The sequence below is a fragment of the Cinclus cinclus genome, chromosome Z, assembly GCF_963662255.1.
Source record: "Cinclus cinclus chromosome Z, bCinCin1.1, whole genome shotgun sequence".
NCBI classification, from domain to species: Eukaryota; Metazoa; Chordata; class Aves; order Passeriformes; family Cinclidae; genus Cinclus; species Cinclus cinclus.
The window spans coordinates 47,360,312-47,429,067 of NC_085084.1; the positions used below are offsets into that span (position 1 = coordinate 47,360,312).

General features: G+C 39.1%; 2 protein-coding genes across 3 annotated transcripts; both read left to right on the forward strand.

Moving 5' to 3' along the window:
- Positions 1–10,322: 10,322 nt before the first annotated feature.
- On the forward strand, positions 10,323–43,511 carry TUT7 (terminal uridylyl transferase 7). 2 transcript variants are annotated; one of them, XM_062513670.1, is made up of 29 exons: positions 10,323–10,355; positions 12,229–12,752; positions 16,510–16,685; positions 17,220–17,336; positions 18,064–18,241; positions 18,731–18,819; positions 19,719–19,770; positions 22,125–22,194; positions 23,053–23,179; positions 23,762–23,881; positions 25,708–25,839; positions 26,587–26,767; positions 27,123–28,264; positions 28,391–28,541; positions 29,218–29,304; positions 30,176–30,276; positions 30,777–30,834; positions 31,548–31,651; positions 32,694–32,783; positions 32,873–32,986; positions 33,098–33,175; positions 35,127–35,304; positions 35,830–35,877; positions 35,995–36,086; positions 36,561–36,676; positions 39,403–39,722; positions 41,452–41,528; positions 41,693–41,756; positions 43,377–43,511. In XM_062513670.1, the coding sequence occupies exons 2-29, from the start codon at positions 12,260–12,262 to the stop codon at positions 43,442–43,444; spliced, it is 4,623 nt and encodes a 1,540-aa protein (XP_062369654.1). In that variant the 5' UTR covers positions 10,323–10,355; positions 12,229–12,259; the 3' UTR covers positions 43,445–43,511. The 2 variants fall into 2 exon arrangements, with proteins under 2 accessions (XP_062369654.1, XP_062369653.1); XM_062513669.1 differs by lacking the exon at positions 43,377–43,511 and having other exon boundaries at positions 41,693–41,884.
- A 4,425-nt stretch (positions 43,512–47,936) lies between these two features.
- Positions 47,937–54,845, forward strand: ISCA1 (iron-sulfur cluster assembly 1). The gene is made up of 4 exons (XM_062513357.1): positions 47,937–48,064; positions 50,195–50,248; positions 51,946–52,051; positions 52,492–54,845. Exons 1-4 carry the CDS (start codon positions 47,984–47,986, stop codon positions 52,638–52,640), a joined length of 390 nt encoding a protein of 129 aa, XP_062369341.1. The 5' UTR covers positions 47,937–47,983; the 3' UTR covers positions 52,641–54,845.
- Positions 54,846–68,756: the final 13,911 nt, after the last annotated feature.

Consider the following 68,756-nt stretch of genomic DNA (forward strand, 5'->3'; position numbering starts at 1 on the left):
GTACATGCTGGGTTCTGAACTGGCTGAAAACCAGCTCTGCAGAGATGGGACTGGTGGTCTTATGCACACCAAATTGACTACAAGCCAACAATTTGAAACAGAAAATGTCAGCAGCTTCTAGGAAGAACATTGCATGCAGGTTGAGATATGTGACCCTTTCCCTCTACTCAGCCTTGGCAAGATATATCAAGGCTCAGCCCAGTTCTGGACTCCTCAAAACAAAAAGAAGCATGATCAGACTGAAGCCAGTCCTACAGAGGGACACAAAGATGATGAAGGGACTGTAGAGTCTTTCATGCAATAAGAGGGTGAGAGAGCTGGCCTCTTCATCTGTATAAGACTCAAGGTAACTCGTTGGTGTACATAAGTACACAATGTGAGAGTGCAGAGATGACAGAGCCAGGCTCTACTCAGTGATGCCTACTGACAGGATAAGTGATCATGAGCACAAATTAAAATACTGAATTCTATCTGAAAATATTTTTTACTGTGAAGGCAATTAAAATCTGACACAGGTTGCCCAGAGAGGCCACAGCACCTCAACCCCTTGAGATACGAAAAATCATGTTGGAGTGTAAAAACAGGCCACTCTGAGTCCCTCAGAAAGAGAACAGAATGCAATGATTAAATTAAAAACCTTTAGAGAAATTAAAGTATATCAAGCCCCTCACACATGAAATAGAAGCATAAGCTTAAGGTTTAAGTAAGTAAGTTTAAGTAAGAATATGTTTTAAGTGCCTTAAAGAGCAAAAACCTTAGAATCTAGTGTAAAAAAACTAGCTGCAGTGAGAGCTCAAAAACATAGTTCTAGAGAAAAAAACAATATAGGAAGAATATTGCTTACATTCTTCAGACAGAACACATAGGCTATATGTGCAAATTATATGCAAACTTCCATATTATAGAACCAGAATTCTTAATAGGTTTAGAAGAAATGCTTCAGATCTGTGTTTTTAGCTCATTGGGTAATTTGCAAATAAGAATCCATACACTGGAGCGATAGCTAGCTTTAGCTCTCTCTTCTACCCCACCATCATCATCATCACTACCACCACAAGAAAGAAGAAGAAGAAGGAGAAAGGAGAAGAAGAAGGAGAAAGGAGAAAGGAGAAGGAGAAGGAGAAGGAGAAGGAGAAGGAGAAGGAGAAGGAGAAGGAGAAGGAGAAGGAGAAGGAGAAGGAGAAGGAGAAGGAGAAGGAGAAGGAGAAGGAGAAGGAGAAGGAGAAGGAGAAGGAGAAGGAGAAGAAGAAGAAGAAGAAAAGAACAGAAAAAAGATCAGGGATCATCTGCCTCTTGAGACTGCACCAGACTGCAGCTTCTACCTCTGCTCAGGGCTCTGTGCCAGCGGGCTGCTGCTCCTGCCCCTGCCCAGGACTTTATACCAGGGAGCTGTTTCTATTCAGGACTATATGCCAAAAGCTTTTAGCATGGACTTTAACACTTGGGACTCTTTGTCTTTTGAGAATGATGTCACAGTTTACAATAAACATCTTTACAGCAACTAACAACTGCTCTTTGAAGACCTAAACCCATAACATTCCCGACAATCCAACTGGATGTGTTCCTATGTAATTTGCTCCAGGTTACTCTGCTTGGCAGAGATTTACAGCCTAGGGAATCTCAAGACATCCTCTCCAAACTCAGCACTTCTGCAATTCTGTGACTGTGGTATTGACAAACCTCTGAAAATACACTGAGGTTTACAGATCCATGTCCCTGGACAGACACATCTCCTAACTCAACCTACACCAACAGAAGGTGTTACCCTTCCAATTTATGAGATTTTTTTTATCAAGACTTTTATTTATCAAATTCTTGGTTTTATTACAGATATAGGCATGTTTTCTGTCTGAGGGAACTGACCCAGTTATGAGGAAAATATCAGATAGAGAGGTCTTCTAGAGCTTTTTAAGATCATGATAGTTACCTAACTATGTTTCACCTGCCTCTCTTATACAGTTTCTGTATTTCAGAGTAAATATTCAGTTGAAACACCATTAGAATAAGAAAGTCTTTCACAGAATAGGAAACTATTCTAATATATTCACTTAGATTCTACCAGCATAGAGCTCTTGGATGTTGCCAGGAAAGCACAGACATGCTAGCTGTAATCTAGTGATCGAGAGGAATGGCAAACATCTCAGCCTGGGAGGGCAGGCTAAGCAGAGATTGTACAGAAATTGTGGCAAAAGACTTTACTTACCAGACTAGTCTGAAATCTGTGCTCCCATTTTCCCCCGACTATGCATTGTTCTTATCCTGAGCAGCTAAGTTTTTAATCATGTTTTATTATTGCACTTCTATTTCACAGCAAAGGCACGCCTTTACAATATATATTAATGGGTGGTTTGAGCTGTAACTTTTCAGCAATGTTTTTGAATCTGCTGCCATCTAGCGAGCAGATATCAATCTGAAATGTGTGGCTTTTGCAGACAGCAGTGTTTTTAACTTCAAAGACATGCAGGATTTTTTCTGCTCTCCCTCCATATTAAGGTGTAGCTTTACCAACCTGATCTTATATGAAGAGGTGATGCACTTAGGATGAGGGAAGAGATATGGCTGTAAAGACTAAAGTCTTTAGTAAAGACTTTTAACACCATTTCCCAAAGCATTCTGGCTGATGTCTTAGATAGGTGCACTACATTAAAAACTGCCTGGGTCTACAGACTCTACTCTCATGCGTAGAGTCATATCCAGCTGGCATCTTGTCACTATGGGGCTCCCCAGGGCTCAGTATCAGGGCCAGTCCTATTTAATGTCTTCATCAATTACTTGGACAAGGAGATTAAGTGCACCCTTAGTCAGTTCCCAGATGACAGCAAGTTGGTGGTACAGTTCATGTGCTGAAGGGCTGGAAGGCTCTACAGAAGGATCTGGACAGGCTGAATCATGGCCTGAGGTCAACTGTATGAGGTTCAATAACACAAAGTTCCGGGTCTTGCCCTTGGGTCACAACAACTATATTCACTGCTACAGACTTGGGGCAGAAAGGCTGGAAACCTGCCTGGTGAAAAAGAATCAGGGGCTCCAAGTCAACAACAGCTAAACATGAGCCAGCCCATGCCCAGGTGGCCAAGAAGACCAAGGGCATTGTGGCTCGTATCAGAAATAGTGTCACCAGCAAGACCAAGGCAGTGATTTTCTCTCTGTACTGACACTGGTGATGCTGCACCTTAAGTACTGTGCCCAGCTTTGGGCCCCTCACAGCAAGAAAGACATTGAGGTGCTGGAGTGAGTCCTGAGAAGGGCAAAGGAGCTGGTGAAGGGTCTGAAGAACAAGTCCTGTGATGAGTAGCTGAGGGAGCTGAGCATCTTTAGCCTGGAGAAAAGGAGGGTCAGGTTGGACACTATGACTCTCTCTACCACTGCCTGAAAGGAGGCTGGAGCCAGATGAAGGTCAGTCTCTTTTCCCAGGTAACAACAGAATAGGAAAAGAGGAAACAGCCTCAAGTTTCACCAGGAGAGGTTTAGATTGGATAGCAGGAAAAATTGCTTCACTGAAAGGGTGGTCAAGCATTGGAATGGGCTGCCCAGGGAAGTGGTGGAGTCACCATTCCCAGAAGTATCTAAAATACATGTAGATGTGACATGATTTAGTGGTGAACACAATGGTACTGGGTTAACAACTAAACTCAATGATCTGAGAGGTCTTTCCCAGTTACAAGGATTCTACAGATTCTGAGATTATTTTATTGTTCAAGGGAGAGGGTACCAGTGTACCCATACTGTCACACAAAGTGTGAAACCTTGTAGTTCTTCCTGCATTGTAAGAGAGAGGACTTGTGGGAGTGGGACACTAAACCTACTTGGAGATTAAGCATACTAGAAGGAAAAGTGGAAAGGCAATTACTGTCCCTTTGTCTGTTGAGCCAAGTAGAAGGGTTGAGTGTAATTTTGACCCTGATTAAGGGACTTCTGTTTTGCAGTTACAAAAATCAAGCAATGAAGACCCCAACCAGGAATAGAGGGGCCTTGCCTTCAACTGGTTTTATTGGACTGTATGCATTTGATGGCCTGTAATGTCAGTCCCACAGAAGTCTAAAGCTCTACTGGACACTGGTGCACAGTATACACCACCAGATCACAAAGAGGCAAAATCTGTGTCTGCTTCTGGAGTGACGCAAGGATCCTAAGAACTGTCCATGTTAGAGGCTGAGGTGTATATATATATATATATACACACACACATACATGTAATCCCATTTTACAAGCAGCAATTGTGACTAGCCCAGAGATCCCTGTGTCCTTGACATGGAATACCTCAGCAGAGAGTAGTTCAAGGACCCAAAACAGTACCAGTGAGCTCTTTTGGTACAGCTGCCTTGAGTACAGAGAAGATTAAACAGCTGTCTAGCTTGTCTGGTCATTCAGAGGATCCTTCCATTGTGGGGTTGCTGCAGGTTGGAGAACAGCAAGCATTAGAGACAATGCATCAAATGCATTGATATTGACAAATGCACAGTATTGAACCAATAGAGACTCTCTGGCTCCCATACACAGCCTGATCCAGTGACTGGAGAGTCAAGGAGTCATCACTAAGACGCATTAATCTTTTAATGAGTCCTTCCAGGTCAGAACAAAAATGTAACAGAAAGTGGAGGCTAACAGTGGACTCCCATGTCTTAAATGGTGCCAAAGTGCCACAGTGTGTTGCCCTATCAGACATACTAGAACTCAAATGGGAACTGCAGCCAAAGGCAGCCAAATGACAAGCAACCACTGATATGACTAATCCATTTTTCTTGATCCCTTTGACAGTAGATTGCAGGCCACGGTTGGTTTTTACATGGAGGGGTATCCAGTACATCTGGAATTGACTGCTCTAAGGGTAGAAACACAGGCCTGTCAGGCATTCCAGATAGATCCAGACCCGACTCAAACAAAGTGAGGCTCCTGAAGACTTGCAATATATTAATGACATTATTATGGGGGCAACACAGACAAGGAAATATATGAGAAGAGAATATTAACACCAATTCTCTTAAAAGCAGGTTTTGCTATGAGACAAAGCAAGGCCAAAGTACTTGGAATTCCACTTTGTGTGGATGCCCAGGGGACTGCCACTAGGGCAATAACACCTCAACCATGAAGGGGCAGGAGCAGACAAGGAGAAACACCCCTCTAAGGTCAGGATAAGAAGCATCTCCCTCCCACAGGCCTTTGCAAGCACATGTTAATACCCTCAGTTCTATTGGTTTGTACAGTTGTTCCACCCCTGTTCAGTGCCCTGTTCACCCTATATGTACCTTTTCCAGAATGTTCTTCCTTTCCTTGATCCCCATTGGCTGTGGTTTGCCACAGTGCTCCACCCCTGTTACACCATTGGTTCCCTGGTTGGTTGCCCCACCTCCACACCACTTTCCCCTGTCCCTATTGGACCTTGACCCTCAGACCCCCCCCTTGCATCCCATATTTCACCCTGTGCCTTCAACCCAGTTTTGTCTTTGTCTTTGGACTCCCTTCAAGACCTAATAAATCTTCCCTTGGATTTCCATGCGAAGACCCGTCCTTCACCTGTTTTGTTAGCCAGGTTTTTAGCAAGTGTGCTCCAGTCCCTGAAGGCACAGGTCGCTCTCAGAGGAACCCATTGAAGTGCACCACTTCCAAATGTACAGGAATAAAATGGCAAGATAGGCATCATTATGTCTCAATGCATGTGATCAATAACATAACAGCTATGTTTTCACCAACTAACAAAAAAGAAAAACAAGTTCTTGGGTGTTGGGGACTTCTGGAGAACGCATATTCTGGGTCACAGTCTGATTACAAGCTCTCTCTATCACATGACACATAAGAAAAACAACTTTGAATGGGGCCCTGAGCAGCAGTAAGCCTTTGAACAAAGCCAGTAAGAGACAGCTCATGAATTAACCAAAATTTTGGAATGTCACTAGAGATAATGACTCACGCTTAAGAGACCCCACTGTACAATGAGCTACCAGAAAATGAACCAATATGCCTTGTTTACAGAAAGATCCTGTCATGTTATGGGAAAATACTAAAGGTGGAAAGCTGTTGTGCTATATATACTAAGTTGCAGAAACTGCTGATGGATAAGTGTCCTGGTTTAGGGCAAATCTGGGAGGAAATCTCTTAATGGGATCCCTCTAGGAAACAGATTGAAGCAGCCCCTGCCCCAAACTGGTCTGGGAAAAATATTTCCTCGGAGAGAAGTGGGAAAAAAACCTCTTTATTTACAGGCAAAGCACTCCCCAGCACAAAAATGAATAATACTAAACAGTAAAACCTCTTGCTGTTGCAAAGAGATGACAAATCCAGCAGAGTCCCTTCCATGTGTTTCAGCCTGGCTCACTCAGGCTGTTCTCAGTCCCTCCAGAGCTGGGAAATGTCACAGCCCAGGCCAGGCCTGGTGGGACACAGATGTGAGCTCCCAGTGCTCCTCTGGGCTTTCAGTCCAGAGCAGGTTCATACAATTCCAAGAAAAAGGAAAAAAACCCTACAGTCTAGGGAGTTTTTCTGCCTTAGCTAGCCAGGAAAACTAACCAAGAGCAAAGGAGAGTTCTCTCCTGCTGCCCACTGCAGACAACACAGTCTGTGTGAAGGGTGCAGGGGAGCAAGTGCAGTCTCTGATAATAAACTCTGCATCTCTTCTCTCTCCCTTCACTCCTGGAACCAGCCTTAAGGGTGAAGAACTCAGTATTCAACACCAACAGAACAGATGATTGGGGATACAAGCATCATAAAGTCATGCCAAGAAATTAAGGTAAACTGAGTCAGACTGCAGAAGAGAAAGCACTTCAGCTGGCTTTAGGCACTGCTAGAAGAGAAAAATGACCAGTACTTTATCTCTGCACTGACTTATGGATTGTGGCAAATACTCCAGGGGTAGCAATGAAAAAACAGCAGGTAGCAGAACAGAAGTAAACCCATCTGGACTGTTGAATAGCAGTGAGATACTGATGCTCATGTGGTGAACTTGACTGTAAAAGTAGATCACATAAGTGTTCATGTAGCAAAGAGTCTGCCACTGAAGAACATGAAAACAATGAGCAGGTGTACCAAGCTGCTAAAATAGAAGTGACTCAGATGGATCTGGACTGGGAATATAAGGGTAAACTATCACATATGTCTGATATAATATATCAGAACACATAGAAAGAGAAGAGACACACAAATGGGCCCATGACCAAGGCACGGACTTTATCACTGATGCTATTGCACAGATTATCCATGAATGCAAAGAGTGTGCCATAATTAAATAGGACAAGAGCTAAAGGCTTTTAGGTATTGAAGATGATGGCTGAAATATCAATACAGGGAAGCCTGGGAAACTGACTGTCAGACTACCATGAACTTGCCAAGGCAAGCACTATCTGCTTACAGTGATGGAAATGACTACTGAATGGTTAGAAACATACCCTGTGACCCATGTCACTGCCTGGATTATTGGTTTAGGCCTTAAAAAGCAAGTTTGGTGGTGACTAAAAGAATTAAATCAGATAACAGGACTAATTCCTGAGGCAAACTTGTAGCCTGGCCAAGGAGCATGACATCAGCCAGGTGGTTACATTCCCCCTTATGCACCAGCCTCCAGGAAAGCTGAATGGCCATTAAAAGCTGCACTGAGAGTAATAGGTGCTGGAACATTGGGCTGGTTTGAAAGTAAATGAGTGGGAGAAATGAAGTCCACCCAATTACCTTAAGAGAGATTACAGGTCGGAGTTACAATTTAATAGAAAAATTACAATAATGTAATAATACACATTAAAACTGGCTTAGACCTATAAAGTCAGACTACAACCTGGCATCCTGTTGGCCAAGGTGGTGGTCACAGTCCTATCAAGTGGTGACTGCAGTTCTGTTGAAGTGATGGTTGCAGTCAAAAGTGGGGGTCCTCCAATGTTTTGGATGTTTGCTGGAAAAAGTTTTGGTAATACAGAGATCTTTCAGTTACTGTTGAGTACCACTTAGCATCAAGGCCTTTTCTGCTCCTCATACTACTCCACCAGCAAGTGGCCTGGAGATACACAAGAAGCTGGAGAAGCACACAACATTTGACCAAGTTCTTTTTGGGTGTAAATGGCCTGATCCACTGTCTTCCAGAAAATCTCACCATAAAATACCCAGCAGACAGGTTTTCTGATTTATCTGCATGTGATGCAATCTTCCACATGATGAAGACAAACAGCAACATGGTCAGTGCTTCTAGTAGCTTAACAGCTATTCAAGATGGAGAGTATCCCAACAGTAAAACACTGAGGTGACAAAGCAGGTATGGGGTGAGGCTCCAAGAGTGGTCTGAGTCACAGTCAAAATGGACTACCTCTGCTACATACCACTTCTGTGCCTGGGCAATCCCATCCCCATTAGCACAAGTAGGCACAAGTATAACGCCAAACTCACCCAGTTTGTCTCACAAAACCACAGAAAAATGCAATCCTTTATCCCTTGGTGAACAAGCTTTCATAAAGAAAAACAGTATCTTTTCTACAACAGAAAAGCTATTTAACAGATATGTAAAATACTTGTTTGCTCAAGCTGTAGAACAAAATGTCTGCAGCAGATTCAAGATCAGTACTCAAAAAATTCCAGAGACTACATTTCTTCAAAAATAAAACATGAATTTGTGATGCCCAATACTGTTCTCTAAGCTCAGTCTTATAATTTATATGTCTCTGGCTGATCTTGATTTAGTGAGTTGTACTCTTTTACTATTTCTCAATTTCTTTCTCTTATTTTATCACCGATAAATTTAGCAAGATCTGCTAGTAATTTTTCCCATTTCAGTGTATTTGTATTCCACATACTAAGTTTACTTTTTCTCACAAAATCTTACTAATTGCATCTTCATGCTACCTATTTAGGAAAAAAAATCTCATTCAAAATTTATGCTTTCCAAGCAAACAGCATGTGTGTTTAGGACATATGACACTTTTAGTTCATTTCCTCTTATTTTTGTCCGATCATGGAAAATGCTAGTATTTGCATATACAATAACACATCCAATTGAAATTTAAATGTGAATCACAGAATTTATAAAAACGACAGGAGCATTAGTTTCATGAAAATGACAGAAACTTTAGACAGTCTTGCATGGCTGCACTAGTGAGAAGCTTTCATCAGACCAAAGGTTGTTTATCCCATCACAGTCATTATGACATGAAACATGCTGAGCCTGCAGCCACTCAACAATTTAATGGCAGAAGGAGGCAAGACAGGGTTCAGAAACGTTTTCATGTTTGGTACCTCAGCTACACCTGCTTACAGGTGTAAGTTTATATCTTACCTGCTTTGGTAAGATACGCTATCCTTCCATGCCAGGCCATTTCCAGAAAGTGTATTACCAGGAAAGGGTGATAGAAGCAGAAGTCAAAAGTATCTTCCAACTGTTAATGTGAAGCACTAGGCTAAAAGTTCCTGTCTTAGAAAGCTAGCATAAATTATTCTGGGAAGTCGCTGCTATTTACCTATCTTCAAAACCTATATACTTGTACACATTTTGCTCAGGAAATCTGAACTGGAATGGGAAGGTGAATTCTTAGGAGGACCACCTCATAATTCCTATTAAGAGTCCCTCCTTTCCATAAATATGAATGTAAAAGCATGGTAGAAAGAGACCCTTCTCAACAAGCCAGTAAATTAGGTACTTATTTTCTGGGAGATGACTGCAATGATTCACCTCTTCAATGACCAAGAAGGCCAATGGCACCCTGGCCTGTATCAGCAATAATGTGGCAAGAAGGACCAGGGCAGTGATTATCTCCCCATACTCAGCACTGGTAAGGCTACCCCCTCAGATCTTGTGTCCATATTTGGGTTCCTCACTGGAATGGCATTGAGGGGCTGGAGCGTGTCCAGAGAAGGGCAATGGAGCTGGCTCTGGAGCACAGGTCCTGTGAGGAGCAGCTGAGGGAGCTGCGGGTGTTTAGCCTGGAGTAGGCTCAGGGGAGACCTTTGGGTATTCGGCAACTGCATGAAAGGAGGGTGCAGCCTGTTCTGGGGGTCGGCCTCTTTCCACTGGCACCAAGTGACAGGACGACAGGGCAGACCCTCAGGCTCAGGCTGTACATCAGAAGAAATTTCTTCACAGAAAGGTGATTAGAGATGCCCTAATCACGGCGTGCCCGGGGAGGTGGTGGGGGTCACCATGACAGGAGGTTTAAGGAAAGAGCGGACGCAACACTTAGCACCACGGCCACCTTGACACGCGGTGCCAGCGCCCTTTCCGAGCCGCCGGGACCCGGACCGTCTGCAGCTCCGCCCCGTCGGGCGCGGGGGGCGGGCCCGCCCTGCCGGAAGAGCCGCGCGAACCGGGCGCGCCGAGGGACGGGCGCCGCTTCCGTCGCGCCACAATGGCGAACCCCGGGCGGCGGGCGGGCCGGCGGTAGCGGCTGGTGAGTGCGCTTCTCTCGGCGGCCGGCGGCAGGGCGAGGCCTTTCCCGGCGGCGGGCGGTGTCCACCGGCGTCCTGTCCGTCTTGCCTCCCTCTCCCCCTCCCTACATCTTCGTTCCCTCCCTGCCGCGGCCCCTCTGCTCTCGGGCTGTGTCCGGCTGAGGCGGCAGGTCTGGGTTATGTATGCTGCGCCACAGCCCCTTCACCAGGGTCGGGGGTCGACAGGGCGGTGCCGGGGGCCTTCGTTAGCCTGTGGGAAGACGAGGAGGAGCGAGCCGGAAGCGGCGGCGTGGGAGCAAGGGAGCCCTGGCGCACGTAGTGTGTGTCCTGCGCCGGGATCGTAACACCTGCGCCTGGGTCCCGCCGATTACCTGGCCGGGATGCTTACAGCCTGATGCTGCTGGCCCCGCAGGCAACCGTGTCCTGCCCATCTGCGACGCCCTGGACCCCAGGGCCCACGTCGGGGTCTCACCTCCAGTCGTGGTTGGGAGCCGAATGTAAACCTGCTTCCTTGCAGTGCGGGGAGGTATCGTCATCCAGCCTGGCGGCAGGGTGTGGGCGTTGCTTCTGGGGATAACTCTAAAACAGGCTGGGTCTAGGTCACTCGGAAATTCGAGTTAGACAGCGTTTCTTGCCTAAAATAGGAAGCGAGTGCACTTTGTGCGTTTGAAACTTTTCTTCCTGCTCTTAGCTGCAGCAGCTGCATTTCCAGAAATGTACATAACTGGGTAAGAATTCTGGTCTTTAGGGCAGAAATCCTGTTTCTTTTGTTGCTTGTGTGGGACCAAAAAACTTGCTTCATCTTAAGAGGGGCATAAATACTAAAAGCCTCAGGTCTATAAAATGCAGACACTGAGATCCTTAAGAGTGCTTTTGTGGCCTGCAGAACTTAAAAAAAGAGAAAAAAGTAAAAATCGGTACCCTACTCCTCTATTAATGGCAACAGAAGTGCATTTTGTGATGTTTAGGTACTTGAAAATGCCCTTTACATCTCTTTACAGCTTTATCTGCATCTTTAAGTGCACACTTATTTTGAAACAGAAAATATTTTTTGTTTGGTTGTATATATCTGTATTTAAATCAAAATATTCGGTGTGATGAGACCACTGCTACTTAACATGTTTTACAGTCTCTTCCTGTAGTTCCCCTTTCACAGTCCATGTGGGTTATTGGCAACACTGGAATTAGAACTCTGTGGAAGTGTTTTGCAGTAAGAACATGGATATAACCAAGGGAAGGAGGGTGGGTATGCAAGCAATTCAGTGGTCCCATCACAGATGTTTTAGACAATTCTAAAATAACATGAAATAGGAGTGCTTAATACCGAGTGAGTAATGTGAAACCTCACAGTGGTGGTCTGGCTAAGATGTGCAGAGTGCACATTGTTTCTAAGTCATTATATCATCCTTGCCTGATAGCTAGATTGCAATTTAGCTTCTGCATCTCTGTGTCCTTTGATGATCATGGTTTTCATTCTTAAGACATAATTTAACATTCTTAGACACAATGTCTACTGTGGGCAAAGAGCAATATTCAGATATGTAGAATGGCCTTGGAGCTATTTGGTTTTGCCTCCTTCGGCCATTCTTTCAAAGCTGTCTTGTGCTTAGCCAAGACTGGTGTAGACTCTAAAAATTTTCTATCTGTCATAAAGGCATCTAGACCTTAGTGCCTGGAAAAGCCATAGGCTGTCTCTGCATTTTATGAACCAGCCATAGGTGTTAAGGCATAGTAAGAGACCTAGCTATGTTTTAGACTGCCTTTACTCGCCTTGGTTCAAGCCAGGCTTTGCTTGTTGAGATTTCCATAGCAGTTAATACTCAGTGTTCATTCCTTGATTGATCTTAAAATACAGCTTTTATTTTTTTTTTCTAGGTGGGAATCACTAAATTGAACAGCAATAACCATGGGAGATGCTGCAAAACCTTGCTTTGCTAAAAAAAAAAAAACCCAGGAAATTTTGCATCAAGAAGAATTGAAAGGAAGTCCCCTACAGAAAGACTACCAAGGCATGGATGAATATGGAATTAGCTATAGCAATAAAATCGATACCAGCCTGCAAAAGAAAAAGGGAGCTTTAGGTCATTATGGAAGCAGTCCCAGGCGAGGGCCACGAAGTGTTTTGAGTAGCCCAAATTCACTTAAAAAGACAACTTACAGTCAAGGGTCGACGTTAAATGATATCCAAAGAGACCAAACGACGTGGGTATCTGATGACCACCATGGTACTTCTGACACATGGAAAGAGTATCGTTCTGCTGCCTGGGTTCCTGGGCATGGCAGGACAAGAAAGGACTCTTCTCACGAGGTGGAAGGTGCTGGAAACAGAAATGGAAGAAGACAACTTCAGGAAGATTTAATGAGCAAAGATGTGCCAGACATGCAGAAAGGAAGTTCTGGTAATCACATGTTTCTTTGTTTTTACATAGCTATCCAGTAAAGTAGCTTCGTACATGTGTTACTGAAAAAGTAACATTTCAAGATTCATTCCTAAAGCATTCTTCTGTTGACTGCACTGTACTTGTAGCACTTCAGACAAATGATTACAGCAAATAATACAGAACTTGTTTTACAGATTGTGTTGTCTTTCTAGTTTAGCCTGTGAGTGGTAGGATTAAATAGATGTGGCATCTCTGTAATGTCCCTGTTTGCTGTTTTCCCTGTACAATTTGGTGGAACCTGTCAAGGCTGATAAGAGATCTTTCAATTAAGCTGATAACAGGATAAGATTTTTGGAGCTACCAATGAGATTTTTAGTGATGTGTCTTAATGAAGATTGAAAGCAATGCCATGTCAGTATTGTGAGAACTCAGTACAGGAGTAACACAAGTTTAGTTCTTCATACATATTTGACTTTGCTGTGGGCAGTTGGTATTAATAATCAAAGGACAAACCCAAAGCACTGAAATGTCAGTCTAAGGGAGAATGAAGTGATCAATACCATAATATTTTCATTGAATGCAAGTAAAGCAAAAAAAGGAAGCTTCAAAGAATATTTTCTATATTCAAAGAATATTTTCTATATAACTTGTGTTTGTTGCTGCTAGCATGTAATGCCACTTGAGAAGAAACACTTTATTTAGGAGTGGGAGCCAAAGACAATAGTGATCAAGACCCTCTGCTGAGAAGAAGAGCTGTTGCTGGTTGATACCAGGAAGTCCAGGAATTAAATGTCCATTCCCTTGATACTAGCTGTCAGTAAAAAGATAAACTGTGAACAGGTGCCCATTGTCTCCCATTGTTAGAAGTAAGCTGCACACATCTCAACCTCACATGAGGTGTATTCACAAGTTTTGTCTTCAGTTTACTGGATGTAATGAACTTTTTTCTGTGAAACTTCAGGAACTCACTGAGATTTTTTGAAACCACTGGCAATCATACTTGAGAACTTAAGGGGAGTGAGCTATTGTTTACAGAAAAGGGCAAGGGTCTCTTAAAGGAGGAATTAAAATAATTTGTGTACATCTTAAGTCTTGGGAGTCAGTTTTGGAACAAATAATATACGGTAAGTATTTGAAAAGTAACAAAGATAAGAAGTAGTAAGTATGCATTTATGTTAAGGAAATGCCCTAATTTATGTATTCAAGATAGTTATCAGTCTCCTGTGGACATGGGAAAGGCAGTTGGTAGATATTGCTTGTACTAGTACTGTGCTACTTTAGATACCGTTATGTGACAGTTCTGTAAGTAAACTAGTGGAAAATTGTCTGGATTAAATTAATGTAAGAGACTTGCAGAGCTAATTAGGTAACTATACTCAGAAACTACTAAAGATTTTGTCAGTAAAAGAAAGTAGCAAGCGAATGTCTATAGAGTGTGAGGATTCTATTCCATTCAATGTTGTACTATTCTAATGATGAATGAAGACAGCAGACTTATTAATTGTGTGCACTGGATATGCTGTGGAGCTGGTAGGAATGGAATGCAGAAAATCAGGAAGTTCAATTAAAATAACTTTGCACAACTGGGGAAATGACCTACCTATAGGATGAAATACGAAGGATGTGTAAATGCCATTGTTTAAGTAGGAATATCAACTGTGCAAATAAAGGAGGCAAAGTTACTATAAAGTAATAATTTTTTTAGAGAAGGATCTGAAATTATAATAAATCAGAAGATGATAGTGAGTAGTCATTATCATCGGGTTGTGAGGAATGAAAAAAGACTCACAGTCTGACGAACCCCTTTTTCTGATTCTTCTGTAAACTCAGTTGCAGTACTCCCTCCTGTTTTGGTACCCCACTTGTATGAATAAAATGGAAGCTGTGCAAAGAAAAGTGAAAAAGATGTCAGGATGTGTAGGAAGCAGTCGCTATTCAAATTGTGAACAATGCCCAACCTTTCTGCAAAAGGAAAAGGGTAGGGAGTCATAGTAACAATCTTCCTCTGTCTAGGAGAGCTGTCAAAAGCTGATATAGCAAACTGTATTGTTTCTTTCCAGTAGATGGGACACAAGGCAATGGGCCTAAAATTGAGCAAGAAAGGTTCAGATGGGGACTAAAGGGCAAGTTTCTAAAGGTAAACCTAGGGAAGCTCTGGAGAGGTTGTCTGGGCAGCTCATGGAAAAGGTACTTGAAGGCCTTTAAGAGCAGGTTAGCTGAGCATTGCTCAGATTTTGACTGTTTCATTCTGCTGTGAAGCACAGGCTCACCTCTTGAGGTCCCTTCAGAAGTTCTGTGTCAAGTAGCAAAATGACTAAAAATGTTTCTTCTAGCATTTGCTTGAAATATTTTGTGCAGTTGTCCTTTTCATTACCTTCATGTGTTTTTATTGTAGCTCATAAGGCAGCTTACCAAATCTGAGACACTGTTCTTTAGTACTTTATTTAATCATTAACCTATAATTAGGTTAATGTACGTACACTACTGTACTACCAAATATAAGAAGTATTTATTTAATTTTTAACTTTCTTGAAGTTACTTGTTTACTACTAGAAATAATTGATTAGTAGGTAGTTGTCACAGGCTTTTCTGTGAAAACATTAATACGCCTCCAGGTTCTGTCCACATTAATTAGTTAAAATATAGTCAAACAAATGTGGCACATGTTGGGAATTTGAGCAGAAATGTTGGTGCAAAAATGGGTGGAGAGGGTTCAGAAGCTAAGACTTCTGTTTCTGCTCCCTGGAGATTCCTTTGGAGTACTGCTTCTACAAAACTGGGGGCTTTTTTGGCCTTTTTTAATTATTACAAATTAAAGCTTCATGCTATGATAAAAGTTTTGGGGTCTAAAGAAGTTACATGAACTTTCTTAGAAGAAGGGAACTTTAGAAATTCCAGGCATTGGGACATCCTGCATAGCTGTATAAATGGAAGGCAAGGTGTAAAAATAAAATATTTGTTCCTGAGGTGATTTTTACAGGTATTGGCTTTGGGCCAATAGCAGCTTCTGCTTCAAAATTATGATAAAATTTGCTTAAAAGTGGAAGTGGTATTTAATTTGTTCTGGAGCTTTTACTGTGAACACAACAAGCTTTTTAAGCATTTTTATTACGACAATTTTAAAGCTTTATTAATCAATGTGCACATACTTAGCAAGTCCATTCTTTAGTCTGAAGTCAGCAGTGGTGCTTACTTTTTTCACATGTGGTAGTACTGATCTATATAATGGTTTAACTGAAAGGCAAATGACATTATTACAGGTAATAATCCCTTATTAATAAATTTTCATATGTGAGCTAAACCTCAACAGTGCTAGATCAGAGTGCTGCTGGGTCTTATAAGTAATTCAGTTTAGCCTACACTTTTTAATTCAGTCTTATTTGTAGTGTAGCTTTTTTGTCTACCAGAGCCTAACCAGACATCCTGAAATCTTTGGATATATTCTGTCTTTTTGATACAATTACATACAGGTATATCTGTTGCATTTATTTCTTTTTTTTTTGGCCAGTTTTAACAAAGGTATCTAAATAAGGTAATTCTCTTCAGTGGGACAAATTAATTTATTTGTCGTTTGGGACAGAGGCACTATAGGTTGTGATACGAATATACACTTATTATCAGACTTGTACAGAAAATATTGTGAAGCCATGCCAGGTAGGTGAGTTGTGCCTTCTTTGACTCTCATATAAGTAGAATCTTAATTAGGGATTTTTTTTTTAAATGCTGTGTGGCACTGTATTAATTTGACATGTTTGCTCTCATAACTCTTTATAAGAAATGAAGAAGCTTAGAAAACCAAGAAGACCAAGAAGAGCTAGAAAAGATGAGTATGATCATGATGAAGTGGAAAGTCCGGTAATAGATGAATCTATGCTGTCAGCAAAAGAACTTCTGGGGCTGCAGCAAGCTGAAGAACGATTGAAGCGAGACTACATTTGTAGACTGAAGAAGGTGCCACTGTCTTTACTTGTATAGATAGACCTCTTCTTTTTTCTGTGCATATTAATACCTTGTAGGGGGTACGCTTTGAGCAATATCTCTGATTGTAGCTATTAAGTTTATTTAGAGAATTTAAGTAATGATATTGCTGTTAATGAATTGAAAAAAGAAGAGGGTTTATCCTTTGGGGTTTTTTTACTACAATGTTAATAACAATTCAAGCTCAAAAAATGGCTTCTCCTTTAGTTCATGGAATGACATCACATCTTAATTAAAATGCTGGAGTAGTTGCTTGTTCAATTAATATATTCTTCCATGAGCATTGGTATTTTCTCCTGTAAAGATAAGGTGTTGGGTGTGATTGGCATGGTATTATTCTCCTGACATTATATTTGATGTAGAAACGTTTTGATGGCAAATATGGAAGTTAAAGAGAGTAGGTGTAGATTTCAGAGTTAGTCCATTGAACTTAGCAAGGCTATTGAATGAAGTGAAAGTAATACCTTTATATGTTTGGGTTTTTTTTTTTTACTGTCTTTATTTTAGCAACCTCGAAGTTACCCGTCAGCAAAATACACCTGCAGATTGTGTGATGTTTTGATTGAGTCGGTGGCTTTTGCTCATAAGCATATTAAAGAAAAAAGACACAAGAAAAGCTTGAAGGTGAGTTAAGCACAAGAAAAAAAAAAAAACTGCTGTTTAACAAAACCTTTCTTGCTCCACTAATGATGATGAAACTGGGCTGCTTTTAAAACTGTTCCACATTTAGTTTTTACTGTGTTTCAGTCTTTTTCAAAACTGTTACATAGTGATACTGATGAAAACAGTAAGCTTGGGATCTCGACTTTACAATGAGAGGTAGGAATAAGGAAATACAGTTGGTATGGCAGAATTAGAAATTATAACCTATAGGTGAGAATGAATATTTCACTTCAGAAATACTGTAACAGTTAAGGGCTTATGGAGTATTACAAACTTGTTTATATATAAAGGAAATAGGTTTGTTTTGAACATAGACATCAAAATAGCTTCCAGCATAAGATCAATGTTACCTTTTTTAAAAATATCTTCTGCGTTCTCTGCTTGAAGTGGACAAAAATGTCTTATGCAGGTTTTTTCTTTCTTCTCCTTTAGCTCCTGCCTTTTCACACTTCATAGGTGATGAAAGAATTAATGATTTTTTTTAATGTGCCAAATATGTGTAGATATATATATCTCTGAATGTTACTGAAGCCTCCTGGAGTATCAGATTATTTATTGCTTCCAATTATCTACATTACCTGGAAAATTTGTGGTGGTGGTATTACTTGGGATGAATTATTTGCATTCATTTTAGCGTGTTAAGCAACTCAAGAAGCTCATTATAACATCATTCTTCTTATTTTGAAAGGAAAAACAAGAAGAACAGTTGCTGACTGCTCTTCCTCCTCCAACGCCTTCTCAGATACAAGCTATTGGTGTTGCTATTGAAAATGTTGTGCAGCAGTTTGGCTTAAATAATGAAGATCTAGAAGAAAGGCTTAACATTAAAACAATGATGGAAAACTTGCTGCGTCAAAAATTGCCAGGTATTATTTGCACTTTAAGTATTAGATATGCTAACTTATTAAAAACAAAATAACAACAAAAACTGAACAAACCAAAAATCAACAAAAAAATCCCCAACAGCTTATGAAATGAAAACTGAATTAAAAACCTTGACTCTCTAAGTTATAAAACAGCATGCTTACTAAGTAGTCTGTTGAACAACTTGATATAGCAATATAGACCTGTTTCAGAATTAAATTACAATGGTGTTCATCACCCAAACAGGCCTGTAGTAAAAAACAGAGATGAAAAGGATGTGGGGAGGATTTGACCTGAATTCATGCTAAGCCTTTACCAACAACAGCATGGAAGGCAGGATTTAGTAACAATTCTGGGCTGTTGAAAACTCTTCTTCTTTTCCTGTGCTTATCAATACCAGGTGTAGGTTTGAGATTATTAACAGTGCTGTAAGTGGCTGCAGAATTCGAGTTAGGCATAGTGGAAATGAAGTACAATTCTTTTTGTTGCAGAGTGCTCATTAAGATTGTATGGCTCCTCCTACAGCAGATTTGGTTTCAAGACTTCAGACATAAACATAGATACCCAGTTTCCTGCCAATGTAAGTAAGACCATTTTATTAAGTATGTGTTAGTGGCTTTGAATATTTGCATATATTTTTAATATATTTTATAGTGTGGTAGTAGCACTTTTTCTGAAACCCATTGGGCAAAACTGCTGTTCTGGTCTTAAAATAACATTCCTTTCTTCACAGAACTGTAGTCATCAGGCAGTGTAATACACCATTGTGTTTTATTGAAACTTCTGAAAACACTTAAAACATCTGTACTCCAGCAGTCCTATGAGACAGATGATTATATATATCTGTAACAGCTGGAATAAATGACACTTCTGTAATCTTGTCTCAGTATTGATCCTGGATCACATATGTACATTTTGATTACTAGGTTATATTTGAGCCAAGAAACCATATTTTGTTATTTATATGTGGAATAACTGAAAGCCTTTATTTGTCATGTTAATTGTTGTTATGCATCTTTGTGCTTGAAAATAAATTAAGGACTTGATTCCATACTTAAACTTCCTTCTATTGTATTTGATTTGGCAATCCCATTGTTAGAATTTAACATTTCCTGTAGGAAACAAAGAATGACCCAAGTTCATAACGTGCATATAATTTTAAAAAGCTATAATTCCAGTCTTTAACATGATGTAAGTCCACTGCGTCAGAATAGTCATATTTAAGCACACTGAAAGAGTAATTCTGTTGGTGGGGTTTTTTTTAGCATAGCCAAGTCTTTGATAGAGGTAAAAATAATTTTAGTAACAATTAGTCCAGGATTATTTTTTTCCCTTCAAAGCAAGCAGAGCAACTCTTCCTTTTGATGCAACTTAATAATAGTGAAGTACACATAGAGGTGGTTTTAAATTTGAGTTGTAGAAAATCACCTTCTTCACAAGTGGTTGATATGAAAACAGCTTTATTCCTTTTATTGACAGATGACTCAACCAGATGTTCTTTTGCTTGTGCAAGAAAGTCTCCAGAACAGTGGTAAGAAAAAGTTACTGCCTTCTCAATTTTATTCTGCTTAGTATTGTTGCATTTCACCTGTGCTCAACAGGTTCACCACGTGCTAGTCTTTCTTTAGAAAGATTTGAGTCTGAATAATACTGCAGAAAATAATACCTTAGCAGTACTATTTTTGGTTTGGCGTTCAGTGTTATGAGGGCTGAAGTTTTCTTATTTTTGATGATGTGCGAAATTCCTAGTGGGAGGCTTTCTTCTACATTATAAGTGAAGGTGTCATTACATGTGAGGTAGACTCTGCTGCCCTCCCCAGCCTGCTCTATCAGCCATGCACAGAAACCAGCCTGAGTTGTTAACATATAACAGAAGCCCAGTAATGTACTTTCAGATTGTGGTCTCTTTTCCTGTAATTACCTGCACATGTCTGTCAGTGCAGATGATGACCATGTGCATACAGACATGTGGGGTTGTTTTCAGATAATGGATTAACTTGGCACATTAACACAGGGATGTAAAGTTTAAGATCCTTTAAAAAATGCACTTACTCAAACCAATTCAAGCATATGCAGACAAGAAAAAATAATGAAAATATTGGACAAGGGGCATGAAAACTCTATTTTTTATAAATGCTGTCCTGGTGTAGGGTAGATTAGGGAGGAAACCTTTGATTGGGGTCCATCTAGGAAACAGATTCCAGTGGCCCCTCACCCAACTGTTTCAGGAAAAGATATCCTTGGAGATAAGTGGAAAAAACTCTTTATTTAACAGACAAAAATGAACAATAGTAAGCAACAAAACCTCTTGCCGCTCTGAAGAGATGACAAATCCAGCAGAGTCCCTTCCATGTGTTTCAGCCTGGCTCACTGAGGCTGTTCTCAGTCCCTCCAGAGCTGGGAAATGTCACAGCCCAGGCCAGGCCTGGTGGGACACAGATGTGAGCTCCCAGTGCTCCTCTGGGCTTTCAGTCCAGAGCAGGTTCGAACAATTCTAAGAAAAAGGAGAAAAAAAAACCAAAAACCCACAGTCCAGGGAGTTTCTCTGCCTCAGCTAGCCAGGAAAACTAACCAAGAGCAAAGGAGAGTTCTCTCCTGCTGCCCACTGCAGACAACACAGTCTGTGTGAAGGGTGCAGGGGAGCAAGTGCAGTCTCTGATAACAAACTCTGCACCTCTTCTCTCTCCCTTCACTCCTGGAACCAGCCTTAAAGCTGCAGAACTCAATATCCAACACCAACAGAACAGACAATTGGGGATACAAGCATCATAAAGTCACCTCAGGACAAATGCAGATTGCAAAAAGTAGTTTCACTGCTTGCCTTGCTTTATGGTCACAGGTCAGGAACCAGACCATATGCTTCAAAGCACATGTATTTACTGACATAGTTTTTCTCAGTGGCACCCCCACCATCGTTGTATGTGCATTGTTTTCTTTTTTTTTTTTTGTTGGGACCATTATGGTCTTTCAGAATGGTGTTATTTTAAAGTTAGTTTAGAGTAAGAAGACCCAGATCTCGTAAGAAGTTGGGATCACTATTGTATCAAAAATGTGATAATATCAGTATCCATAGTATTAATATTTGCATTAATGTGTTGTGCATGAGAATGTGCTGTGAATGAGAAGATAAAAGGATAGAGTACTAGGTGTTTCAGTTACCCCAGTGGTAAAAGCAAGGTAATTTTCAGTGTAATTAGGTGTCCAGTTAGCTAAGTAACATCACAAAAATCTTGTCATTTCAGAATTTTTGAGTCAAGTATCTAAAATTGTTTGACACTTTCCTCCCCTCCTGGCCCAATTAAACTGTGAGGTATCAAACAATAAGTCAAGTTTGGATGAGTCAACATCACTAAGAGAAGGGACTAGAGTGGCTAACAGCTGAATCATTAAAAAAATTATTTAAAGAATAATAAGAAAAAAATAGAAAAAGCGTAGCAAAAGGACGTTACATCATGTAGGCAAACCTATATTTGCATAAAATATGGTCAGATAACCAGGGGAAAAAATTATTTCTGTATAGTAGTGATGTAATGCTGTTTGTTTTTCACATTAATATTGTTCCACAGGTGGTGTAGGTCTCTGTGCATGCCTGAATTACTGAACCCAGCTCTTAAGCAAAATATACCTCCTTAATTATGCCTACTGTGTATGTATGAATTTTGGAAAATTCTGGTTTTTCTCAGTATTTTCCTAACAGCACTTACTGTATAAACCATATTCTTCCCATCATATGTGAAACAGCTATATCACATGTACTTTATTTTTCGCTTAGTCATTGTACTATAAGGTGAAATTCTATCTGTACTTCTCTAGTTGCTTCCAATTCACTCTATTTTTTTGTCAACGCCATGTTTAATGTGGCTTCTTTTTCTTTTTCCCACTTAGAATCTTTTACGGAAGTTGGTGCAGATTTCCATGCTAGAATACCAGTGGTGGTGTGCAGAGAAAAGCAAAGGTCTCGGTTGTCACTTTGTGTGTTCTAATAGTATATAGCAATGTAAATTATATTACCACCCGATAAATGACGTTTCTGTACTAAATTATTACAGTTCCATGGATCTTGAAACACAAACTAACACTCATGGGCAAGTCATTCCTAGCCTAGAATAAGAGGGTAAGGGTTGTTCTGTCCTCAGCTGTGTATTTCCCAACCCCTTCAACCATTATGGCTTCCAGCATGTACCCTTACCCTTCCATTTGGGATTATCGCTTAAGCAGAAATTTTCATTTCTTACAGGTAGTGTACATACTGTATTAAATTAAAGATTTCTGTAAGGATAAGAACAGTTTGCTTAGCTTTGCTGGTATTTTGAGAACAAGTGAAAAATATTTTATTTTGCCCATTTGATGACTATCAATTAAGATTCATGAAACATTCTATAAACAGCTACTGATAAAAATATTACCATTTATTTTCTGCTACCTTGATTTTTTCAGTGTTTAAAAATATTTTATGTTGTGTGAAAACAGCATAGAAACTATTTGATGGTGGGTGTGGTGTGGGAAGACATTTTTGTTACATGAAGGAAATTAATACTGTAACTTTTTCAATTCAGTAAACTAATATTAGAAAAGATACTTAAATTTGAATTTTATCTTAAAACACTTGTATGGAAAATTATAATGCATATATTCTCAACCTAACCATAAATCAAATTAGTATTGCATGCTGATTTTCATGCAGAGATGCTGTCTTTGAGAGGCTGTCAAGTCTTTCCTTACAGCCTTCTGCTACACTGTGCTGTGAGGTGTTATCTGACCTATGAGTGTTCTTACAAAACTTTAAGATATTTCATTTCTTTTTGGATTTTAGTGGCCTTATTTGTAAAGTGAGTGCGGGGAATGAGAATGCTTGTCTGACAACAAACCATTTGGCTACACTTGGAAAGCTGGAACCTACTATTGTACCTTTAGTGATTGCCTTCAGGTATTGGGCAAAGGTGAGTAATTTGTATTCCCTTATCTGTGAATAAATATTGAATGAACTTTGATATTATGCCTGTAGTTATGGTTTAGAAAATGTTTGGTTTAGAAAACGTTTGTTGAAACAGTCTTTGGAGCGATGTAAGTTTTTATAAATTGTAAATGTTATAAATTATGTAATTATCATTTTGTGTGATAATATTCCACTGCATTTCAAAAGTGGAATTTTAAGCTTCATTCAGTGGCATGCAGACTGTAAGTATCCTGCTATTGCCAAACTAGTCAGAGAAATTTTTGACTTGTCCTTACAAATGCAAAAGTTTCTATGCAAAAGAAACTATCATTTTTTGCAAAGGTGCTGTATGCAGTCTGTTTTGCCAGACTGCATCCTATGGCTCTTACACTGAAAACATTATGGTACTATGGTAGTAACTGCACTCAGTATGCAGTCCTGGAGAACAAATTGCATCTGGTAAGAACTCAAAGATATCTGAGTTTCTGTAGTATTCAGTGTGACTGACTTCTGAACAGTAATTAAAAAAAAACGTTTTTCATAGTATCACTTGACACTTTAATGACTGCATAACTTGTTTTTACAGTTGTGCTGTGTTGATCGTCCGGAAGAGGGAGGCTTGTCACCTTATGTGTTCGCTTTAATGGTTATTTTCTTTCTACAACAGAGGAAAGAGCCTTTTCTGCCTGTCTACTTGGGATCATGGGTATGTGTAATAATACACTGAATAGTATAAATGAGAAGAACAGTTGCCTGTGGTGCTATATAATCTGACCAAGCCATAAGCAAGCCATGTCTGCAGGAATTAAGAATGTGAATTCACATGTGAATTCATCATCATTCAATGACTACACTTTAGCATTCTTAGCTGTAAGGTTGCATGACGCAATCCTAGCCATTGAAGTAAGGGCTCTGTTGCCCCTTCTGTGAATAAAGAGAGCTGGGCATTGAATAATGCATTTTGCAACAATTTACTTCCTCATTTTTTTCAGCCTTGTCTCCAGACTGTTGAGAACTCAATCCACATAGCTGCATCCCAAAACAACTTGGAATTTGCCATCTAATTCTCCAAAACATAGACAGTGGCTGGGGAGTACACTGGTGTAATACCATCTGAAGGAATCACATTAGGAATTTAGAGCATGTGTTTCTTCAGTTTAGAAACTGAAATGCATCTTGATGTCAGGAGTTGTACTATGAATGCCAATCCAGAATCCAATTCTCCAAGACACCATTTATGTATTATTTTCATGGTACCCATTTTTGTACTTAGTCTCTTGTTATGTTTAGCACATGAGTTCCAGTTTGTGCAACTAACAAGAACCTTTCAGTTAACAATTTTCACTACTGTGTTCCTGACTCTTTTGAAAGCATATGCACTTTCTGAACTGGATAAGAGAAATGTCCTGTTTTATATAGCTGTAAGATTGAAAGATACATATTTAGGGTTGTCTAATGTGCGAATAAAAGGTTTCATGACACAGAATTACAGAATTTTCTGGGCAGTCGGTTTCAGTGTTTGGTTGCCCTCACAGTACACCTACACAAGTTCTTCCTTATATTCAGGTGGAACTTCCTGCATGAATTTCTGCCCGTTGCCTCTGGTCATATTGCTCCGCACAACCTGTATCCATCCTCTTGACACCTTCTCTTCAGATACTTAGTGATGAAGTCTTCTCTCAGTTACCTCTTCTAAAGGGTGAACAAGCCCAGCTGAGGAAGTGAGGTGCTCCAGACCTTTAGTTATCTTTGTAGCCCTTTGCTGTACACACTTCAGGAACTCCATGGCCCTCTTGTCCTGAGGAGCCCAGAACTGGACACAGCACTCCAGATGTCCCTCACCAGAGCTGACTAGAGGGCCAGGATCACTTGCCTTGTCCTGCTGGCAATGCTTTTCTTAATGCACCCTGAAACACCACTGGCCTTCTTGGCAACCAGGGCATGTTGCTGGCTCATGGACAGCTTGTGTTCCACCAGGACCCCAGGTCCTCCACAAAGCTGCTTTCCAGCAGATCAGCCTCAGCCTGGGCTTATTCCTCCCCAGTGCACGATCCTGCTTTTGCCTTGGGTGAATTTTAGACAGATCTTTTCTGCCCATCTCTCCGTCCTATCAAGGCTACACTCTGGGGGTATCAGCCACTGCTCCCTGCCTTGTGTCATCAGTGTCCTGCTGAGGAGGCATCTGTCTCTGTCCAAATCACTGAGGAGCAAATCAAGCAATGCTGGGCCTAGTATTGACCCTGGGGGGAGACCACTTGTGAAAGACCTGCGTTTAGATCCTGTATCACTGATTAGAACCCTCTGGGATCTGCCATTCATCTGGTTTTCAGCCCACCTCAGTGTCCATATTTCCTTCCAAGAGCACTGAGCTCTTGAGAGTTTTTTGTAGAGAAGTATGGGGAAAAGAGAAAAAGGTTGGGGCATGTTCTAGGCCTGGAACAGCTGTTTTTAGCTTTGTTCTACTATGATGTGGGGACTAAAATTTAAAGTGCACATGATATTTAACTCTGTTTCTTTTTTTATTTCTGCTAGATTGGAGGATTCTCATTAAACAAATTAACTAATTTTCATCTGAGAGAAGTCAAGAACAATGCTGTGATTTGGGAGCATAACCCCATTGATGATTCTGATTTACCACAAGAAACTTCCCCTAGAAGGGGCAAGGTCTGGATTTTTAAATTTGTTTTTGTAGTAGTCTAGCAGACATTGCTGTTCTCAAAACAGAACAATCTTCTAGTTCAGGTTTGTGTTTATGTTTCCAAACCATGAGCTGAACTAAGAGATTGCACAACTGCTTGCTTCAAGGTCTGTTGTGCTTAGCTCTTGGTGCTAAGGAGCCGGCAGGAAAATAGATAAGATTTCAGACTTTTTTATAAGACCCTGAATTGTGATCTGTTGGGGAGAATATGGTTTATGGAGCTGAAGCCGTTTTATCTTGGAATTAGATTAAGCATATGAAAAATATTTTCTATTTGCCTTGAACTATTCTTGAAAATTACTTCTTTTACAACAACTTTGTAAGAAGCAGTGTCGCTGCATGACTGCATGTTGAGAGAGTTAACAATTCAGCCTAGACTTGGCTGAAAAATGGGCTGTATAATCCATTGTGTCCTGTGAGATGAGATGCGCTTCTTTGTTTGAAATGTATAAATTGCATCATAAACACTTAAAGAAGCAATTGCTATTAAGCATTGATGCTACTCTTTACCATTGCTGCATTCTTTCATTTTGAAGTTTTATACTATATCTTCCAACTTTTCAATCGCAGTTTTTATTGCAATTGCAGGAGACGAGAACCAATGATAAATTCTGCGACACTAGATTACAGATGAAATAAAAGAAGTATAACAGTTAAACAGTTAAATGCCTCTGCACTAAATATTATTTAAGGTTTTCTTCTGTAATTGACAGGTTCCGTTAGTGTTTGATTTAGGTCAGCAGTGTTCAGCACCTGTTGGTCAGCTCTGGCTTGAACTGCTTCGTTTCTATGCTTTGGAGTTCAGTATGGCTGATTTGGTTATTACCATACGACTCAAGGAACCAGTGTCTCGTGAATTAAAGGACTGGCCTAAAAAGCGCATTGCTGTGGAAGGTATATAAATGTCTCTCAACAAACTTCAAAGAACTGTAACTTTAATTTTTATGAGGTGCTGGTCTTGGCTATCAGTATTGTGTGTTAAAACTTAGATTTTTTTTTTTATATTGGACTGGTTATAGCAGAAATTTTTTTCCAGAAAAATCAATAAAATATTTCTATTGAGTATTATTTTAAACATTATCAGAAATAATTTTAAACTTAAAAAATGTCTTCAGCACAATTTGTAAATCTTGTGTCCTTATACAGTGTTTAAGAGTGACTAGCAGTTCAGACTCTGTAAGGATGTAAGTGTAATTTTTTTTTTAGAAGTTAACTCTTTCACTGCTGGCTCACTTCTTCTTTCTACTAGACCCATATTCAGTCAAAAGGAATGTGGCAAGAACTCTGAACAGCCAGCTAGTGTATGAGTATATTCTTCACTGTCTGAGAGCAACTTATAAGTATTTTGCCTTGCCTCACAAAAGAAGTGCAAAATGGAGCAAAATGCCCACTTCAAATGAAAGTGAGGAGAAATCCCAGATGCTGGACCATGAAAAAGATGCTATAAAGCATGAAGATTCTGATTTGCAAAACTTGGATGCTAGAAACACAGCCACAGTAGAAGATTGCATAATAGAGAATACATGTATGCCCAAGGAACATAAAATTGGTCCTTCAAAACTGTGTGATGCCTCAGAAAGTTTCACAGAAGAATTGGCTGATGATATAAGTCATCTGGGAATTACCCATGAAGACTCAGACTGTATAATTGAGGAAATTATTTCTGGAGATAATGAGGATTTTAAACCTAGCTGTGAAGAGACAGAGAGTGAAAATGAAGATGAGGAAGAGGAGGAAGAGGAAGAACATGAACAACAAAAAAGACAATGGAATAGTATTTTGGCTGCTGAGCAGGCTATTGATGAAGACAGTGACAGTGGAGAGCTCCCTGCTATGGTGAATGAGCACAACATAGAGACATGTAGTACTTCAGACTTCGAAGGTTTTCAACACACTGCACTTACAGAGAGTGATGAGTTTGGCTTGGAGTGTCATGGTATAACAGATAACAAGATTGACATTGATGAGGATAGTAGTACTGAAGATACTGATGAACTGGATGAATCCCCACAAAAATTCCTACGTTCAGCACAGAGTCAGGTATCCCAAATGATTAACACAGATGATGAGGAGGAAGAAGAGGAAGCACCAAGTCTTCTAAATCAGAGAGAATGCAGTGTTACCATTAGACCTGGAGGTGAACTAGATAACACGTGTACTGGATCTGGAGATGATGATGCACTGTCAGAGGAAGATGATGATTTTTCCATCCCCAGTAAATATGAAAACAAACATTTCAAAGAAATTGTAGATGCACCTGTGAGGATCAGTTTGAGTCAAGAATATCTTACTGGGAAGGGAAGCCACTCTGAAGATACTGCAGCAGTTGAACAGAGCTTAGAATCTGAACTTTTTTATCAGTTCAGTAAACAAGCATTTACAAAGGGCAAGGTAAGCAAGCTGTATCAGAACATAAACATATTGCTTATGTTCTGTTGGAAATTTATATGAAAGTGTTGCTCAAATTCATTAAAGTACTATAGTTTTTAAAACCAATCTTGCTTTTTGTTCATGCAGTCTCCTACAGTAGTGTGTAGCTTGTGCAAACGGGAAGGTCATTTAAAGAATGATTGTCCAGAAGACTTCAAGAAAATTGAACTTGAACCACTGCCACCCCTGCCACCCAAGTTTTCAATTATTCTAGATCAAGTTTGTGTCCAGTGTTACTGTAAGTTGTTTCCTTTGAATATTGTTGTGCCGTTGACAAAGAATCAGAAAAAAAAATTAATACCCACAGACTAGCGGGGTTATAAGGTGACAGTGTATTTGCTACAGTGCTGCCAACTCTTACATACAATTCTACAATTTGGCTTACTGGAAATGGCTCTCTAATACAACTACTGAGTAGTTTGTATCTAGAGAGCTAGAAAGTGTTTGTATTTTGTCTTCTACCTGAGTGGTGGGAAAGGAAAATACGTTTTCTGAGAGTCTAACTTTGGGTGCTTTTATATTTGTCTGATTTGAATTATGTTAACTGTTCCTTAACTTGTAGTTGTCCAAAAAAAAGACTTGAGTATTCTAGGAAAAAATAGTGTCAAAATATAGCTTTGTAACATTTCTCCACTTTTGTTCTTTTCAGAGTGACCCAACTTTCCTCCTTTCTCTCTCGCCATTTCTGACCAGACAAAATGCATTATTTGTCTAATTAATGTTTTTCTTTGAACAGGTATTTCTCTTCTACTTCATCCTTGCTTTCTTTCCTTCACATGTGAATTTACTCTTTCTTTTTCTCTTTCCCTTCCCCTGCCCCACTGTAAACCCCTCTCTATTTTCACTCGCGTCTTTGCTCTTTCTAAAGAGCAGTTGCCTAAATAGTTGTCTTTTTTTCTTCTTTTGTTTTCTAGATGATTTTGCTCCAAATATAGTAGAAGATTACGCTCGGGAACATATAAGACAAAGCTTGGAAATCTTCATTAGACAGGATTTCCCAGGTAATCAGGCTATTCTGACTTCATATTTATATTTTGATTGTTCATCCTTGGATGTTTTCCAAGAAAACATAATTTCAGTCTAATAAACACTTTTGTTTTGAATATTTAACCTGTGTTGTTGCTCAGCATTGCAATGCTTCATTAATTTTTATTCTAAGTCTTTTAAGGCTTTTGTAAATTTGAGATTTTTTAAATTTATTCATATATAGCAGACATTAGTAGGAAGGAGCAATGCCAAGTTAAGGAAGAAATAATCAAAACAGAAGTGGAATAGTTTCACATTTGTTATTTTCACTTTATTTATTAATCAAACTTATTTTTGTAACTGTTCTTACAAACAAGTTTTTTTGTAGTACTTCCCACTGAAACTTACTGGGCTTGGAATATTTTAAAATATAGGCACAACATCTGGCCTGTTCACAGAACCTAGGCATTTGGTATTTTTTGCCCTTTGTTTCTGGAGTTCTTAACTGTAACACCTAGACTTCAATTCATGGTCTTTTAAAATTAGAAAAAGTTTTTTTTTGTTTTTTTGGCTGGAGCCAGGTATATCCCTTACCCTGAGAATCTCTGTATAAAGCATTTTTCAGTCACATGTCACATTGAACCTACATGCTGATGATTTAGTTACTGGGAAACTTAACTTGTTTCTGGATTTGTCAGACTGCTTATTTGAATCAATAGTAGTAGAGTTTCTTTTCTCACAAGCGAAGTTGATCAGAAAGTTTTCGTTTACCACAGAAATACAATAATGTTTTCATGCCTATATTAGAAGACATGCAGTGGTCTGCAGCTACATACAGTTTGAGATTCTGTGTTGTATATAATTTGATATTTTGTTGATACATGGCTGTAATACTGTACCTTACAGGAACCAAGCTGGATTTGTTTGGCTCCTCAAAAAATGGCTTTGGCTTCAAGCAAAGTGATCTTGATATCTGTATGACAATAGATGGTCTGGAAACTGCTGAGGTAGATTAATAAGATTTTGGTTTTATGGTTAAATAAATACAAAATTTTCTTATATTGTATATCTAGCATAATAAATTCATTATTTTATACAAACTTTTAATATTAGAAGAAAATACTAATCTACCACTAAGGCAGATTATTTCAGGGGTGTTTGCTGTTGCCCTAGGCATAAGTCTAAGAATGAAGTAGCCAGTTTTCTCCTGAATTCTGCATTTCTAGCTTTATTTGTGCAGATAAGTAACATTATTAATTGCATAAACCACTGGGAATGGGAAACAATGCAGGAGCATAAATCAGTCTGCTTTCATGCCTGATAATCAGCTTTAAAAAAGTGTATTATATTATCAACTGTTGATTTTACATATGCTATTTTGAAACAATTTCATGTATAGCATGAAACATTTGATTATACAGCTTTAAGCTTAATGGCACATAATAAAAGATTTGTCTAAAGTATTTGCAGCAGATAGATCTTTCAGCTTTTTTTCTTAATGTCTCAGGGACTTGATTGCATCAGAATCATTGAAGATTTAGCGAAAGTTCTCAAGAAACAGTCAGGTAACTTTCTGAAAAATTAAAATGCACGATTCTGGTTTTGTTACTTCATTTGCTATAGTGACAGTGTTCTGGGGCACTGTAGATGAAAATTATTAAGATACAACTAACATAAAAGAGCTTATGTTAGTAAGAGTGAGGTTGAATATTGTGAACATTTGGATTTATTTTTGTTTGTATATGTAGGTGTTCAAGGTTATGATGTTATTGGACCACATCTGATCTGGACAGATAGTGTATTTGTCACTTACATGCCTAAGAATAACGATTTAAGACTTGAGGCGTCAGTTTAATAATTATGTACTTGTGTGTTCAGTGCATTGGAAGATGATAGTAAAAGATATTTTGATGCAAGTCTGCAATGGGAATCCTGTTTTTTCTACAAGAAATCATGAATTTTATAGTGCTCATTTTGGTGTATCTCCAATGAGTTATAATAAACTATCATCTATCTCTTAAGCTTATTTCTCTATAAATTCTATAGTCTTACTTAGCTCTTTATTTTTTGAGGGGGCTAAATGTACATTTATATGAACTATGTTTAGAACATTGATCATGGTAGACAAATTTCTAAAATCAGTGCTAAAACGTAACTGAAATACAAATTTGGTGTCAACTAAGATTTTATTTTGTGGCCTTCTGGCTACAGCTGGAAGTTATTTGATACTGTATAGGACTGTTTTGTAGCCATTCAGTAATAAAACATTTCATCCTAGGTTTAAGAAATGTCTTGCCTATAACAACTGCTAAAGTCCCAATTGTCAAATTTTTCCATGTCAGAAGTGGTCTTGAAGTAGACATCAGTTTATATAATACTCTGGTAAGGTTATCTCCTTTTTTATTTTATGTTGTGTAACAAAAAAATGAGGATCTGTTTCTTGAGACTGGAGTGATTGTTTGGATGAGGTTCAATAATCACTGCTTTCAATTACCTGGCACAGTTTTATATTTCAAAGAAACCTTTTTTGGTTTTATTTGACTATGACTGGAGTCAGCTACACAGTTGTGACTTTAGAGTTTTCACTTTCCCAAGAAAATCTATTAGTTCTTCAGTAATAGTAAGAAACAGTAATTTAAGTGTTTTAAGTCTTTCTTAAATAAGAGACAAAATATAGTAACTTCAGCTTTTTTAGCCTCCTCTTAGGATCATGGCTATTGTCTAGCTTTGAGACTGAAATAATGATTTTGAAATAATGATTCAGCTTGCCTGAACTGTAACATATAGAATGTCAAAAAAAACAACAACACAAAAAAAAACCCCACACAAAAAACAAACAAACCAAAACAATCCATGTGTTCTTGGCCAAACATTTTAAAAACAGGTTTAGTTTATTTCAGTGTTTTTAAGTTTCAAAACCCTGTTCCTTGAAACAGCAAAGGAAAGCTGATTCTTGGTGTCAATTTTGAACCTTTCTGAAGGTTTTTTTATGAGTTCAAGGGGAGTCTTGAGGAAGATACCTCAACCACCAAGTGTGGAAGTTTTCCCCTTGAAGTTATGCATCCATATGTGTCCATTGGTAGCTCTTAGAGATCCAGATTGAAATCTCTGGGTTCATGTAATTACCTTCTACCAAATATTTTGAACTGTAGGAGGAGATTAATGCTTCTTGTTTTGAAGTATTGTTCTGTAAATGCTGCTTTGTACCACTTCCACACAGATTAAGAAAGTTGATTGGCTTTTAAAAGAGCAGGTGATAATCTCACTGAATGCTCATTTTCTCAATATATATCCCTACTATAAGGGCTTCCAATATGCATTTCTTGGGGACACAACTTGGAGTTTGTGTTCTTCAATTTTTCAGCTTATTTCCTTCATGACTTCAGAGCTTCTTTATTTTCTACATGATTTTCTTGTTTTGTAGGCCTTGCATAACACTAGACTTCTGTCATCATACGCAGCTATTGATCCTAGGGTAAAATATCTGTGTTACACAATGAAAGTCTTTACAAAGGTAGGTGTATTTAAGACCTTCTAGAGGCAATAGTTCCTACAGCAAGGGATGATCACCATGAAAGATAAAAATCATGTTTCTTTTTCCAGATATGTGACATTGGAGATGCATCTCGAGGTAGCCTGTCATCTTATGCATATACTCTTATGGTGCTTTATTTTCTTCAACAGAGAAATCCACCAGTCATCCCTGTACTTCAAGAGGTAAAGTATATCAGAAAGAAATTAATAACTGTACATACACAGTATTGATCAGAAGAATGTCAGTGCTGAATATGAAAGCTCTTCTAATGAGTTTTAATATTATTCTTTCAGATCTACAAAGAACCAAAAAAGCCTGAAATTTTGGTTGATGGCTGGAATGTATATTTCTTTGATAAGATAGAGGAGTTGGTGAGTAAATCAGGCTAATTGGAAATGTTACCTGTAGCTTGGCAAATGAATAGAAATTCCTTTTACAGACATTGTTCCCAGATACAGAGGTTGAATATTGTGGATTAACCCCAGCTGGCAATTGAGCACCACACAGCCACTATCTCATTCCACCCACCCCCTCCAAGGTGGTGTCCTGGTTTGAAAGACAGGTGTTTGCTAAGGAAAGCAGAAGCCTCCCTTTGAACTGAAAAATGTGATCCTTCCTTCCTACAGATTATTATAATTTTGGAATTAAGAGAGCTCTCAGGCAAAGATATGGGGGTAGGAATAACAGTTCTTTACTAGTATATCTAACAAGACAAACAAGAACAACAACAGCTATGAAATTACCCACAAACGGAACAGTAACTCAGTCCCAGTGTTTTTTGGCTGCAGGCACCTTTTCCCTGAGCTGCAGTTCCCGGTGCTGGGGGCGGGCGGGTCCCGCAGAGCTGCAGGAGGGCTGGGGGTGATGGCAGAGCTGTCCCAGGGGGAGAGAGAGATGGAGAGAGAGCCCTCTGCTCACGGTGTGGGTCCTGGTGCTCAGCAGAGTGCTGGATGGTGGCAGGTTAAAGTGAGAAGGCAGCAGGGCAGGGTCCGACAGCAGTGAGGATGGTTCCCAGTGCTGGGATGGCAGGGATGGGACAGAGGCAGCGATTATCCTTCTTGTCCGAACTCCGTGGGGGAAATGGGGCGAGGCCCAGCCTTCTGCTTCCTCTTCTGGATGTTTGAATCTCTTGGGGTTTCCCTCTTCTCTCTCTCCTCCCCCCCCTTGTCACCAGGGCCCAGTCAACAGGTATCTTAGCATGACAATGGGGAAAATTCCACAGAGGGAAAAGGGAAAGAACCAACCCCCGACAGGTGGGAAGGCTAATTTAAAAAAAAAGTAAAATTTGTAGGTTGAAATAAAAACACTTTATTAATTGAAATAAAATAAAATAATAATGCTCATACTTTTAATTGCAACAATTATGATAATAATAATAATAGTAGTAGCACTAGTAACAGTAATTATATTAATTAGAGAGAGAGGACTAAAACCCAAGAGAAACAAGAAGTGCCCAATACAACTGCTCAGCAGCTGCTGAGTGATGCTGAGGAATGGCCCTCAGCAGCAGTTAGTACCTCTGGCCAGTTCCCCCCCAGTTTGTCTACTGGGCATAACATTCCATGCCCAGTTTGGCCAGTTTGGGTCAGCTGTCCTGGTAGTGCTCCCACCTGGCTTTTTGTGCACCTGCTGGCTGGCAGAGCATGGGAAACTGAAAAGTCCTTGTCTTAGGATGGGTATTACTGAGCTGCAACTAAAATAGTAGTCAGTTATCAGCATTACCAATATTATTCTTACACTAAATACACAATACAAATTTTACCACCTACTAAGAATAAAATTAATTCTATCCAGAACAAATACAGGAATGGAAGTGAAGTAGTTCCTGTTTTGAACATCCCATTTTTGTGTTGTAAAGCTTTTAGAATATGGTTGCTTGTACTTCGTCTATGAAAAAATAAACTCCAAAATCTGAAAAAATAGATCCAAAAATTATTTTAGGATGTTACGGATGATTAATTGTTCTTTGTCTCTCTGGGTAAAGATAACTGCTACCAACTGTATATCTGGTCATATCTGGTTAATTCCATTGAATATTTTTGTTTTATAAAGACTCATAAAGTGAATTAATAAATTCTTTCTTAAGAGGCAAAACCTAGTGCCAGAAGTTCTATTAATTGTCCACTTCTGTTGTTAACAGATTAAAAAATATACCATTGAGAACCAGTATTGGATTATCAATGTAAATTTTGAAGGAAAAAATTCTAGTAAAACTCCGTTGTTTTTCTGTGTAAAATAAATGATGGAAATATATTATGGAAATCATGAAAATCACTCTCCTTAATGTAAATACTGGTTGTAACAATATTTTTGTTGTTTCAGTCAGTTGTTTGGCCAGACTATGGGAAAAACACTGAATCTGCTGGGCAGCTGTGGCTGGGACTTCTCCGATTCTACACGGAAGAATTTGATTTTAAAGAGCATGTCATCTGCATCAGGAGAAAAAATCTGCTTACAACTTTCAAGAAGCAGTGGACCTCCAAATATATTGTAATTGAAGGTAAAGGCATATGAAGTACAGGAATATGCAGAACTTCTTTACCATGAAAATTTTGCTTTTTCACAAATCTGATTTATTTTTCTATTGCTAGATTATAAATTGTTAAATGCTCATGTTTTCAAACCATCACAAAATTGCCATTGAGTTTCAGTAGTGCTAAACATTATTCTTAAGGTTTTTTTCTGGCTACTGAAACGAAGTTGTAAAACAAACTTCACACTTTTCATTATGGAGTAAATGGCAGGAACATAGATTTAACAAAGTCCTTTAGCGAAGAAATTAGCTATAATGCAGTTGAAGTGTTCTCAAAAATACTAGGTTTAGCTGAGCCCATATTGACTTAAACAATTGAACTCTGTGTATGATTACACTGTTTAGTATCACTGATCTCTGATGGAGAAAATGCAGTGGCATATTTTAGAAATAATCTGTAAATTGTTTTCTGACCCATTTCATTTTCATTGAAAGAATTTCTACTCTTTTGTCTACACATTGAGGAATGTCTGTCATGTTTTTTTTCTACAGATCCCTTTGATTTGAACCACAATCTTGGAGCTGGATTGTCAAGAAAAAGTAAGTCTTCTGTTAACAACTTAAGTTACAAAGTGAAGGTCTTGTCTTGGATATTATTTTACAATCTAGTTTGATATTTAAATTGATTTCAGTTTGGGGTTTTTTTTTCTTCCACAGTGACAAATTTTATAATGAAGGCTTTTATCAATGGCAGAAGGGTATTTGGTACCCCCATAAAAATATTTCCTAAAGAATACCCATCAAAAATGGTAAGTTCTTTCTAAGAGAAGTATGCGTGTGCTCTTCTGCATATAACTTAGCCTTTACAGGACTATGGTTACATTCACTATAAGCTCTTTGTCTTTAATTCCCACACTACTCTCAAAATCTTCATGGGAGTTACTGCTGAGCACTGTTTTAATATCACCTGCACATAAGATATTTTGTATGCAGACTAGTAGTCAAGTCAGAGTTTCATTATACAGATTTGTCTATGTTAATCTGAATCAAAACCAACTTAGTATTCCTAAAGCTGCAGTTTTATAACAGGGTATGCAGACCTGGTGGTGAGTAGGTGGCCTGTCAAAGGTTAGTGGCCATTAGTTCATTAGGTCGTTCAGGGTTCAGGTGCAGACGGCAAGTTTGTTCTTTTCTGTAACTTTTCTGCTGTTTTAACACTTTTGTATCTGTCTTGACTTCTAAGTGTTTGGATTTTCATTTTGAATATAAGATTTCTTCTACAGGAGTACTTTTTTGATCCTGAGGTACTAACGGAAGGAGAATTGGCACCAAATGACAGATGCTGCAGAACTTGTGGTAAAATTGGCCATTTCATGAAAGATTGTCCCATGAGACGAAAGTGAGTATAGTATTGGTATCTGTGTGTAGCTCTTTTCCTTAGGTTTGTTTAGGAAAGGTTAGGATAGTAATGCTAAGCAAATTTGTACCTGCTGCAGATTGTTTGGTGAGCCTGAACTAAACTTAAAACGTATCAGCATCTCTTTTGGCACTGGTGGATAGTGTTGCTGCAGAACTGCTAAAGTATCAGTGCTGACTCTCCACTTTGTTATATTGGAAAGGAGTAGTCACAGAGAATCTAAGTACTCAGCTGAGCGGAAAAACTGTGCGCTTGAAAAGCACTCATGGATGCATATTATATTTTTATTCATTTAATAACTTCTACTACCAGAATTTTGCTGGTCCTAGCAAGATGTGATTTTGTCAAGTTCACAGAATCATGCAATTCCTATCAAAAGCAAAGCAAGAATGTCACAGCATTATTTTTCATAAGCACACTTGTATGAAGACAGTGTCCTGTTTTACATCCAAGAGAGTGCTTCCTGTCCCTGAGTACCCATGTCCAATATTCAGTGACTCTCTTCTGGCAACAAATGAATGGTCAAATGGCTTTTGCTGCTCTTCCTCTTACCAAATGTCTAAACTTAAAACTCATCCTTTAATTTTCATTTTAGTTAAAACAAAGCTCTTTAAAAAATTTATGTCTAAAAAATAGTGAAATCTTGAAAACCTTTATGCTCACTTGTAAGGTGGGTGGAAAAATCTAGCCACTGTTTAGAAACTGTTTATGTTGAAAGACGTCATTCAAAACAATTTGTATTTTCCTGTAACTAAGTAAAAAAAAGCAACCAACATTATGTTGGATGAAGTGGCTGTTCCACTACATATTAGAGATTTGTGAACTTATATTGTTTATTCTGTTAATTTAGAAATTTACTCAGCTTTAGCAATTGCAAGCACAGTAGCTGATGGTAGTTTGAAATTAAAGGATTCTGAAGGTGGTGTGAAAGTTCCCTCAAGGTCCAGACTGCTGTCTTACATCTGTGGATTTTTAATACTGCATTCTGAAGTGAAACACCAGTTCATTGCATCTACTCAGTTATGTTCTATACAGCATTAGAGGAAAGGTAAATGGGACTGTGCATCTAAGAACAGAAATGCCCTTTGGGGTAAAACCACTGATACACTTAAGTCCTCAAATATTATTATTTGTTTCAATATTCTTTATTTCAATAAATGTTCAGCCATTTATTGCAGAAGAGATTGCTGTCTTTGAAGGGCAAATTAATTATTTTCTGTAGTCTCCACTCATGCATTCCCTGAGCATCTGCAGTTGCTGTATAAGAGATGTTGGAGCACATACCTGCCCTGCTCTGGTAATGCTCATTTGTGGACTGGACTTGTTTATGATTTTGTCCTTTTTGTTTTGGTTTGGTTTATTTATTCTTCTGAACCTGATTCTCCTGGTTTCCTTAGCAGTCTTTTATGGCAACCAGTTCCATAAGTGTTCTGACTGATACGTTAAACAGTACTTTCTTGTATCTGTTTAAAGCTAATCTTAGTCGTCCAATAACTTGCTGAGTGTGCACTTAATCCATTTGCCTATGTCCCTAACAAAGATGTTAAATAATATTGGTCCCAATACAGACCCCTGAGGAACAGCACTCATCACTGGTGTTCACACAGACATCAAGATATTGACCACAATGCTTGAAGTGCAACTATACAGCAAATTCCTTACCCACTGAGTGGTCCACCTATCAAATCCATGTCTTTCCATTTTAGAGACAAGGATGTTGTGTAAGACAGTGTCAAATGCTTTGCAGCAGTCCAGGTACATGATGTCAGTCACTCTTTCCTTACCCACCATTTCTGTAACCCATTTTTATAGAAAGCGACCAGATTTGTCAGGCATGATTTGCTCTTAATGAAGGTATGTTGGCTATCACAAGTTGGCTCTCTGTTTTCCATGTGGCTTAATATAGTTTTCAGGAGAATCTGCTCCATGATCTTACCAGGCAGAGGTGAGACTGACCAGCCTATAGTTGCCCAGGTCTTCCTTTTATGCCTTTTTATTAAAGAAAAAAAGAAGCTCATCTTGAAGCTCATGCCATTCTTTCACCCTTGATTCAGTTTTGTGAAGTATTTTCCAAGTTTCTAGCTATTAGCAATGCATCCAACTTGCCAAAGGAGCCTGGTATCATCTTCAGACTTGGAGGTTTCACTCCTGTCCCCTTCTCTAGTCATGTATAAAGTTGTTTGATGAAACAAGTCTGACAGTGGTAGTGTTTCTTTCACTACTAGACCGTTAAGTCACATAGAATGTTAGAAACTTCTCTCAACAGAAGAAACTTCTAGGGTGAATATGCAGTTTCAGAAGGAAAAAACTGAGTTCTGGTTGAATTGTACAAATAAAAAAAAGCCAGAACTACAGCCCTGTTTTTTTGGTAATTTGTTAGCATTTTGCTTCGTGTTTCTTCTCTTCTATTGTCTGGAACTTGAGCAGCCAAATTTTCAGTTGTTCTTATATTTTTTGAGTTACAATTATTAGGATTTAGGACTGTATTATAATCTAATTGTAAAGTCAAATTATTAAATACATGTAACAATGTAACATCAGTGGAGCACTGTTTGGTGGGAGAGTCAAAGGAAAAGTACGACAATTTATTTATCCCACTGAAGATTTTTGTGTAAGGACAGCACGTGTGTTTTCTGTTTGTTTTTTTTATTGACTCTGTGTATGAATGCAAGGCCTCTGAATTCTGCTGCACTTTTCTGCTTCTGCAGACTAAGACGGCATCGTGATTATGAAGGTACACAAAAGTATGGAGAAATCAAGGAGAAGAGAAGCAAAGAGGACAAAGAAATACAGAATAAACCAACAGAAAAGGAGAACTTAATCAAGGAGGGAAAGTCACACCTATGTACACCTCAGAAGAGGAAACTAGCAAGGGTAATAGTGGAAACTGGAAGAGAGAAGGCTCCCAGGCAATCTGCAGAGAAATGGAAGCACCTGGAAGACAGAGACATAAGAGAAAAACGTTGTTTTATCTGTGGGAGAGAAGGTCATATTAAAAAGGAATGCCCACAGTATAAAGGAGTTGCAGGTATGAAACTAATCAAGCTGAGTAGTTTAAAATAGCACTTATGGGGAGGTTTTTTGTGTTTTTAACATGACTGACTAATAGATAATGTTTTTGCATCATGTAAATGTGTTTCTTTCTAACGTAGTCACATTTAACCATTTTCCCTTCATCCTCACCTTCCTTTCAGAAACGTGCTGTGTTCTGGGAGATTTGGCATGATTTTTCTTAGCAGATAAGATATTTGTAATAAAAAGGATATGAGTATCAAACATGTTGAAAATGCTTCCAGTGAGCTTGCCAACATTTCAAATTACAGCTTCTCTTCCAGTTCACAGTAATTGCAACAACAGCTAGTGTTATAGCTCTTCACATTACCTAAACCAGAATGATTCTATACGATCCTGAAGTCAATATGAAAAGTATACAGATTTGTTCAGATTGAATTTTATTAATAAAATAAAACAATGCTTCTGACAACTCAGCAGTTGAAGGGATACAGAAGTTAATCTTATATATCCTGACTGACAGACCTGAATGAAATACTGCTAAGGAAAAGTGTATCATTATCTAAGTCATCTTTGAAATCAGATGGATAGCTCATCATTTGTGTTACAAAGGAATATCCTTCTATGATAAAACTGAGACTTAAGACAGAACATGGTACTTGTAATTAGCTTCCAAAGTATAATTTTGTTTCTCTGTAGGTAAAACTGGATGCATTTTAATTCAGGCTGTAAAAAATTTGTTTTACAAATTATTCATGACTTGACGTCTTAAAGGAACAGATTGGAGAATTTTATATAAACATATTTTTCAAAACAAAAATATCCAAAAATAAAATGTCTGCCTTAGATCAGGAAACTCTTCATAATCAGATGCATTTAGTGGAAGAGGGTATGAGACTGTGTTAAAATACTGGAAGAGGGAGGAAAATGGTGCACGTATATTCAGAACTGTGAATGTATTTAGAAGTATTCTTACTTTGTTAGACCACTAGAAGTACTGGACGGACAGAAAAGTTGATTAAAAATTGAAGCCCTGCTTCATTCACATTCTGACCTTTTGAAGGTGTATGTCATGTCTAAACTTAACTTCTGGGCTTGTTCATCTTTGACCTTTTCTCACTAAACTTCTTTCCAGCTGTTCTGTTTGCTGTGATACTGAGTCTGCAAAGGTGGAGGGGAATATGTCTGTTCCATAGTCAGTCATATTTAGCATACATTGTATGAGAACTATGCTTAGGCTGTACAGTATATATGGCTGAAATAGTAAGTTTTGCAATAGGTATTTTTGTCTATTACCTGTATTTTGGGAATTAATATGTTTCAGTTTGAAAGAATTGCTGTAGGTTGGGCTTTGTCTTTTATTGCTTGCTTAGTGCCTGAAGTGTTTTCTCTAGTTGAATAAAGTACTATAAACAAGTGGATCAAAGCATTCAGACTTCACTCTTTGCATTGCTGCATTTTGTGAGACTACAGACACTTCACATACCACCTTATCTTCATTCATTCAAAGTTCCCTGTCTGCTGCTGATTCTGGAGGAGGATACAAAGCTTAATTTCATGTAGGTTCCAAGCTTAACATCACATTATATGAGTTTTCCATGCCATAAAATTGAGGAAAATAACAATATCATACATTCTATATTTTTCTGATTCTAGATAGAAAATATTTTGGCATTTTTCTGTCTTACGATAACTGAAATGGAAACTAGTTTCCAATTAGCAACTCCTTTTCATTACTTTTTCAGATGGCTCAAAACCAGAAATGTTGGGTGGATCCCCTTCTTTACCCACTGCTGTCAAACATCCTGGTAGATCAAATCAGGTAAACACCAAGTGTCATTTCTGTTTCATCTTTTACTTTTTACATGTTTTAAAGTCCATATAAAGTAATCAAGAAAAGCTTTACCTAAGTTTCAAGGTAAACCTTTTATGTTTTGAAATTAAATACTTCAGTTTTGTTGTTTCATTGATGTGTGTTTTTTATAGGGAGTGCTTATGCATGAAGAAAAAAAGAAAAAAAAAGGAAAAGTATTTTTGAGTCCCCAGTCAGGTTTGTATATTTTCAGTTCAATTCAGAAACTATGTCTAAAAGCCTGGCCAACAGGGCCAGGGAGGGGATTCTGCCCCCCTTCTCTGGTGAGACCTCAGTTGGAACCCTGCATCTAGCTCTGGGGTCTCTGCACAGGAAGAACATGGAACTGTTGGAGGCAGTCCAGAGGAGGGACACCAAGATGATTAGAGAGATAAAGCACCTCTCCTATGCAGAGGCTGAAAGGGTTGGGGTTGTTCAGCCTAGAGAAAAGAAGGCTTCAAGGAAGACTATTGTGGCCTTTCAGTTCTAAAAATGGGTCATTAAGAAAGGTGGGAAAAAACGTTTTAGCAGGGACTGTTGCGATAGTAAGGGGTAATGGTTTAAAACTGAAAGAGGGTCAAATTACATTAGATTAAAGAAAGAAGTTTTTTACAACAAGGATGGTGAAACACAGGTTGCCCAGAGAAGTGGTGGATGCCTCATCCCTGACAGCATCCAAGGTGAGGTTAGATGGGGATCTGAGCAGCCTGATCTAGTTAAAGACATCCTTGCCCACTGCAGGAGGGTTGGACTAAATAATATTTAGCCCAAATTGTTCTATAATTGTATGGTTCTTCATGCAATTCCCTTATAGGAAATCTGGTTAATTTGCTGAACCCCGTGGCAGCTTGAACACCAGGCTGAAGCCACTTGTATTTTTTATCTGGAAAAGTGTACACATTTTGAATTTTGTTTTGGAAGTAAAACTTGGGCAAAACAATTCTGTGCTTTTATATCACTGACTCTGGTAGATTTATTTTGCAGCAGGGTGTGGTGGAGTTGTGTCAATCTCTCCTTTTACAGCTTACATGGGGTTCTCTGATTCTTCTGTGAAAAAACATGGAATGCTTTCTTGTGTGGGTTTCTTGCAGTAACTGTCTAGAATTATACATGATAAACTAATTTAGGAGAGATTATCAAACCACATCCTTGGTCTGAGCTGCCAAAATGTAATCAAGCTAAAATTACATTTAGAAGTAGCAATGAGATTGTATTATAAAGGACCTTTATGAACTCTTTCTGAATCAGAGATGTTTTGCTTTAAATGAGTGATTAACAATGCAACTTCCTTACAGTGATTTTACACACTTATTAGCAAATACAATGAAGATTTTAAGAACTGATGCTTTTGTTTTAATTAGAATTTCTAGTACAACTCTGCAAACCTTTGAGCAGCATGGGTATATAATACACTAATCTCTCTGCAGTTGTAGGGAGACCTAATTAGTTTTCTGAAGTCTGTAGAGACTTGACTGTGCTTAAGTAGCTCAAATTAAAGTATCAGTTTTGTCAGGAAGATACATTGGATTTTTTTGTATTCACTGGAAGCCTTTTTCAAATATAAGTTTGGGAATTTTGTAACACAAAGTGGTTTGTCATTAGGTGTTTAGTTCAAAAAAATGGTGGATTTCTGTCCTTCACCAGGTAATGATCTTAAAGTTGATCTGTATGCCCTTTCATTATAGTTTGACTTGACAGTTATTTTCTCCTATCTTTTTGTTTCTGTTGGTTTATGTCTTTTTGTTTCTTTTTTTCCTTGTTTTTTCTTTTAAAAAAACCAAACCTTTAAAGCATGATGCTTTCTTCCTCCCAATTTAGGCAGCCTTTCCAATAAATACATGACTCAGGGAAAAGCCTCACAGAAGAGGACCCAGCAAGAATCATGAGGGATATTAAGCACTGATAAATTGCAACACAGATCCACTTAAAAGAAACGTCTTTGGCTAAAGCATCTGAATTCACAGGACAGCAGCATAGGCAACCTTCATCTTAAGTTCAGTGAAAATGTGGGTGTTTTATTTTGATTGCTAAACAAGCAACTGTGGATTTTAATTCAGACCCCTTCTCTTTAATAGATTGTTTGAGCATTTTAATAGAAAGCCATGATGTTTTGTATTTGTTTACTAGGTAATGCATTTAGAAAAGGGCAGGTACTAAAAATAAACTGTTTTCAGGGTTTTATTGTTCCATCTGACCATTTTAAACTGCACTAAAACTATGTGCTAGCCAAATAAATTATATTTTCTTCAAAAGTGAATCTTTTGAAGGAGCAGATGATATTTATTAATGTTAATTGTTTACTGAATCCTTGTGTAAGTGTTTGAGATGTTTGTAGACTGCTACATTTTTTTCAATTTCTCCAGAGAACTAAAAACATAGACAATAGTCATCATATGTAAAACAAACTCTGGACAAGCAGTGCCACTGAAATTTTGTGGGGTTATTTTCTGTTCTGTGATTTTCTGGGAGTTCATTTGCTGCTGTGCTTGTGTTTAAGAGGAAAGAAAGAAGGAAAGACTAGGTAACAGGTCAGTCCTGTTTTGTTGCTGCTAAGAATCTTTTTCAAGGCTTTGGGGATACAGACAAAAATGCTTTAAGAAATAGAGGTATTATATTTGGCAACTGGGGAAAAATACATGTCTGTTTTCATAGAATGTGAAGAGGATCCTTGTACCAGTCAAGAATTTACATTCACTAGTAGTATGAACTTGAGCTTTACTTGAAGTCCTTCCAGAGGTGGTAATGTACCATCTTACCTTGTTCAGAAAATAATTAGTTATGTGTTAAAATTGAAACCACTGTTAATTTATGAATCTGAAATAAATTTTAAAAAAAGTGAAAATCAGACTTAAGTTTCTGTATTTTTTTCTGAGGTTGTAGTTTCCAATATTCCTGACATAAATGTAGAATTAATGATAACTTACTATAATTATCTGGATTTAGAACAATCATGTTCAATTTTTTTTCCATATCAATCTATTTTATAGAAGTTGAAAGCTAGAATTGCCAAAGGGGTCTTAGGGAACTAGCATCCTAAGTCTTGTTTTGGTTTTCACCCATCAGAAGCCAGCTATTGATGAACTTTTAGATGTGTTGCTTTCACAAATAATTTATTCTATGTTCTTTCCTAAACACATTTTCAAGCATCTTTGTGCTTTATTTAGCTTTCTGTTCAGAATTACTTCCAATTTTGCTGGTGGGAATGAAGTGTGTAAACCTTTTCTTAATCAGGTGCATACACTGTCCATAATCATATGGAGACACATGCAGTTCTTTATTTATGCTGCCTTTTTTTATTGGAAAAAAGTGCTGTCATCATATGTCAGAGGAATTACACATGGTTTTAGTGTGTCAGGTTTCCAAAGCTGGAATATGTTTTATGCTGTGATTAGTAGGTTATTAGTGCTGAGAAACTGAGAAAGTTAACTGCATTGCAAACCTCAAAAAACTTTGTCTTAAACAGGTAAGTCAATGTCATTTAGCCATTTAACTTCTAGATCACATACATCCATTTTCCCCAATGTAATTGTTCTGGTGAGGTTTGTTTCATGGCTATATTTAGAACTGTTTCCCCATCTGTTAAAATTTTATTTAAATTTATTTATTACACAGCAATTTCCTTTATAAACATCATCACATTTTTATAAGAACTATAGAAGCGTGTAAAAATTTATCTTCTTAAAGGTAAACTATCTTAGAGTAAGTTTCCAAGGCTTGAAATAGCTGCTTAGAACAGGAGTTTTCTAGCAATGAAAGTTGCTGGTTTGTCTTCCATAATGATAACTTACCAATATTTGTTGTTACTCACTTGAATTAGTCGGATTTTAAAACTGATTTTGGCATTTATCTTCTCTGAGAGACGGCTGTTTTTCTAGCCCATGCTCAGTCTTCCATGCAAAGATTGATTCAGCAGACAGGGAGTGATGATTGGAAGCATCCTGAGGAAAGCAAAGCTCTTTGTGCCTGCATGGTAGTGTGTGAATTAGCTGCATTTGTACGTGAGCTGCCCCCCTTCAAGTGTACTGTCCTGAGCTTTCAGCCCAGTAGTGCGCTAAACTCTCCTGCCCTTTAGTTGGGATGCATGTCCAAGGTCCATGAATTATGTGTGAAAAGACACACTTTTTGTAGCTAAAGAAAGCGCAGCTTCCTTTATACACCTGCTGTCTTTATATTTGAGGTAGTAGTACTGTGCCTCAGTAAAGAGCAGTGGCATAATTATGTAAGTATAAAACACATAATGCATCTTTCTTACTACCAAGCTCTTCAGAACTACTAAGCCCAGAATCAGGGAAGTGAGGTGATGAGTCCCAAATGTGTTGTACATGGACTTCATAAACAGGGATTTAAAGTATTATCTAGCATATTTGAGGATGCTGGAATGTGGAAATGAAAGAGTACTTGTTCCCCTTCTGGCATAAACACCATTCAACTTACAAGTAATGGCATGAGTCTCCCTGTACCAAGGCTATTGGGGTTTCTTGCAAGTCAGGTTGCTGCAGCCACCAGGAGTTGGATGAACTGAGCAGCCATTCCCCAGCAGTTTTCACACTCTCCTCCCATGCTGCCTCTGCACCAGGCAGGGATCAAGGACAGCTAGGCCCTCACCACTGCACAGCCATCCTCTCACTCGGCCTCAGACCAGCATGAACCCGGAGGAAAGGGCAGGATCCTGGTGAGCAGGAGGGCAGACACAATGCATTGTCTGTGATGGATCATAGCAGTCACTGGGTCCAGGTCCTGTGTACTTTTCTCAGGGATTTGTCCAAACTGGGTAACTACACGTGGATTTTGCCTGCTAAACCAAAGCTTCCTATTGAATAGCCATTATGCATTTTAAAATGCTTGTCAGTGTGACGGTCAATAAATATTCACATTCTGTGCCTGTATTTTTTAGGTGGGAGACTATGTACCTATAGGCCTCCATTGTTCCCTGGTGTGGGAAAATGCTCAGGGGTAAAAAGATAACGGTATGGAAATTGTAGAGGAAACATAGGATTGCTACTCCCTGCATGGAATGTGGCCAGCATACCTGACTTCCCATTCACTGTACTTGCTAAAGGTGGGTGGAGTAGTATGTTGCAGCCAGGCTCTTGCAGAGGCTTGAACTTCGTGGTCTTTTGTGGCTGATAAACTGCACAGTGGCTGAAAAACAGGGAGATAAAGGAAAATGTCCTGTTGTCGACTCAGCAGTTGTGGTGACATCACTCTCCTTAGGCTGACACATCATATATTCTGAGATGCCCACCCCCAGTGTACAACCACCCCTCACTAGGTAAGCTATATGCCATTCGACCTCCATCTAAACATAAGAAAATAGTACAAAAGTGAATTTGGAAGAGTGAGAAGTTAGGAAAGTCTCCATTGTAACTTCTGGAATCAGTTGACAGTCTCAACATCTATTTGTCCCTATGGGGACAAGTGTGGGGTAAGAACAGTGTTCTGTGAGTGGTAAATGATTGTCTTGAGCTCACTTTTGTTAGGGATTGGAGCTTTTTAGAACATTGAATTAATATATTGCTTTAAACATATCTGCAGTCAGCTACTATCACCAGCAATCCTTGAGGCTTAACATGTCAGAATTCAAAGCTGAATCCAAAACAGCAGGGAGGGGATTCTGCCCCTCTGCTCGCCTCTTGTGAGACACCACTTGGAACACTGCATTCAGCTCTGCGGCCTCCAACTTAGGAAGGATATGGAACTGTTGGAGTGTGTGTCCTCCTCTGCACTCCGTTGATAAGAGGACTGCAGCATCTTCCCTCATGAAGACAGGATCAGAAGGTGGGGCTGTTCATCTTGGAGAAAAGAAAGTTGTCTAGAGACCTCATGGCAACCTTCCTGTATCTGCAGGAGCCCTGGAGCCTCTTCATCAGGAACTGTAGTGATAAGACAAGGGGGAGATTTAGATTAGGTACGAGGAAGAAATTTGTTACTGTGAGGGTGGTGAGCCCCTGGAATGAGTTGCCCGGAGAAGTTCTGGATAAGGCCTTGACCAACCCAGTCTAGTGCGAGGCGTCCCTGCCCCCGGCAAAAGGGTTGGGAGTAGATATCTTTTAGCCCTAACATTCTAAATTAGTAAACACTGTTATTCCGTTACCTCTTAACTTGAACCTTCAAGGGCGCTGACAGACCAATCAATCACTAAAGGGTTTCAGAAAACCCTCCCCTTTCTACGTGACAGCTGGGCGGCTGTTTTGCCGGGGCACCTGAAGGGCAGGACGTCCTGCCCGTCTTTGCCGCTTATCTCGGCGCGCAGCCCCGCTGCCTGCGGAACCCCGCCCGCCCAGAGCCGGGCCGGGGCCGGGCCGGGGGGGGACCGGGAGCCGGTCCCGGGGGTGGAGCCGCCACCGCCCGGCCCCGCCCGCGGAGCGTGCGCGGTGGCGTCACGGCGTGAGGGCGGCGCTGCCCGTGGCCGAGGGTGCCGGGCCATGGCCTCGTCCGTGGTGCGCGCCACGGTGCGCGCCGTCAGCAAGCGCAGGATCCAGGCGACCCGCGCCGCTCTCACGCTGGTCAGTGCCGCGGACGGGCAGCGGGCGGGACCCGGGCACCGCGGTACCTCGGGTGCGGGAGCTGCGCCACGGGCGCCTCCGGCCCGGGCAGTGAGGCGGTCCCTGGCGACAGCGGGGCGGGCACAGGGACGGGGACGGGCGGGCAGCGCCGGGCCCGGATCGGCCGGCGGCGGTGACCCCAGCGGGGCGGCTGCGGCGGGCGGGCTGCGAGGGGCTCTTCTTCTCCCTGCCGAGTGGAGAGGCCGCAGCTCCTTCCTGCTGCTCGCCAGTCCCGCTGAGAGCAGGCCCCGCGCTCCGCCGCTCCGTCTGCGGAACCGCAGAGTTTGGGACAGCAGCGGTGCGGCCCCTGCGAGCGCGGGGCCTTGTCGCATAGACACCCCAGAAATGAGTGTGCGATTAAAATTTTTTATATAAAGGTAACGCGTTTCCTACCGAGGCTGACGTGTAGGTTCTTTCGAAGAAGGCTTTGCATGCTGTTGTTAATAATAAAGTTCATGCACTCTTAATAAAAGCGGCCGTGCTGGAGAAGCCAAGCTTGAAAACGTGATGTTTGGTCAGAGGTTGGACTCGATGATCTCAGAGGTCTTTTCCAGTTTCTGTTGCTGAGAGAGATCACTGCAGAGAAAAGTGCAGTCAGTTCCCCGCAGGAACAGGGGCAGATCGAGTGCACACAGTTCAGTCGTTTGTCAGAGCAGGTAATTCCTGTGCAGTAGTGGGTGTCTAACAAGAATAGTGGTAGTGGTAATTAGAAAGGACTTTCTACTGCAAGTCTCCTTGCTTTGTGTGTTCAGTTAGGCTCATAGTAAGAACTTTGCATTACTAATGCTTTTCTCAGTGTCTCAGAAACTTGTGGGGGTGTTATGGAAATTCTGACATTTGCGTTGTGTTCTTGCATTTCTGCATCAAACAGATCTGCATGAATGGTGAATTTTATCTGCTGTTAAGTCACAAGGTTACAAGCCTTAAGGTTAATGGGGAGAGAGAAGTAGGCCATAAGCCCTCTACACCCAACTGATTTTTGCCTGTAATGGATATGTGAAGAAATTTTTACAAGAACAGAGCTACTAAATTGAATTATGGTAGTGATTTTGGGGGGGAAAAAAATCACAAAGAAATTACATGGGTCTTGACAGGCTTGAGAGATGGGCTGATACTATCCTCACGAAGTTCAGCAAAGTGAAATGAAAGATCCTGCACCTGAATCGGGGCAATCCTAGGCACACCAACAGGTTGGGTGAAGAATGGATTGAGAACAGCCATATCAAGAAGGACTTGGGTCTGATGATTGATGAGAGGACATGACCCAACCGTGGGCACTCACAGCCCAGAAAGCCAGCTGTATCCTGGAAAGTATTGCTGCAAAGCAGCATGGGCAGCAGGGGAGGGAGAGGGTTCTGCCCCTCTGCTCTGCTCTGGTGAAACCCCAGTTGGAACCCTGCATCCAGCTCTGGTGCCTCCAGCATAAGAAGGATATGGAACAAATCCACAGGAGGCCACAAAGTTGCTAAGAGAACTGCAGGGACCTCCCTTAGGAAGACAGGTTGAAAAGGTTGGGGCTGTCCAGCTTAAAAGAAGAAAAGGTTGTTTGGAGACCTCATGGCAACTTTCCTCTATCTGCAGGGGGCCTACAGGGGAACTGGAGAGGGACTCTTTATCAGGATCTGTAGTGATAAGAGAAGGGGGAGATTTAGAGGAGGTGTTGGGAAGAAATGTGTTACTGTGAAGAAGGTGCCACTGGAAGGGGTTGCCTGGGGAAGTTCTGAATGTGTTCAAGGCCAATTTGGATAAGGCCTTGACCAAACTGGCCTACTGTCCCTGCCTGTGGCGGGGTATTGGAACTAGATTATCTTCAAGGTTCCCTTCCAACCCAAGCCATTCTGATACTCCAACAGCCAAAACCCCCACTGTTAAGGATTAAGGACTGAATTCTTGAGGTGTCTGCTTGCTGGCAGTGCAGGTGAAGAGAGGAGTGAAGAGGTGGTGTGCTCTGTGTCAATTAAGTTGAGCAGACATCTGCTTTACAGCTGTGTGTTTCTTACAGGCATCAACTTTAATATGTGCAAGCACTTACTGCAAATAAACAAACAAACAAACAGAAATCAAATTGATATGTATGCTTTTGTCTTTCAGACCCCTTCTGCTGTCCAGAAGATAAAAGAGCTTCTGAAAGATAAACCTGACCATGTAAGTGTAGACAGGGTCAGTCTGTGGGGTATGCTAAGGTATTAGCTCATGATTGTAAAGCATTTCTGGATAACTTAGAAGTTTGAACTGAACACTGTTAGAGATGTTTGTTAGAGATGTTGACATCTTTTTTGATGGAGAATGCATGAGCTTATTTGTATATCTAGCTTTGTTTTGTTATAAAATGAAATGCAAGAACAACTGACTGTAATGATGTTTCACTGTACAGTTACTGTTGAGGTTAATAAAGCTGGAAAAACTTTAGGCTTCAGATATTTTTGAGGTACATTTACATTTTTGAGCAACATTTAAAGTGGCAGAGCAGTGACTTCTGATAGGGAGAGAGCTCTTCAGCTATTATTTAAATTCTTGTAGGAATTCTCATTGTGAAGTATGCAATAATAAAGTTATATTCATTGCATTGCATTCAATGCATTCATATGCTTTGAAGAACATATAATTCTTAGGAAACTTGCCAGACAATGTGGTTTTAAGTAACCAGTGTTTCACCAAATAATGAGTTTGTCATCTTTTCATCTTGAGGGAAAGACACACAGAGGCTTCTTTTATAACCATTGTAAAAACAAGCATTAGCTTTTTTTTTACAGTTAGTATTGTTTGAAGAAGAATATTTATTTTATTAACGAAGGACATTGTTTATTTTGCTTCCTGCATGTCTGCAACTAACTAGACTTACTTGTTAAACCATCCTAAGGAAGCCCTGGGCCTACAATTCATATGATCAGTCATTTCCTGGCTGTAAAATGGTGTTTGTATTTTCCAACCCATTATTTGTAGCAGTTCCTGTAGAGAAAGATATTTAGTCTGAAAGCATTAGATCCAGTTTGTCTTGAGAGCCCATTTGATGAGAACTGTTACATTTTGATACATCATATGGACGGAGATAATAAAACTTGCTTCTTCAGTTATGAAGTACTGGTGTGTAGAAGGTGATACAGGTACTTCTTAACCATTCTTACACACAAATAGTTTTCTACTTGTTAAAACTTACCAATTTTTTCCTTACTTGGATGCTCTTTCTGTCAGACTTGTCGAATACTGTGAATGTTACAAAAGTTGACTGTTGGCTTTTAAGGCCACTTAAAACAGTACACATACATATATACTTGATTTAGGGAGGGGTTTGCTTCTTAAGTAAGACTGGCAAGAGAGGTAATGAAAAATGAAAGTATATGTTTTTCAGAACTTTGGTTTAAAGTAGGTTTTCTGAAGGTATCATTATAAGAGTTCTGTGATAATCTAGTAACTGCCCTTGTTTTGGCCTCACAGCTTCATAATTATGTTTCTGTCTATGATCTTGTCATAATACCTGAATTAGCATCTGAGTAAATTGTAATTTGAAGTCACAAAAATATCTGGTTTTGAAATTTGACTGTCTTTTTGAGACCTGGCTCCTACAGCCAGTGATTCATTACTTCAAAATTTAGTATAATGTAGGGCATGATCCACTCCGGCAAGCATCAGATTGTTTTTTTACCTTGACGGTCAAATTTATAAAAGAAAAAAAGAAACAGTTACCTCTTATCTGTTACATTAAGTCAGTTTTGCAGTTAGGCAGTGGAGAAAAATAAATGTCAGTATTGTTTTGCATACTTTTTAACTTGATGTTCTGAATAGGTTTTTAAAAGGAAGTCATGCATGTGGTGGTGTTTTTTGTTCTTGTTCTTTTTCTTTAGGTAGGTGTGAAAGTAGGTGTTCGTACAAGGGGATGCAATGGACTTTCTTACACATTAGAATATACAAAATCAAAAGGAGACTCTGATGAAGAAGTAGTTCAAGATGGTAAGTTTCTGGTGCAGTAGCAGAAGCTTCTGTGGTGCAGGAAACCTGGTCATTTTAAGAGAAAAAATCTATGTTGTCAAAGTTTTGTGCCTCTTGTTGGATTCACAGACTCTAAGAAGGGTATGAAATGGGTTCCTTTCTGTAATGCATGGGAATTGTGTACTCAAGCTGAGGTTCATTGCCTTGTTCTACAGCTTATTTCCCTCTGTATCATTTTTTTGTCCACTGTGAAAAAAAAGACGTTCATGTGTGCACATAAGCAACAGTTCCAGACTTCTGCCAGATTTCTTTACATAGAGTGAAGGCAGTGATGAAAGTGCCCCACATTGGGCGAGGGAAACCAACTGGTAGTCTTTACACTTAGCTTCCTCTTTTTTTATAACTGGTCAATAGAGAATTTCAAAGTTGTATGTAATTTCTGGTTTTCTGTTCTTTCCAAGGGGTTAGAGTGTTTATTGAAAAGAAGGCACAGCTGACACTTCTGGGAACTGAAATGGACTATGTAGAAGACAAACTGTCCAGTGAATTTGTCTTCAATAATCCAAACATCAAAGGAACGTGTGGCTGTGGAGAAAGCTTTAACATCTGAAATCTCAGGACTACTTTGACTTTTGAGCAGCCCAAAACACTTACTATTACAACTTCCAGAAGCATATGCATTTCCTTCAGGTTTGTAGGCTGCATAAAGTGGGGATACTATTAATAAAAATAAATAATTTGAAAATATAGGCTGTGTGTTAAATTCCACCACTGATGTAGTTATGCTGTAATTTTTGATGAGTTGCGATTTAAAAGGTAAGAACAGTAAGTACTGCAGTAACACCTCTGTATTTCCACTTGCTAAGGAAATTAAATTCACTGTTCTTTTCCTCGGTCATTTTCTTTGTCAATCCTACTCATACTTCCCCATTTAAAACCATTTGAAAGAATACATTTTGTTCTGCTTTGATTTGGGGAAAACAAACAAATCAATGGAAAAAAATTGCAGCCATTTCTGTGTGAGTATTTAGAAAGATTTATACATACAAGCTAACAGTCCTTGCTTACTTTGTAATTTTCCAGTGCTTTCATCTTTTTACAAGTGCATTTTCCAGTGGTTTAGTTTCTCTTAAATTCAGGGAAATAAAAATGTTCATATATTAATGTAATGGTAGTCTGTGGTAGTGCCTGTTGTAGAAATGCTTTAAAGAGGGCTAGCCTGATTTTAATTCTCTTCATTCTTTGTTGAAGTCATTTTCAAAGCGTGAAGTATCTGGGCACTGGAGGGCTAAGAAGTTATACACAGGCCTTGTTTTCACATTTCAGTTTTTTATCTTGCCTCAATTAATTTGCAAGGGTGGTAAAACTGCTTCCACATTTTCATTTCCCATGTTCACAGAATGTGCTGTGTTTGCACCAAAATCTATGAAAACTTTTATTGGGAGACAAATCTCAAATTTCTCATTACTTTTTTTTTTATAAGCATGCATGCTACTAATTTTGTTAGACTTTGAACTCTTTTTCATAAGTCCCTAGGTAGTCTCCTCTGTTTAACTTCTGTCTTGGATTTAGCTTGGTAACAGGAGAAAAAGCATTTTTAATTAGAAAAAACGTTATTACTTTTAAATTAATCTAGTCAGTAATTAAAATACAGTAAAAGGCCATTTTTTCTTTGGAATTTACTTTATCACAGTCTTCAGCAGTTCTTTATTGGTGCTGAGGCAGAAGTGTAAATGTCTTTGCAGACCTTTCTAAAACCTGGTATGAGAGAGGAACTGTTCCACCCTTTTATCTCCTGATTATCCAGAGATTACATTGTGCAGCTCAAATGCTCACTTGTGCAGAAAAGGTCACATGTCTGCTTGAGTAACAAGCAGGTGAAACAGCTGGTCAAAGTGGTGCAAATAGAAGGTAGAGGGACAGCAGGAGTCCTGCAGGTATTGAGATGGGAGTGATCTGAGAGCATTAATGCTGCATGTTGAAAATCCAGAGGTCATCTTGATGTGGACAGTTGTACCCACATGCCTGTCATCAGCTGCTGTAGATAGAGAATTGCACCTGCATTTTTGTTCTTCCCCCTGCACCTTTTCCCAAGGCAAAGGGAAGAATAAAAATGAAAAAATAAAAAAAGATGTTTCATCTGCTTTATGTAGTGCACAGGAACAGAAGGTCAGAATTACTTACAGTCTAATAGTAAATACTTGAATTTTGGTTGTATATCACCTTTTGATGTAAAGACACTATTTCCTTCAACAGTCAACTGTTGCACTTAGTTACTTTATATAGTGATTCAAGAATTAGTGGTAATACACTGGTGAAGTGCTTTTAGAGTGGTGTAACTCTTTCACTCTTGCCAAACAAAAACGTGGAGTTCATGTGACACACTTGCATTAAATCTAAAACTCCAAGCTAAGGGTATTTCTTCAGATTGCATTTCTCTGCTTCTTGCTAGAGATAAGACTTGGAATGTGGTAACACTGGTGGTTGCTAAGAGTGCTGGTACTTACTCATTTAACTTGTTTTAGTGTGGAGGGAATTGGTTTGAAGTTTATTACATACCTGTGGCATGTATAGCGATCCTTTTTGTGTGTTTGTGTATGCCTTGAATGAAAGTTTGCACTTTTGTACTCCCATGAAGTAATCATCTTAAGTTGTCACCTTACTAAGACAACTAATGCACAATGTGTTAAACTTCTACTAAAGTGCTATTTACAGTTGCATACAAACTATAGTTTTGTCGATTGGTCTATGATAATTTTGTGCAACAATGTATGTAGATTCCTCAATTATAATAATAAATATAGCCTATTGGTAACATGAAATATCCTTATCTTGAATGAATTTTTTAAAGTAATTAATAAGCACTGGGGGAGAGTACAAATTTATGTACTGGGATTGCAAAGTAGACACAATGCTATTGTTACATGACTTAGTATTTTCCCAAAATATTAAACATTTCTGGATATTAACAGCATTGAAGTGGCATAGAAATATATGGCAAAAAATCAGTTAACTATGTATATAAGATATTAATGTGTACTGGAAGAGTGTGCAGTTAATGCACAGCCTTGTGTTAAAATTCATGATGCACTATTCTCAGGGTAAACATTCTAGCAAACAAGATGAATACATTTCAAAGGCTTTCACATACCAAAAATCATTATGGTATGTTTCAATGCAGAATAATGATTTTGGTGAAAATAACTGCTGATGTAAAAGGTTTTTGAAACTGGCTAGGTGTTTCCAGGATGAAAGTAAAGGGTTTTCTTCACCATTCCACTTCAGTGCTGTATCATGGCACTTACATTCTGTAGTGTACTCTGTCCGTGACACATTTGGGGTTTTCTCTTAGGTATAGTCTTTGCACCTCTTAAGGTTCCTTTTGTTGTTAGGTGAAAATTCTGAACACTAGAAGGTGAAGTAATGAATTCTGAGAAGATGTGAAAGGTCATTGATAAAATTACATATTCATTATGCTAGAGAGAGAGAAAAAAATCTCCAACAGAGCCTGGAAGCTCTGTTGGGAGTTCTTACATAACCTGTAAAAAGCCACTTTCTTGCTTGACCAGGTTGGTATCCCTGTTGGACCAAGTTTTATAGCTCTTTTTGGATGGCTCAGTAAGATGAATTTGTTTAGGAAAAAATTAAGTAGCTCAATATGCAAGTCAATGGGACATCAGGTGATGGAACAAAATGAATAGGAGCTACAAAATAAGATTTCAGGGACTAACATTTTCATGCAGAAGAAACTTCTTTTTTTAAAACTTAATTTCTATATGCTCTATGTTGTTTCTATTAGTTTTGTTGGGGGGGTTGGTTTTTGTTTTTTTTTTTTTTGTAACTGTAATTATTGTTTAAACCCATTTATTTAAATTAGCATCTTCACCAGTGGAAAAAATCAGCCCTTATACTACCGTTGTGCTTAACACTGGCTGCCTGGCTTTTCATGACACAATTTTTTTATGATCCTAAAGTTTTGCAGATTCTTCCAATGAAGAATTCCATAGTTGTCTGATGTGGCAGAGTGTGCTCCTCTGCCTTCATACCAAAATAACCCTCAGAAGAGTACTTAAAATAAAAGAATATTTTGAAATTACTGTATCTCATGACCAATACAGCTTTTTGTCTGTGAAGTGATCTGCCAGACAGTGAGCAGTTTGGGCTGCCGTGTGCGTTACTGCCACTTTTAACATCTAAGAGATGTCCTGCTTCAACGTGGTGAAGGTGATGTAAGTACTTAGTGCAATTCTGTATGCTTTCGGGTTGAGCAGCATTTGAATAGCAACATTTCTATACAATGCCTGGCATTTTTCTTAAAGGGAGGTACAGCAAGGGAAGATTAACCACTCAGTTTTAGCAGGGTCTTCACCCTCACCTTTTAAGCTCCCTTTCATTGGGCTATGCCTCAGCCTGTGCGTGCCTTAGCCAGCAGCTGTGCTGGCTCCTCACACAAGAACCCCAAGCTCTTCACACAAGAACCCAGAGGTCCCAGACCCTGTCTGTCTAGGGATAGGGTGGCAGGCCCACACAGACTGAATTCCAAGGGCTAGTTCGTGGGAACAGATACTGACACTGGGTGGCAGCAAGCTTCTAGTCCATACGTTTCAAAAGGCAAATCGCCTCTTTCCTCATGTCCGTGTTCCAAGTTTCATACTGGATATCCCAAATAACAGAGTACTCCTGGCTATACAGGTGGAAAGCAATCCTCAGCTCTGCTGTTTGTCTTTCTTGCACTCTGTTCTGTGCTTTGTATCTGTTCCTGACACCTGGCAAATTATCGCAGAAATCCAAATTGCCAAACCATTTCCAAGATGGAAAGAAAGCAGAGGAGCTTTATGACCAGCTTTAGCTTCATAAGCATTGGGTTTTTTCACCATTCCTTCTCATTTTCACAACTTACTACTAAAAGACTGGCATTTGGCTGACATCGGGTTCTGGATATAAACTCAGCGGAAATGTACACACTGTTACAGCATCCTTAAGTTCACTTTCATCCTCTTTGTAATCCATTTTATACATGTACCATAATACAGTGTTCCAGACAAAATACTTTTTTAAACTACTTTTGGACAATTCTGTGAAGCAAGATATAATGCAGAAAATATGATAATTTTTTTTTTCATAGAGCAGTTGACATCTTCAGTCTATTGCAAACATTTTCAGATATGAATATTACATATGAGTTTAAAGGAAATTTACTCATCATTATTGTAGACTGTTTGGGAACATGGTTCTTTGTCTCTTCTGTGGTCATGCTTTTATTTTCATACCCAGCCTGTGATTATTTTTATACTCTGTTCAGATTTTAACATTTCTTTCCAAAGGTGATTTGTTTGCACTGTATGATGATCAGTTGCTACTTAACTGCAACTTTTATCAAGACTTCTAGTCTTCAAAAACTTTAAGCAACAACACAAAATTCAGAGTCACCCAATTAATATATTTTTACAATTCTGCACCACCAGTGGGAAAATTTTCCAATATGCTTTTCAAGAAATGTTGTCTCTCACAAATAAGAAAAATCAGTATCAAAGTACCTGTGTTTTCTGGAGCAAGCACACATCTCTCTTCTATACCATGCAGTTAGCAGTAAGATCTAACAATTGGGATGCTGCAGCATGTAACAATCACAGCTTGCCTTCTCATGAGCCTATTATTAGCAATTGTTTGCAAATAGATGCTGAAAAGCAAACTGCTGAATCAATAAGAACAGGAATGAGAATCCCACAGAGGTCCATATTTGTAGACGTCAAACAGTTCTCTAGATCAAAGTGAAAAGTACCTGGTTCTGAAGGACACGAAGTAGTTGGTGTGCAAGCCATTTCAAAATCTTATACCTCCTTATGTGTTATTGCCAGTTTCTTTGATCCAAGACAAGTGTTTCAGGGGGAGAGAGGGGAAAGAAACATTGTGCAAAGTACAACACTTAAGAGAAAAGACTCCAGTCAACATTCAAGACTTCATCCATGTCTACATTACACAATTCTGAAGGTGAGCAGTCTGTACTAATAATTATTTATGGATGTTTCAGGGTACTACAAATAGAATTATTCAGGAACCACAGAACAAAAATTAACAGAAGGAAAAGTCTGAATTCCAAGAGCCAGCTTGTGGATATGGGAATTCAGACATTAGTTTCTGAAACAATTTGCGATAGAAGCATGAATATCTGGGATATGAAAAAATACATTTGTTGAAGCAGAAGTAGGCAAGCAATCTGCTACATTTATTTATACAAAACAAGATTTTTTTCACAAAATCAAGGTAAGTATGAAAAACATATATAAGCCCTACAGGCATTTGGGAGCACTATCAAATCGGTGTGCATAGTGGATTCCTACAAACTCATTAGTTGCTCCTGATGTTGAATTCAATGGGAAACTTGTCTTGGATTTTGGTGAGATCTGGATTAACATATACAATTTTCTCCTCTTAAAATCATTACACAATGCACTTGCTCTGAAATATATTAACAATATATTAACAATAATATTTATGAATCTGCTATAGCTAATGACTTGCATATACTGTGACCATTTTGTGCAGAGAGGTTACCATACCAGTGCATCTTTAGCTCCACTTGAACAACAAAGGGACAATCTGTGCCAAAGCAGTACTTTCCTTATTTTTTCCCTCCTCCCCACTTTCATTACTAAAAAGAATGTCAGGGTTACATGTGATTTTTTTATCTATTACCCTGTTTGTGTCTCTGTGTGTGTGTGTGTATGTGTGTATGCTTGTGTGCATGCATGTCTAAGCAAAAAACCATGGCTCAGAGTGGCCTTCCTGCATAGCTAGGGAAAAACTAACCCAACTGTTTTAGCTCTTGGCTTCTCAGACACAGCATCAAATGTTCAAGGGAGGATTTGGTGCAGGTTGTATATTTTCCACTATTGCAATATGTTTGGGTAGGTGAGTCATCATCTGAAGACTGCCATAGCATCCGCTTCCTTACATCCCTCAAGAAGCTGGCAACTGTTCAGGCAGCTGGTTTCAGTTGGTTGTCACACTGTCTATGCCCAGACAGTTCCTCCAGAGGCCAACAGTACCTTGATGACAAAGACAGCTTTAACATGGGGACAGACTGAAACAAGCTGAAATAAGGTCTGTTTTTTGTTTCTAACAGCAGATGCAACATAGGCAACATCAGTTCAAACCTATCTTCTTGGACCCATCAGCAAACCCACTCTTATAAGAATGTGCAGTTAAGTGCTGACATTTAGCCATTGGCTTCATGACTGAGAATGGCAAGAATGAGTGCCAAACTGTGATTATATATTAATTATTTTACCTCATGACTTTATAATCAGTAAAAATCACTCCACTCACCCCAGCGTAAGCAGAAGTAGGACCACTTTTTCTTTCTTTTCTGCTTTGTTTTTTTTTTTCCCTCGTTTTTTTCTTTCTAAGAAATAGCAACAACAAACAATGTAGGTATTTATCAAATGTAGATATCTCTCTAAGAGTGTTTGGTCCTGAGCAGCAGTTTAAATTACAACATACAGAAGTCAGTGTTCTGTCTTGTTACAATGTATACTCCCACTTCATTATAGAGAAAATGTTGCATTATATGTATGTGTTAAAATAATACTTTTTTTTTGCCAGTGTCAGAAATACCTATGTGAGCTTCCCTAGTCTGAGGAGATTGCAGTGGAAAATTTGACAGCAGGTGAAGATAAAAGAGACATTAAAAAAAAATTGAGAGAAGCAATTTCAAGATACTAGAAGGAACAACTCAGAAGGCATGTTGTGTTGTCTCATTGATTTTTGAATATTCAGTATTTTTTTCTGTTTATCCTTCATATCCTGCTCTGCATCACAAACTTTAATGGAAAATACTGCAGTTCAGCAGAGAAAGCAAATGAAGCTGAAGCACTGTAGGCAATTTTAAATGTTACCATTATTTTTAATTATACTTCAGACTGCAGTAGGAGTTGGAAATTGAGTGGGAAACATGACCTTCTCATGTTATACAAGCACAGCAGAGCAATATGACTCTCCCAAATGTTTTAGTGCTCCTTAAATGTGGAGCAGCTGGAAGGAAGCACAAGCCTTCAGAAAAACAATATGCCTATATTTCTTTGTCTTTTCTGGAACATAGTATAAATAAAATGTAGTATGTATTTTCTGCTCAGTGTAATTCTTAGTCTAGAGGGACCAGCTCAGTTAACTGCTGTCTGAGATATCTCTGGGTCAGATGTGGTCCTGAGAGCAGGTGTGTTCTAGAATAACCATCCCACTTAAGTAACTAGGTTGTGTCTTGCCCAGATTGAGACTCAAGTCTGCCCTTCCTCTTCTCTTACCCTTTCATTTCTCTCCTTATTTCTGTATATTTGGCTCTCTCTATGTATTTACCCATTGTCTTCTACGCTCTTTACAGACAACATCTTAGTATTTTTTGAACTCTTTTCCTTTCCTCTCAGTCTACTCTTACAGATCATGAAGAGTGTGTTGAATGCCAAGGAACAGCCCTTTACTTTTTTTTCAGGAATACATACCCCAGTTGTATTCCTCCTTTCTCTTCAATTCTCATTTAACTCATCAGACTCTCCTGTTTTATGACAGAATTCCCCCAGTCCTGATTACAAAAAAGATCTCTCTGCCTGATCCACAGTATGTCTCCAAGTGTTAGCAACACCTTTGGTTTCCCTGGTTGCCACAGCTAACCAATATGTACAGAGGTGTTGCCTCATCAGAGTCTTTTTTCTTGCTAGGTACCCAGAAACAACTTCAGGCTACTGGGGGGTAGATCCATTGTTAAGGTCTTCCTGGTAACTGTGCTCTTTATCTCTCTACACCATGCAAACAAATTATTCCTTGGAGAAGTCTATGACTATTCAGCACAGTGATGAAAACAGTTATTTAGTAAGCGTTTTCCTGCTGCAGAGGATGGTGTTTATAGAGATACCTGAGAAAAGAATGCTGAGCTGCCTCAGCTGCCATCACTGCCTGCTCTCGCAGCTGAAATTCCACTGGGTGAGAGCTGTGTAGGAATTTCTCCAGAGAATTACTCTAAAGCTATAAAGCATTCTCTCAGATGCATAAGAGTTGTGGTACAAAGCAGAGTGAAAACCTCAGCGGGTTTCTACTTCACTCAGCTTTAATTGTATCCCCATACAGAGGCCAGCAGCTAGGTGGTGAAGTGTTGCTCTGTAAATTTTACTTTTTTTTTTTTCTTTTTAATTATCAGATCTGAAGCCCCTCAAAGTTAATGAAAGCCCCCAGGTCTCAGTGAACTTTTGGATTAGGACCATAAATGTGAAATGGATTCCTTCTGACTAGGAAAAATAACTACTGACTGAGTGTCCTGGCTATTTTCTGGTAATAGCTGTTCCTGCTTTGGAATTATATTTTGAAAGTACACATATATACATTTCCCAGACATGTGTGCTCCCAGGAGCTTCCTGGGGAAAAAAGAAAGAAAATAGAAAAAGAAAAAATGTTAAAACAGAGTTCTAGCTGCAAGATGTTTATAAGATGTTTATATACATTTGCTGTAGAAATTGCTTATTTTAAAGAGGGAGTTGTTGTTTTATTGCTTCCCAAAGAGAAGGCTGTGCCTTAGTTCCTGCAGTCTCGTGTCTCTCCCCTGATATTGGTGTAGCACTGGAGAATCCTTCCCTTGCAAAGTGATCTAGTGAATCATAAAGCAAAAGACCTCTGATTCCCTCCATACATAAATCCACACTCAAAAGATGAATCCTACATCTCTTTAGATGATTTCATACTGCTGGAGTGAAATATGTAAGAAGTATTAAAGCCTGTGTAGATCTTTGAGCAAGTGCTTATAAAACAAAAGAAAACCAGTGCTTTTGTTTCAGTGGTAGCACTCTCATACTTGATCACAGTCTGTAATTTGTAGGAAAGACTTCCTAGTACAAAAAAGAGATTATATGACTTCCAGCAGATCAGATAAAGCTGCCTTTATTAATTATGTTTAAAAATCACAGACCAGCTCAAACAAATGTTGTTCAAGAGCCTTTGGAGAACCTTCTGGAGTGAAAACAAATGAGAATTAGGAATGCACTCTAACCTGTACTTTGTATTAAATGTTTTCATAGTAAAGAATTTAACACAAATTATTCTAACATCTTTGCTGAAACTGAGTAACTAAAAGGTTTGTAGGAGAATTATAGTCTATTTTTTCAAATGTTCAGTATCTACTATGCTTACTGAGGAACAATACGAACTATTACTCCTCACCTGTAGCTATCTTTGTTAACAGATGTGAGAGTTTAGCTTTCAGTGATGGTTGTGATGTTCAATGTTTAATTTTGAAGTGCTTTATTCCACACAGGGTGCTGGAGCTGGCTGAATGCACTCTGCCTGTTCACTGCAGGGGGTAACCTTGCTGTCAAACAGGAATCTGAATTCTGCTGTGTAGAAAGGTGAATAAAAATTATACCTTAAACCTCTCCCTTCTGTTCCCTCTCTGCCCCCAAGTAGCTCTAGTCAGGTTTTCTTTAACTCTCTGACATTTCAGACTTAAAAGTATGGATTCTCATGAAAAAAAAATAGTATCCATACAAAAAGATGTACAAGGAATGACTGGACATAGCACTTAGTGCCATGGTCTAGGTGACAAAGTCTTTATCAGTCAAAAGCTGGATGTGATAATCTCAGAGGCCTTTTCCAACATAAAAGATTCTGTGATTCTGTGATTTTTATGGGGTGGGGTAATTATTTGCCTAGTACAGATTTGCTATAATGTCTGTCAAGTTGCATTATTCAACAATTTATTCTAACATATAACAAATTTCTATTGCTTGTTAGTTTGTGTGCCTGGTCCTAAGGTAACTGGCAAGTGCCACTGGTTGTGGCAGTGCCTGACAGTGTTCCCATACATCCATGCTTGCTGAGTGGGGGGTTCACTTACTGTCCCCAAGCTCTTGAAAACAGACACTTGGTGACTCAACCTGTGGTCATGAAAAGGGCAGAGTAAGATAAAGTTTCAAAAACTTTTACAAGGCAATACAGTTTTGTTGTTGTTGTTGATTATTTTTCCAATACTCCCATCCTGTTAATTTAAGCTTGTAAATTTGAGGTTTCTGTGATGTAGCTTAATGTTTCTGTTGTGTTGTATGTTTGGTGCACATACACACACTGGTCAACTACCAACTTATAAGCATTAGAGACATTGTAAGGAACAAATACATGCATGGAAGCTCAAGCATAGATACCACTCTCCCAAGGTCACACAGATTAAGTAACAAAGCTGGAAATAACATTCAAGAACTATTGGCTTTATTCTCTTTATTTGTGCCTTGTAAATAATCCATAGTTCCAAAGCAAATATAAATCTTTCCTTCTCTTGCTTTCTTGATTGAGAAGTCCCTGTGCATTGCCAAAGTAGCATGAGCAGAACTACATGTAAATGACTGTCAGAATCCACAGCTGTAAATTCTATATAATGCAGGTGCAAGAACCTTGACTGTGGTTTCCCAAGGCACTGCAGAGAATAGACTCAGGGAGTGTAGCCTGTTGGAAAAAGCATGAAACAAAAGTCAAGAGTTGGAGATGTGGCATAAACCACAGCAGATACACTGAGATGTGAGAAAATACAACTGCTAGGCCATGCTTCAAATTGCTTCATGGGTTTATCTAGAGAGGAATGACTAAGTTTGAATCAAGGCCCCTCAAGACAGACCAGATTTTCCTTCCCACATCAAATGACAATCTCTCAGAAAGCAGACATAGAAAAATGTTACAGGTCTGCCTAGGAAATCCCTCTTTTCTTTAAAGTTTGGGAGATTTCTTTTTCCTGACAAGGTGGTTTTGTTATATGGGAAGATTGTGAAAATTTCCTTCTTTCTGTGATGGCAGAGTAATATTAGCAGCATGAGTAGCACACAGATCATGCTCAGCAGTAAGACTGCAGGCTTGGACTACTGCTGAGCAGCCATGGGGGGTGGAGGGGGGGAGAAAGTGAGAACCTGTTTGTGCTCTCCCTTTGTCCTGGAGTGTACTGTAACAGGCAAAATTCTGTTGGCAGCAACAGCTTGAGAAATGGTTCTCAAGTTTGTAATTGCTTGTACGTGCAGCTGATACCTGGGTCTTAAAAATCAAATTCACACAATTAGGGAAGGGAAACAATCAAGGCAATTAGTTGCTGCTTACTGCTCCTCTGGTAGCAAAAGAAACGGTCTGTACTGAGCTATGCTCCAGTGGGTTGTCACAGTCTTAGTTGAAGCATATTATTCTAAACACATTATTTTTAGACCCTTCAAGTCTATAGAGGCCTCTGGATGTTGTCTCAGAGCCAAGTCTGACTGCACTTCTAAAAGTGGTATCCACAAAGAGCTATTCAGGATAGTGCAGCGAGTGACATGCAGATCTGATGCAGCTCTAGTCTGTTTTGGGCCAGCTGTGCTTTTCTGTGCTGCAGAGCTACTAGCTCATGAAAGGTGCTTGTTTACTTTTTATTGTTTATTGTTTATGGCTGGACCTAAGTCAGCCTATGGCTGTGCAGAGGACTGAATTTACTTCAGGAATTAGCCTTGGCATGCCATAAACAAGCAAAAGATAACAGATCCTGTACACAGCTATGGTTCAAATATTGCACAGATTCCTCTTCCAAAATACAGCAGCAGGACTACATCACGGTGCCATAAGTTATAAATTTCTCACTGCTGCTCCAAATAGTCTTCTGCTTACTGTTTTCTATACAAATTCAATAATGGGATTAGCACTGCTAGCGTTGCACTTTCCACTACTGCTACTGTCTGTATCATTAGTCCCCATTAAATAATTTAATATTTTAGAGACATGATGGAACATAATATTAAACATAATACTCTTCTCAAGGAAAACTGAAGCCACTGGTGAAGAGGACAGGTAATTTCTGTGTAAATTTCTGTCATTACAAGGAAGGTGGTAGAAGCAGGAGCAAGGGATTATCTATAGTAACATCCACATCTTTCCAGCTATCAGAAAAAAAACAAAGCAATCCAGACAGAACATTATTTAATATAGATGCTTTGATGGGATATTGTCATATTGGATGCATACTTGCCCAACAGCTCTGCTGACTGCCTCTAAAGTATCAAGAGAGGAGGTATATAAAAGAGATCCAGAAAAGGAGGACCAAAAAGACCTTGGAGACAGTCAATTTGCAACAATTTATCCATATATGTAGAAACCCAAACCGTTGTTTTTACATATTTTAAAAGCAAAGGATCCAAAATCACATCTCATGGTTCTGACACCAAGTTTTTTGGAGGCCTGAGATAACTGGAAAACAAAGTAGCACTAACATCCTTTGTGCAGAGAGGGCAGTGACATTATGAACTCTCCAAACGTTATCATCATCTTTCCTATCAATATTTCAATTCTTGAATCAGAGAGTTCTACAAACAAAATAACAGTAACTTTGTGGTGGTGGTGGCATAGATTGGAGTGCTGGCATAGATTGGAATGCTGGCTTTTGGGTTGAGTTGGGGTTTTCTTGTTTGTTTTGGTTTTTGTTTGTTGGTTTTTGTGGGGGGTTTTTTTGCTTTGGTTTCCTTGTATGTTTTTGTTCACAGCTGGTGGTGATAACCATTGCAGATGCAAACTTTGACACTTCATCCAGAAACAAAGGGCCAAAGAAGTTTCCAAAAGGCCTGATGCACTCTCCCTTACACATACACTCATCTGTGGAAAGCCTTGTTTCCAAAATGTTATGAGTTTTTTTAATGTCTAGGGAGATTGTGACCACAGATGTATCATGCAGTCCCTGTAGCTGTGTGAATCAGCATCAGCAGAAATGTAACGAAACTACCACTTTTGATTAGGAGGTCAGTCTTTATTTTTCTATGAGAAAGGGTAAATTTTTATATTTGTCTAGAACAGTCTACAGCCCAGTGTCCCACTGCTACTTTGGTGAATAGCTGGTATTAGCATAGAGTCTTGTTTGAAAACCCTGAAAAGGTTTTTTCACTGTACATTATTCACTTCCACAATCTTTATGCAGAAGCTGTCACGCAGTTTAATAAACACTGGAGTCTTCTTGACATTAAACTGAGGATAAAATTTGATAATTCAATAACCAGGTGTCTGAAAACTACCATCAATCATTGTGCTGAATTTTGCAATTATCTTAATTTTCTCTTACCTGTTTGTCAGAAGGAATATGAAGGATGTGTTCTGCTAACAGTAGCAAAGTAACCATTAAGGATATAACTCAATGGTGAGTCTTGATGTAGAAAATTTTGAGTGGTTGCTCAAAATTTTGTTAGTATTTTTATAGATCACCTTGTTGAACTCATATGTTTAAACATGTACATGAGTGTTCTCTCTTTCAAGAAATCCAATATAATTGAGAAAAATCTGACAGACATCTATACTACGTGTTTGCTACCATCTGGTGGCTATCTCCACACACTGTATATTTATTTGCTAATGATTTTTGTCTCTTCAAGTAACAATGCTGCAAAATTTATTTTTAATGGGCCTGTTGTACAGTAATACTTGCAGGTTTGTGGAAGCAAAACTGTCACACAGGCTGTGTCTAATCTGAAACTTCAGGATTGCTGTGGTACCTGCATTTTTGGGATGCAAAAGGTGCAAATGCTGTTGATGTGATGTATTTCAAAGGTAATGCATTCTTATTCCTGCTGCTATGTTCGAAGTGTAGAAACACCATTTGTTCAATATCAGTGGCATCCTGTACACACCATCTTGGAACTGCTGACAAAAGGAGATTTGACACAGGTAGCCAGGGAGTTAATGCTGGCAGCAGTCTCAGCCCAAGAGCCGACAATTAGCTAGCAGCCCTAGTGGAAATACTTTGCTTTGTCTTGATGCTAAATCACATGTAAGGTGGTAATTTTGTACAAGCTCGCTGTTGGGACCCATAAGGAGACAAATCTATTTCACATACAGACACTTGTGTCTCCCAGGCGTCAGTCCCAGAAAACACAGAATTACTTTCATGTAAACAAATACCACTGTATGAAACTTACACTTTGAGCCTCTGTAAATTCAACAGAATATACTTCTTCTTTTGTCTTACTATTACTAAATTTATAGGTAGACTGCCTTGCTGGATACTTCTCAGTTTTCCATTTGCATTTCCCAAGTACTTATAGCAATTCCCACATAACCTTTATAACTATTTTCCTTTTTGCCCTCTACCTGCATATGTAGCACATGTATTGTGTACAAGGTCGTGCAGAACTCATGTAAAGAGGTATAAATCAGCCTGTACTTTATAGACACCCATGGTGGTGCATTCCCTCTTCTCCTCCCCTTCCAGCTGTACTGCAAACTAAGAAATGCTCGTTAGGTCTAGCCTTCGAAAAAGCACCTTGCCTCAGCTCTTCCTGAGCTTATCAGAAACACGATCTGCTCCCAGGAACTGTTGTCTAAGGAGCTCCTGTTTTCCTTATGAACAGACCTGGAAAGTATTTTTCTTGCCTTAATGGCACAACATTCCTCTTTTCACACTTTCAAAGAAAGAGCCAATTAAACTGTGCCCAGGATGAAACATTATTACTAAAGCCCATTGTCTTGAGACCCTATAAACTGTGGTCCAAATCAGACCCTCTGAGCTCTCCTGGACCTCAGTGGGCTGTGACCAGCCGTCTTCCTCTGAGAGGGACACCTCTCCAAGCCAGTGAACTCTCAAGTTTTCTATACTTGGAGGATTGCTAAACAGCAATGAGACTTGGGTTGATGCCCACATTCCTCGAGGCCTGAACCTTCGCCTGTCAAGAAATGCAAAAGCATCCAGTTTTTCACTGACCTCCAAGGGGAATTTTTCACAGGTACCTTGCTTGCACTGACTCTTTGTGTCTGTATTACATGCATGTGCACATATGCTATAGCAAATCTGAGACAAATGCTGCTTTCTTAAGATATTTATGTACCTTGTAAGTTAGGCCTGTAAGTAAGCTTACGACTTAACCTTGCTTAAATGCTTGCTAAGTTGCTAAGAATAACTTTGAAGTTATAAATTAGGTTAAATGCTGGCAAGAGCTATTCCTCTGTTAAATTGTTAAGGTTATGTTATAAATTAAGTTTAAGGTATCATTTCAATTAAATGTGCCTTTGTTAAATTACTGGGTTTAAAGTATAAGTTAAGTTAAAGTACTGTTAAGTTTGAGCACTGTTAAGGTTTTAGGCCATGTTCCTTTCCACCCTTGTCTTCACTGTCCTCTGTCACACAGATTTAAACACACCCACAGCCACACCCACCCCCTGCCCACATACACCCCCCTAGATAGTTCTCTGTTATTTGATTTTCAATTTTGTATGGTTTTGTTGTTGCGTGTTTTTCCTTGCTGTGCCTTAACTGTCTTGTAAGTAGCAGAGAGAATCTTGCCAATGAACTTTGTTGTGATGTCATTTAATATTAAATCTGGCTTTTGCTGATACCCTCACCAACGATTTTTAAGTGATCTCAAACACTCGTTTTTAACAACACTGGAGCCCTGTACCATGGTGTACCTCTGGAGCTAGAATACTCTGGCTCAGGTAATTTCACATACAGTCTATCATTACATTACCATATCCTCTTATGTAATGTGAACTCTGGCACTAAGAAGTGAAAAAATTATCCTTATATGTTTTATCTTCCTATAAGCTAAGTGGGGCAAGTTGGCCAAAACTGCATTCAGTTACCATATCAGTTAACAGTGCCCTTCGCTGCAAAATTGCAGTTTTGTATCACTGACAGTTCTAGAAAATACCACTGTTTGGGTAGGCATTCAAGACCCAAGGAGAATTTTTTTCAACATTTTAAACT

Excerpts from the sequence above, each read along its gene's own strand:
- TUT7 (XM_062513669.1), top strand. The coding sequence starts at position 12,260 with ATGGGAGATGCTGCAAAACCTTGCTTTGCTAAAAAAAAAAAAACCCAG. Across the intron at positions 28,265-28,390 it reads AAGCATTTACAAAGGGCAAG|TCTCCTACAGTAGTGTGTAG; the intron begins GTAAGCAAGCTG and ends TTGTTCATGCAG. Across the intron at positions 36,677-39,402 it reads GATTGTCCCATGAGACGAAA|ACTAAGACGGCATCGTGATT; the intron begins GTGAGTATAGTA and ends CTGCTTCTGCAG.
- ISCA1 (XM_062513357.1), top strand. The coding sequence starts at position 47,984 with ATGGCCTCGTCCGTGGTGCGCGCCACGGTGCGCGCCGTCAGCAAGCGC. Across the intron at positions 48,065-50,194 it reads CCCGCGCCGCTCTCACGCTG|ACCCCTTCTGCTGTCCAGAA; the intron begins GTCAGTGCCGCG and ends TTTGTCTTTCAG. Across the intron at positions 52,052-52,491 it reads TGAAGAAGTAGTTCAAGATG|GGGTTAGAGTGTTTATTGAA; the intron begins GTAAGTTTCTGG and ends GTTCTTTCCAAG.